General features: G+C 40.1%; 2 protein-coding genes and 1 long non-coding RNA gene across 4 annotated transcripts; 2 read left to right on the top strand and 1 right to left on the bottom strand.

The window, feature by feature from the left end:
• Positions 1-14,426: 14,426 nt before the first annotated feature.
• On the bottom strand, positions 14,427-32,358 carry LOC118242309. The gene is made up of 3 exons (XR_004776754.1): positions 32,248-32,358; positions 14,557-14,670; positions 14,427-14,466 (listed from the first exon to the last, which is right to left on the bottom strand). It is a non-coding gene; the product is annotated as an uncharacterized LOC118242309 (long non-coding RNA).
• Positions 32,359-40,958: 8,600 nt separating this feature from the next.
• On the top strand, positions 40,959-47,435 carry LOC113586723 (cholesterol 24-hydroxylase-like). 2 transcript variants are annotated; one of them, XM_027025066.2, is made up of 15 exons: positions 40,959-41,220; positions 42,594-42,671; positions 42,901-42,982; positions 43,072-43,145; positions 43,364-43,450; positions 43,537-43,675; positions 43,813-43,926; positions 44,028-44,184; positions 44,331-44,402; positions 44,834-44,906; positions 45,097-45,181; positions 45,942-46,052; positions 46,609-46,697; positions 46,850-46,916; positions 47,017-47,435. In XM_027025066.2, the coding sequence occupies exons 1-15, from the start codon at positions 41,072-41,074 to the stop codon at positions 47,167-47,169; spliced, it is 1,530 nt and encodes a 509-aa protein (XP_026880867.2). In that variant the 5' UTR covers positions 40,959-41,071; the 3' UTR covers positions 47,170-47,435. The 2 variants fall into 2 exon arrangements, with proteins under 2 accessions (XP_026880867.2, XP_035388314.1); XM_035532421.1 differs by having other exon boundaries at positions 41,176-41,257.
• A 12,290-nt stretch (positions 47,436-59,725) lies between these two features.
• LOC118242301 (cholesterol 24-hydroxylase-like) lies at positions 59,726-66,261 on the top strand. Its single transcript, XM_035532405.1, has 15 exons — positions 59,726-59,987; positions 61,397-61,474; positions 61,696-61,777; positions 61,867-61,940; positions 62,159-62,245; positions 62,332-62,470; positions 62,608-62,721; positions 62,823-62,979; positions 63,127-63,198; positions 63,630-63,702; positions 63,893-63,977; positions 64,738-64,848; positions 65,405-65,493; positions 65,673-65,739; positions 65,840-66,261. The coding sequence occupies exons 1-15, from the start codon at positions 59,839-59,841 to the stop codon at positions 65,990-65,992; spliced, it is 1,530 nt and encodes a 509-aa protein (XP_035388298.1). The 5' UTR covers positions 59,726-59,838; the 3' UTR covers positions 65,993-66,261.
• The last annotated feature ends 5,828 nt before the right edge of the window (positions 66,262-72,089 follow it).

Raw genomic sequence — 72,089 nt, 5'->3', positions numbered from 1 at the left:
AATTAGATATTCACTCTTCCAAAATTCTATTAACCACCACTTGCTCTGGTTAACTTTCTTATCCTGTAATATTTTAACTCTACCCTTCTCCTATTGCTGCTATTTTAATATGTCTGTAATATGTACGCTCTCTACTCCTGTAACTGTTACCGGTTTTATATACTGTATCCTCTATCATTTACATTATATTTATTACTAAAACCACATCAATTTATGTTGCGTGCACACATTTTATAGTTAGATGTTATTAATGATGTTTAAACAGCTCTGTCTGTCTATCCATTCACTTCCTTTGTTAAATTAGTGACTTCCCCCCTATATGACCACACCAAAATAATCTTAATTATAACCTGGAAAAACTATTATGCTGGTATGCGTCGTACAGTATGTTATTGTTGGTAGTCTATTAACTCGCGATGGCCACAGTTTAATGGACAAAACATTTAACACTTATCTCTTAGCGCTATTTTGCTCATGAGCTTTATTATTCTTGTCTTCTGTTTTCTCTTTATTCTCTTTATTCACTGCACATTTTCTTTACTTCACTCACTGTGGTCACATTTAGACAAAACAACTGGAACAAACACAACATTTAACATTTATCTCTGTAGTGTTGTTTTTTTTTTTCTCTGGAGCTCTCTTCATCTCTCTTATTCTCTTTATTCACTGCACAATTTTCTTTACTTCTTCCTTTTTATTACACCGTTTTTTTTTCTTCTCACTATTTCCCTAAGTTTCCCTAAGTTATATACAAAGTTTTTTTGTAAGGGTTTTTGTAAGGCTGAGGCCCCTTCCAGCCACCAGAGGGAGACCTCGAGTCAACCACACCACCAATCAGGTTTAACACCCAGCAGCTGGGCTAGACCTTATATAAGCCCAGTGAACCAATCATTCAGTGCTGGGTCTTTGCCAAAGTTCTAAGCCAAGCTCCTAGCCAGGGCTGTGAGTTCTCGTGCTACACCTTACTTTTGTGCTGTGAGGTTGTCCGTGTTTTTACACAGCCTCACCCCTCTCCAGTTTTCTCTCACGTCTGTCTCTCTCCGGAAGCTTCCCTTAGCCATTCAAGTTCCTCCCTGTTTTCTTGTTTTGTTTGGGAAGTTTTAGTTTGCGTTTTCCCCAGTGCATCGGGGTTGCCATTTCTTCCCCTGGTGTCCTTTGTTCTCCCTTTTTTCCACACTTGGCGTGCTGTTTAGTTTTTCCTTTTGTTTTACCTGACCCAAGCTCTAACTGTGCAGCACATGGGCCCACCTTTGTTAGAGTGTGGTTGCTCCCCCAGTAGGCTGTAGGTATCATCACCCAGCTGAGCTGGGTTTGAGACCACCACACAGCTCTACAGTTAGATCTGGCACAGGTAAAGGTGGCTCTGACTAATCAGGGGGTGATGATTGGTCAACATGAACAGGCCCTGCAACAGATTCTCTCTCACTTGCAGGCCCTGACGATCTGCCTGACACTAAGACCAGTCAGGAGGCAGCTGGGGCTGTAGCAGCAGCAGAGCCAGCCCCAATCCTGCCCCTGAGCACTATGCCAGTGAGGCAGGAGGTTGTAGGGGGTTCCTTCTTCAATGCTCACTGGCCACCCTGGTCTGGTAGCACCAAACAGATGTATGTTCCACTGTGGTGGAGTTCACCACTGCCCTCAAGCGAACTTTTGACCATCCAGTCACTGGAGGGGAGACGATTTCCCGTCTTCTCAAGGGGAAAGAGCCGTGGCTGATTATGTGATTGAGTTCTGCACTGTGGACGGAACCCCACAGCGCTGATGGCCATTTTCCTCACAAGTGACTCCCAGGAACATTCAGCTTCTAATACCACAGAATATAACACATCTACTGCACACAGATATATTTCAAAAGGTTTGAAACTGAAAAATGTGTTTGTATTTCAGGACAAATGGTGGAAGGCATTAAGAGCTCTGAATCAGAGTCTAAAGCCAACAAAGAATTAACGGAAATGTTACTACAAAAACATACAACCGACAACACACCTTTTGGGTGAGTAAAACAAACAAATTAATAACTGGTATGATGAAAATCGCAAGGCCCGTTAAAGCAGGATATGACATTGGGAAAGTGAGATGCTGAAGCAGAACTGCCAAAAGATGCTAAAACAGCTCACAGCACTAGGTGAGCAGTAACACTGTGTTCATACCAAATCATTTGGCTTTCAGTATTACCATTCAAAGTACAGAAAAGGTCACACTTTATGGATAATTTTGTCTGTTTCAGAAACAAAAGTTCCAAAGTGTCAGAAAGTAATTTATCCATCACATAAACAGTCTGCAGTTCACTTTACTTTTTCACAACAACTTTTATGAATGTTTGATTCCAGGCTGCATGGGACATTTCTCCATTTTCTATCTGTAAAGCAGGAGAGTAGGTGATGTCTGTGATGGGTGCTGAAGTGGAGGCTGAAGCTGTTGGAGAACTCCTGGATGCTGAGTTGGAGGGGATGGAGCAGAATAACAACCAGCACAAGAGAAATAATAGGAGAGGAACATGGCAGGGGGGAAGGCAGAAAAAATTAATTACAGAAAAATGAACCCCAAATATGAGGAGGGGTTCAATGAATGTAAGGGAACAAATGAGACCAAAGCAACACAAAAAGCACATTATTTCCTAGACATCAATTACACAAACAGCAGCAAACCTTGGGGTAACAACAGACATCAAGAAATCAAAGACACGCAAGTTTTACTATTATGCTAATACAGGCTAACAGTTGATCAAAGGTCAAATAAAGGAAGTGACTAGCAGAAATGATGAAAATGAGACTATCACGGTAAAGTGGACATCTTAGTTTTCTCTTAAACCTGGATTTCTCTAATTGTTTCCTACAGAAATGAAAATAATGAAGGAAGATCCTCCAGTGATGACCAGTAGGAAAACAGATGGGAGGGGAGAAAGAGGGAAGACACGTGAACATAGAAGTGCAGAGGAGCAGAGAAGACACGAGGAGAGCACCAGTAGACCGGGGAACCCAAGAGGGACACGGAGGCCGAAGGGAACATCAGCAAGGATGGGGAAGGAGAAGGACACAGCCTGAGGCCCCGACACCCCATGAGAGAGTCCCTGACCCTCCTTCCCTTCAGCAGCAGAGGAGAGCAGAAAGAAAGGAGCAGAGGAGGGAAACACTCATATGGAATGGAGGACAGAAACGCAGAACTCAGCAGGGCCCTGCTGAGAAAACATTTGCTGCCAAGGACAGGATGGATAGAAGGAGACACATGTCCAGTCACAGAAGAGAGGACAAGTGCAGGGATGAGCACCACTCAGGGGGAGTCAGAGCACCAGAGCGGACTTGGAGAGGACCTGAACATTGATAGAACAAAATCTGTAAACCAGCTCTGCAGTTGGGAAGGGCGGTTCCAGAAAGAAAGAGTGCTGCTCCAGAAAAGAGGCCTAGTGCTCCTGACAGGAGGAGCACAGCCCCAGAAAGGAGCAACATCTAAGAGAGAGAGAGAGAGAGAGAGAGAGAGAGAGAGAGAGAGAGAGAGAGAGAGAGAGAGAGAGAGAGAGAGAGAGAGAGAGAGAGAGAGAGAGAGAGAGAGAGAGAGAGAGAGAGAGAGAGAGTGTGTGTGCTTGCTTCCCCAGTCAAGGCAAAATGCTCATTATGGTAGAGGGAGGTGACCCCAGTGGTGGGAGCATGATGAGCATGTTTAAATGAGAGAGGAGGAAAGGACTGGGTGAGGAGGAAATGGGTCAGCATAAAAATAAAAAAAAAGTACAGACACAAACACTTATGTAATAAGCATTTACAATATACTCAGATTTATGTTTTTTTTTTCATTAAAAGTAGTCAGCAACAAAAGTAGGCAACACAATGTCCCACAGAGAGGACTAGCTGAGTTAAATCAGCATGAAAACAAGGAAACAAGTTAACAAACAAATGGCCCAGGTTTGCTTTCAAATACAACATTCAGCCATTTAACTGAATAGTAGTAATAAACAAATGAGAGACAAACATTCAAGAAAACATTCAAAAAAAAAAAAAGCCATCAAAAGCTCACTTTAAATTTCCAAACAGTATACAATAATCAATTTGAAATCTTAACTGTAAAGCTGTGAACCTTTGGCAAGTGCTGAGTGCATCTTTCAGTGTGGCTATGGCTGTTTGGGGTCAAAGGTCACTCCTGCCTCCATAGCCAAGATGCTGCTGTATTCCATAGTGTGATAATCACTCAGAATTTTCCTATAGAGGACAATCACACTTCACAAAACAAAACACATAACAGTATGCCTATGTGACTTATTTTGTAATATTTAGTACACTAATTGTGAAACACCATGTTCAAAGCTTTGGAGAACTTGTTATTCACAATAAGACTAAGCATTCAGTTAAGGCAGTCTTCAAAGCAATGCCATCACTCCTGAATGAGGCAAAAGATTTCAAACCAAGACCACTGGGCCCAATACCCTTACTAGACTCTATATTGGGTTGTATTATTGCTTATTAGTCTTGGAGTAGTAATTGTAATATGTGTGATATTTTTCCTTCAGGTTAGCCTGTCTTTAACTTTTTTTTTAAAATTATTATTATTGTTGAAATGCAAAGATAATACATGATCAATAATGCTATGGTGTTTACAAAGTGCAACCATAATGACAAGTGCTATCGTATTTGAGTGTAAAAATTACGAGTGTATTGTATAAAGAGTGTAAATATTGTTTTGTTTGGTACTTTGGTGTCAGATACTGGTGGTAGAGAGTGATTGCCATTTTTGTTGAGTGTGGGTTTTGCCTGTTTAAGTATCAGGAAGTTAGGAAAGTCTATTGTATCTTTCTTGTGTTTGTTAGGATTATTTATTGTATTTATCTTTCATTAGTGTGGGTTTTGTTTATTGTTTTGACCTGGGTCACTCCTGAAGACATTGCACCAGTAAGATTGCTTGTAATTAATATCCACTGTGAAATACACCAAAAAGGAGACTTCTGTTTAGGCTTCTGTTGAATTTGTTGCTGTTCATTTTTTTTACAACTTACATTCTGTTAGCCCTTCACATTTATTTTTCCATTTTATGGCCTCACAGCCTAGACGGAGTCGTAACAAAATATGTTCATAATACTAACATTGACTTCTACAGTTTATAATACTAACATAAGATTATGAACTGTGGAATTCTAACATGGACTTTTACAGTTCATAATCACAGAATATAAATTTTGTTGTTTTATCTCTTTCTATAAAATTAAACATTTAGAGTAATTTTGAATAGTGTAAACAAGATTGTCATATCACCCCTTTCTTCAAGTGGTGCTCTGTTACTTTAACACTTTGCTACATATGCCTACTGTCACCATGCTTACAATAATAATGTGCAGTGTAAATGTAGTTCAGCTGCACAAGACACTGCATCAATGTACTCTCAGTGATACACAGTGTTGTGCAGCGGTGACCTTCCCAGGAGAGTGTGTGACTCTGCAGTGGACAGAAACATGTGATTCTGTGACGTTTGCGGCATGGAAGAAGCGAGAGGTGGGGTTGCAGCAAAGTGCTCTTTATTATCCATTGGTATCTAGCGATGATAACACTTAGCATAACTCAAACAGTCGTTCTCTATGAGTGAGAACAGTTATCAAACAAGACTGCCATCTTAGGTCCTCTAATGTGCAAGCCTGTCTCTTGGGATCTGTGGGTTTAATAAGCAGATCATGGTTAACGAACAGGTGAGTTCAATTAGTACTCCAGCGATCGTGAGTGGGGCAGGTAAGGGGAGTGATCCCTAGCAGGAGTGTGCATGTCCCTCCTGCGAGCCGGCCAACCAACTGCAACAGATTCAGCAGATTCAGGAATTTGAAAGATGCAGACAGGACTAACAAAAAAGATCTTCCATAGACTCTCACAGTTTATAATCCTAATTTAGATTTCCACAGCTATATTCCATAATATAATTATTGCTGTTGTTTCTCTTATTAAATATGACACAACAAACAATAAAACCTTTTTAAGTTACTCTGACTGCTGTTATACCCTTTTCAAAACTGTTCCATAAAACCTTGAGTGTCTCACTGCTACAACATTAATCTTGCTCCCTCAGGTGTGGTTTGACAGTAGCACAAAACGAGGGGCACAACTTTGAGCAAATTTCAATTGGCTAAAAATCAATGGCCAAAAGTATCTGCACTCTAAAATCTGAGCTGTATAAAAAAGGGGAAACACATATTATTATTATTATTAGTATTATTATTAGTAGTAGTAGTATTATAATTACAGCAATTTTTGTATTTTAAAGAGATCAGGCACTGCAGGTGGCCAGTGAAAGTTGTGAGACAACAGAACAGAACAGGACCATGTGACCTTTACCAGCCAATGAGATTTTGAGTCATAAGATCTGAAGGTTCATGAAGTGTGCTTAGTTTGTCAGTTACTTCTTTTCACACTGTCTCCTCTGAGGTTGGATCATTACTCTGAAATGATGGTACCAGTCTGGATACTTATATTTTTGAGCTACAAGACATGTATGATTGTAAATCTTTACTAGTGTTCATAATTACATGTGTTACTGTAGTTTGTTGTTGGATTAATAAGGAATATAAATTGATTCAGTTTTTTTTTTTCCTTATTGGTCTGAATCTGTTTCATTTTACAGGTCCTGTTCAAACTACAGAGATTGTTAATCAAGCAGTCCTGAATGAACCTGGAATAAGTATCACTCTTAACTGCACATTTAAAGCACCATCCAATAAGAATGATGACATAGTTTGCATTTGGTACAAGCAAACACTGAAGAAGGAGCCTCAGCAAGTAGGAACAGCTAAAATAAATAAGATGGCCATGATTTCATCCCAATTCAACAACTTCAGATTCATAATTAAGTGGATTAACACCACAAACTCTCTGACTATTCTAAATCTTACTGAAGAAGATGAAGGAACGTACTTCTGTGGAGTGGCAGAAAAATCAGAGGTTCAATTTTCCTCTGTTACATTTGTTGCTGTGGCTGGTAATTACATGATTTCTTTTAAACTTCTTAATATTAAATCTAGATTATAACTAAAGCACAAAACACTTGTAATCTGAATGTCAAAGCCACAGTTATTTTATGAAGTAGAATGTAGAAAAATATTTCTTTATACTGTACTATAAATACAGAATAAATAAAGTCGGTGCACTGCAAAGTGATATGAAAAGATTTTATAAAATTACCTGCTAATTCTACAGTAGTACATTTGTTGTTCCAGCATGTGAGGGAAACCAAAATGAACTAAGAGCTGCCACTGTTTTATTGACCAGGACATGGAGAGGTAAACCAAACAAAGACTGATAATAGAAGTAGAGGGTTGGATACCCCCAAAAACACCCATTTAAGTAAGTATTTTTGTGTCATTTTGCTTTAAATTAAATGATTATCACAGAATAAAATAATTATCAGCTTTCAAAATTCTATATGACCATCACAAGTCACAAAAATCTAGATAACCATGTGAAGGACACAAAGATAAAGAGTGTTCAGTATTTTTGTTATGTTTACAAATACCAAGGGTTATACACATCAGTGCATCCAAATTCAGAGTGTATGTGATTAGCGTCTGATATTAAGGTCACATAACACACACTTTTCACTTTCATTTGTATATTCATTTATTTTATAAAGATTGTTCTGCAGTAAAGCCCGTGGGTCCTGTAGTGATCTGTCTTGGAGCAGTGCTGGGAGTGTGTGCGGCTGTTATCATTGCTCAAGCCATAATCATATGTAAGATGAAAAACTCTGAAAGTGGCAATGGTAAGTGTTCATAAAGGGCAGGAGGTTGGAACTCTTCTAATTCATGACTTCATACATTTTTTTTATCTTCATGAAAAAGTAAAAATATTGATCAGCAATAATTTTGGCATAGAGATAATATTCCCTGATCTAATTACAATTAATATTGTATTTTCCTCAACCACAGTGAGACCTCAACATGGTAGTATGATGGAGAAAACAACCAGTCAGGTACAACTGGTGCAGTTTTGCTTTCATGCCATTATTAGTAAAACTTCTTTCTCCAGGTTTAGACTCTTCATCTTGGTTGTGGGCTGTATCAGCTGACATTAAAACTGTCATAGATATGACAGCAGTACACATTAGTGATGCAGCTCTAACTTGATAAAATCTGCTGTATGTTGTATTACATTTGAAAAATTGCTTTGTTGCAGACATAGCAGGTGATGTAAAGAGCAGAGGATAAGCTGTAGTAATGTTTGTGCAATCACTGTCTAATCAACAATGATAAGATCTCAATCTTAAAAAGCAATTTACTGCCATTTAAACATTTAAATATATTACATATTTTACTAAGATTGTTTCTGGCTCTGCTCAGCTTCCTCTGTTTCATATCTGTGGTGCTGATATAGTTTATAGCTGTAGCCTAATTATGGCATCATTGACACACATGCATGAAGCTGTTGTGGTGGAGATGTATGAGACATGCAACACTGCACTGCTGTAGAGGAGGAGAAGGCAACTCACTGTCTCTGTGTTTCAGACTAGTAGTCATATTCTAAATAAGGATCAGAATTACAGTAATGTTCACTAAACTTTGTTGTTCATTCCCACAGCCACATGATGCTGAAGAGCTGAATTATGCTGCCATTCATTTCAGTGAGAGGAAAACCAAAAGAGGGCAGGAGAACAGAGGACAGCCTGAAGACAGCGTGTACTCTGGAGTGAAACGTTCAGATTTTACTGACTGTCATCTAGATTATTAGCTCTCTTCCTTTCTGTAATCCTAATTCAAGTCTGGATACATTATCTCTTTACTAGCACATTCAGTGTTGTAAAGGAGGTGCTGTGTAACTCTGTAATCTCTAAGTGTCTTTTCCTGTTCATCTGCTTTCTCATATTTAAGGTATGTTGTGTTTCTGCTGCTTCAGTCCAACTTCAACAATAAAGTGCCACATTTGTCTTAGAGTGTGTCATTTTCTAAATTATTTAACATTATATGAACACACACAAAAACATGTATGATTGCGGACAGAAAGTTAACAAATATGAATTAATAATTTAAAAATGAAACATTTGTTATTGTAAATAGCCTTGTGACAGGTTCATGTAGGGTGCAGGACACAAGTTCACATTTGGAGTGACTTTATTTTCCTTGAACACAAAGCACAGAGGTGAGTTGGCAAAAAAGCTATAAAAAAATTAAAAATAAAAAAAAAAAAAGGCAAAGTGCAGGGGGATTCATGTGTACTGTTTTGTGACCACGACCCCCGGGATTGCACACACCTGCACATGATTTAACGTTACGTGTCAGTTTGTCTTTTTAAACCCCTGTCTGTGTGTGCACCCTCGTTGTTCATTGTCGCTACGTGTGTGTTCAATCTGTAGCCGTAACATTAGTTTGTGTAAGCCACCTAAATTTCTCATATGAAGGAAGGGTTAAATTTAGTGACAGTGCCCCCAGTGTTCAGCGAGTGAACATTTTCCTCACTACGTTGTCATTTTCTTCTCCCCTCTTAGATGAGAGTGCAGAGAAACTCTCCATCTATATTTTTCTTTTGGAAGTGCACTAAAGAGTTGTTTAACAGCAAAGCGCATAAAGTTAGAATCAGAAGAGTACTTGAAGCTCTTACCCCAAAGTTATCACATGTTTAAGTGGTTTACAGCCATTACTGCATTTAGCCCCGGTAAATCTCGTTAGCCTTTTTGACTAGCCTGATGCAGTTCATTTATTTGGATGTTGTTACAATACAGACAGACAGATAATAAGTCAATTACCCCCTAGTATATTGGACTGAGGAATTTTGTAGGTAATAAAAACCAGTCGGAGGAGGTTTAGTTGTGCTTATTACTTTTATTCTTGTGTTAAGCAAAGTTTAATCACTATCTTAAGCACATACTTTTTGCTAATGATGGTGACTCTTCTGTTTCATATGTGACCATCAAACACTGAAATGTAAAATCAGTGGGGAACATTTTGGAAAAAAGACATGTGTAATGTCTGTGTATGTAAATTTACCGAAGTGAGTTTGTTCAGTGTAGCCTGCATGTTGGCCAACAAGCTTACCAGGCCATGGTTTTGTTTTTTTTTTGGTTTTTTTTTGTTTTTTTTTTTTTTGTTTTTTTAATAGAAATCCCCATTGTCATGCTAGTGCCTTGCTGAGAATCTTACATAATGTGAGCTGCACTGATGATTGTTTTATTTTTTGTGCTTTGATGGTGATGTGTGACATTTCTTTCTGCACTATGCAGACTGGTTTTTTTGTGTTTTTTTCTTGGGACAGATTCGGGAGACTCGAATTCGGATTTAGATGCAGTGATTGAGAGAGAGAGATATGGCAAGCCAGTGAAGCGGTGAACTCATGGGTCCTGCACCATCTGGCTCCATAGACCACAGGAGCCTTAGGAAAAAAACAGAGATTGACGATCGGACAAGTTTTTTTTTGCTGGACACACATGCACACACACAAACACACACACATATGAATGTAAGAGAGACTGCAGTTAAAAGGGACTAAACCTGAAACATGCAAAAAGATAAGACTACCCGGGTAGCAATTTATTTATTCTATTTCCCCTTTTTTTCCCAGTTGCTATTGTTGTCAAAATACATTTGTTAAATTCAGACTTGCCTCTTTACTGTTTAAACCCTCCCATCGAACCTAGGAAAGGCCCATTGTGGATTACTCATCTTGGTTTATGTGACTCCCATCCACACCACACTAGAGTTACATAAAGTGTATGGGTTCTTCATTGTATAGTTATGTTCATTGTATATGTTATATGTGAATGCCACCTTTGTAATATATGTTTAATGTTAATAAATGTCTTGCACTGTCGAGGAAATATGTACATTCTGCCCTGTGCCTGCGGCACTTGGGCCGCCAACGTTACATAATTAAATAAATTTGACTTTGAAACTTGACTTAATATTACATCGTAATGTTTTATTGGATATCTGAGAACACACACTGCTCTGACAAGGCAGTCTCCCTACTTCCACATGTATCCTCTTTAAATTTAATTTATTAGAATTTCTGCATTTAGTATGTGATTTTTGTTATGTTATGGTGAGATATTCTAAAACATATAGTCTTTAAAATGATTATGGCCCTTTCTTAAAACATATTTTATACATATTTATTATGCTATGTAACTTGATGCTATGTTACAGTTCCCTTGTAAGTGTTCTTACTATGTTTGACAGTGATGGTGCCTAGGTATTTTTGCAGAATGTTTTGGTTTCTTCTAGGCCATGGTTAAGTCATGAGATCCCATGTTAGTTGTAATGTTTTATAGTTGCAGAACTGTTAATTTATGTACTTTATTTATGTTAATGCTTAGTGGCATGAAATACATATCTTAATTTTAAAAAAAAGGGTTCACCACACTGCATTTGCATAAAGGAAGTGTATTATCAGACACTATCAGTCTAAACTTGTATGTTTTTTTCATATGTGCATATTCAGAGTGACCACAAAGTCTAAAATTTGTTCTCAAACCATTCTTTTTCATATAGCAGCTCAACAGGAAGGCAAACTGATGTCGGTACTGTACTCATGATATAGTGATGATGACCTTTTCAAATAACCCTATCTCTGCACTGTCAGGCTCTGTTTGGTTTAACTCTGCATGTCCTGGCCAATAAAATACAGTTTCATGTCTTAAAAATGGAGGAATGCACCAATCTGGCTGGAGGAATTATTGAGGTCTTCTTATTTTGTCTTGTGACAGCAGCAGGGAGGAAGTGAGACATGAGTGCAGTTTAGGATAATTTTTTTTGATTCTCCATTGTAATCAAGATAAACACAAAGGCACAGATCTGAACAATAACAAAATGTAACCAAAAGATACAAACACAATGGCAGTAAGACTCAGCACAGTGGAGATAAAGAGAAGCATACTTCAGTCAACATCATCTTAGGCACTCTCAGCAAGCAGTGAGCTGGGGAACAGCACTCATGGGCTTTAAATAGGGGGAGGGCATATAAGGCACAGGTGCTGGTGATTAGTAATCAGATGATTCAGAGCAGGGCAGGTGCAGTGTATGTGTGTGAATGCCTCTCTAGCTGGGATGCACACTGCACACTGTGACAGCTGTAAGGTGTGTTAGCCTGCAGCACTCAAGAGTTAAAAGCACATTTGTCAGGAGGAGAGTATGAGTGTGCTCATAATGTAAAATGTATATTACACAGACAAAATGATTTAGAGGGGAGAGTACAGGATGTATTTTTAAATTGCACATTGGTATTTTCTACTTTTATAACTTGGATGTTTCTATTTTTATTGTTTGGAATAGCTTTTCTTTGTGTAATGTATGTCAGTAATATTGATGAATGAAATGATTTATTATTATATTGATAATATGTGTGGAAGGTGTATTTAAGTTTTCAGGCAGCACTATGTGAGGCTGAATCAGGCCATAGAAGTCAGTGGTTTGAGTTGAGCACCTCTGGTTAAATATAATCCAACCAGCACATCTACACCACCCTATTTCATGTGAGAGATCATTATCTGCACTGTTTCCTATAGAGTAGCAAGAATAACCAACAGGAAATCAGGCCCCAGTCATAGTTACGATGTAGTTCATCATTGTTTTTCTTTAATAGTTTCTTTTAATTTGCCCAGAGGTTGTGAATGGTGTACATCTCGTAAAGCACAATAGTCTCAGTGCTACTAGAAAAAGTTACACATGCCTTGATACCTCATATTTGAAAGAGTCAGTAGTATAATTGGTGATTCATGGCAGTGACAGTTTATTAAAGGCAGGGCCTTTAGAGGAAACCAAAACTCACATCGATGTACACACTCCCAGCTTTGCTGTCTTCATAAAAAAAAAAAGATCACTCCAAATAAAATACAAATAAATTTGATCAACTCATATAACTTTTACTTAAATATTTTTAGACATCGAAATATCAATTTGACTGACATTGGTCTAAGCGTGTTTTTGGTTTTGGTTTGGTTTTATAATTGTTCTGGGTTTCAGAAAAGCCTACCACTATACATCCTCTTGTCGGTATCACACATCCATTTGGCTTGCAACCAATCAATTAGACAACTTGTGTTGTACCACCAAAGTACACTTGGGCTTGCATGCCAATAGAGATGGGGATTATCCACATATCAATGCATGTGTAAACACAAGATGTTGTGTGTAGATTTGCTTGTTTGTTGGTGAACTGAGCCATGCACAGACAGACTGTTTCTCTTTCACAGAGCAGATGGGAGAGTGTGGTGTGTTTGGCCAGGACCTGATTTTGTAGGATGAATTACAAATGTCTTCATCTCAGGACTTTGTGGGTTTGTGAATAATGAAAGTCTTGTAGAGAAAGGCTGATTTATCATTGAACTGCATTTGCTGGTCTTGTGATGTATAGTACTTTGTGTGTGTGTGTGTGTGTGTGTGTGTGTTTGTGTGTGTGTCATTGTTAACCCTTCTGGCCACCATGGTTTGCCTCCACAGAATACTAGTGCACAGATACATCATTTTCACCTGTTTCCCATCACCAGCTATCAGTCTCCCTAGTTAAAGCACCAGTTATGCTACATATGTGAAAAGTATTTCCTACTCAGACGCTTGCATTACTAAGCCATTTCATTGCTCTGTAATCTTTTCAGCATACTGTTCCTTCACTATATTTTTGTCTCAGATTCCTGCCAAGCTCCTTTTGCACTTTTGATGTTTTTTGCTCTCTGCCTTGTGCAGTTTATGAACATGCTCTAGCCCTTTTGATCTTCCTTTTTTATTAATGTATTATCTGTATATTCTTCTCATGGTCTTGAGTCTCACTCCTTACAGTGTCTGAACTGATTAATTGAATTAACAGTGTGTCTTTACTTTGTTACTTTTTTTATGGCAGATTTTTCTTTTAATATATTTTCATTTTTGACTCCTTCTATTTTATCTTGGAATTTTAGATTTTAGGTTTTACATTGTTTGAAAAAAGACAGGCCAGTATAGCATCAAAAGAAGCTGGAATTAAACGGAAAGTGAATTAAACGTCTTTATTAACAAATATTTACATTTATAACCATGTCAGCATGTGGGGTGTACAGTAAACTAGTGCTACAGTCCTACAGCACAGGGGGAAAAGAAACTCAGAATAAACACTCCATATTGAAAAGCTAAATAAAAGTGTATGAGAAAGTAGTACTACTATACACACACTCTGGACTATACTTCCACACAATATAATCTATTTTCTTTTATGTGCTGAACTGAACACTAAAGTATCTTATACTCAAACAGGCCAGAATCTCACATGGGTGTACTCATTTTCTTGATGTCCTGTTTTCTGCATCTTGTCCTCAGAGACCTGTAATGCAACATAACAGAACTCTTTAGTACTGGGATCCTTTTCACACAGACAAGGGAAGTTGTGTTGCAGCCCTGTAGGTAACAAAGAAAAAAAAAATGCAACTCAACTGGGTGAATCTGGTTCAATTAAAACTGATCCAGGTACAGTTTAACAAGCATATAGTAACATACCTGGCCTTGTGGTCTCTCTCCCTCTTTGATGTCGTCTGATTGAGATGTTTTGCCTTGAAATTCATGAAAAAGGAAACAGATGTGAGATATTCAACCAAGTGATAATAAATCACTGACAGTTTTGTTGACCTGAATTAACTCACATTTGCAGCTCTTCCTTGTCCAGCTGCTGGAGCACATAGTGAGATTCCAGATTACATACACAGCCAGTGCCAGACCCATGCTAATGACCAGCACACCATGGTGGTAGTGAATATCTACAGCATGGAACAGACATGCATAATAAAGATAGTGTTGTACAAAAGTAGATGAAGTTTTAAAGGAAAAACTAAAGACAAAATAATCTACCATAGATTGTGTGACTGGGGAGGGGAGATGCGATCAGGGTGTGAGTGTGAGACTCTCAGAACAGCACATGTACAAGGCTCAAGTTAACTGTTGCTTGGGGATCTGACTCTAATGCTGAACTTTGATACACTGTGTATAACTCTTAATATTCTGCTAAATATTACACAAATATAACAAAGTTTATAACCAACACTTTACAATCTTAGTTTATTTTAGTGTCCTTTACATGGTTAAACTAGATTTTTTCTGGATACGGCAATTCCTTCATAAAATATGTGTGCCCATCATATAGAACCTTGAAGGGGAGGATCCTACAATAATTTTTTATTTAAAGCAAAGAGACACAGAGAAACTTGCTTGGGCTGTTTTTGGGGGATCCAATCCTCTTCATCTATTATCAATCTTTGTTTGTTTAACTTTCATTGTCCTGGTCAATAAAATACAGTGTCTGCACATTTTTTGCACATATCCTACTTGCTGAGGCTCCTGATTCAGTCTTTGCTTGTACAACATGCAAGGTGTGTTATCAAGTTTTGCTGTAAATGTGCAGTTAAGAGTGATATTTTCTCCAGGTTGCATCAGGACTGCTTGATTAGCAAGGTTTGTAGTTTGAACAGGACCTATAAAATGAAACAGAGTCAGACCAATAAGGAAAAATTTGGGAAAAATATGTAATCCAATAAATATTGAATATTAATCCAACAACAAAGTACAGTAACACATGTAATTATGAGCACTAGTAAAGATTTGGAACTGTACATGTCTTGCAGCTCAAAAATATAAGTATCCAGACTGGTACCATCATTGTACCATAACACGAGGAGAAGGTTTGAAAGAAGCAACTAACAAACTAACTAAACGTCATAAATTTTCAGGTCTCCTGACCAAAAATCTCATTAGCTGGCAAAATTCACATGGTCCTGTTGTCTCACAGCCTTGTTAGGCCACTATCAGAACCTGATCTCTTATAAAACATGTTTACGCCAAACATCCATGTACTTTATATTATATACTTATGTGACTTTGAATTTCAAACATGTTATAAACAGGCATCTGTAGTGTTAGGAGTCTTGCCCATGGACTCATATTGATACAGCATAGAGCACTTGACCCAATGAGGTTTGAACCCCAGTCACCAACAAAAAAGTTAATGTTACCTACAACACTATACCACAAAAGGCAGAGTAAAAAAGAATATGAAAATCTTGCTTTCAGTCTTGTTTGAAAAATTGCTCAAAAGGTTTATTATTATTCAGTTTTCTTTCTTTCTACAGCTCAGATTGTTAATGGTAGTGTTAGAGTGGACTTTTTTTTTAATAGCAAGTAGCAGAGTCACTCAAAAACCAAACCATGCCAGATGGTATGTGATTGGCTAATGCTGTAACACAGTGGGGTTCACTATTTTATGGAACACTATTCAAAAGTGTATGACAACAGCTGGAGTAGCTAAAAAAAGTTTTATTGTGTATTGTGTTGTCTCATATTTTGTTTTTTTTGTATAAAAACAAAACAAGAGTAATATTCTGGGATTATGAACTGTGGAAGTCTTTGTTAGATCTATTTTGTTGATCCCATCTGTAACTCCACAATATCTTTGTGGAATTTTGTTTTAGAATCTGTAAACTAGCGACAGCTGTGAATGAATTATCAGAAGTAGCTGAAAGGACTAATCAGTGGTTGTGGATGAGGAGAGTGCGGGTTAGTTGGGGAAATAAATAAAGGTGGAATGGCTGAGGTGTTCAATGTTTCAGGTACATGGAGGACTGCACAGATGAGTGGGATGTTGTGTCATGTCCTTGTTAACATTGTAGATCCAAATGAGCATGCAATAACAGTGCCAGTGAGGCTGGATATGGCCTTAGTTCCCAGAGAGACCAGTATGGATCTGCTGTGTTGGGGAATGCTTGGTGGTGTAATACATAAAATTATTATGGACCTGACAACACTGAGTATGCAGTAACCATGACAGCAGGGAAGGGTATGATCACAGGAGAGCCCAAAATCTCCACACTGCATTTGCACACAGGAAGTTTATTATCAGACACTATCAGTCTAAACTTGTGGGTTTTTTCCTATGTCTACATTCACAGTGACCACAAAGTCTAAAACTGTGTTCTTACAATGTTCTCTCAGATAGCAGCTAAAGAGTAAATTAAAGTACAGAGGTTGGCACTGTATTTGAGACAAAGTGATCTGAGTACGGTAGGATGACCTTATAAAATAAGGTCTATTCCTGCACTGTCAGGCTCTGTTTGGTTTAACTCTGCATGTCCTGGCCAACAGAATACAGTGTCATAGTTTAGGATCATTTTTATTCTCCATAGTAATAAAGATAAACACAAATGCACAAGGCTGGTTAATGGCAAACCAAAAAATACAAATATGCTGGCAATAAGACTCACAGCACAGATACGGTAAAGGGCAGAATACTTCAGTCGACATCATCTTAGGTTCTGTCAACAAGCAATGCACATCCAAAATGTTCTATTTTTATGGAACATCTATGTGCACTTCTGTGTCTGTGTGTGTGTGTGTGTCCACATGCTTTTCATTTTCATAAAGCATTTCACACTACATCTGGTGTCTGCTTGGTGACAGAATTCAGTATTTTTAACAAGGAGTATAGTCATGGATGTCTTCATCTTCATCTTGTTTATGACCATAGAACATATACAACACTTGTGAGACACTACACTTACCTCTAAACCTTAAATAAGTGACCATTTGGCTGTTCAGACTCATGTGTAGCCTCAACTATTCTAAGGCTGGACCCCTTAACAACGAGATGAATAAATAATCGTGATCATCCATGGTCTCTAAGCGCCAGAATGCATTCCACCTCAAGTTCAAGTTTGGTTTATTTGTCACATACATAGTCATACACAGTATAACTCGCAGTGAAATGGTTTGAGAGTGTTCTGTCCAAATTGAGGGAAAAAAAAACAGGGGTGTATAGGGAAATTAATATCTATATATATATATATATATATATATATATATCTATATCTATATCTATCTATATATATATATATATATATATATATATATATATATATATATATATATACAAAATATATTAAAAATGTATGTACAATATATGTATAATATGTTTATATACACAATGTACAATGTATATATGGATATGTGTAAATGTATGTACACAATGTACACAATGTACAGTTCCAGCTTACAGTTGACATATTTACAGTTACATCGTGGTGGTCCCCACAGTTTATCAGTTTCCCTGATTCAGGGCCCGAATGGCCTGTGGGAAGTGACCTCAACAGAGAGAAGAGCCTATTGTTGAGATGGGTGGAGTCCTTCACAATCCTCCTGGCCTTGGTCTGGCACCACTTGTAATAGATGCTCTGCAGGTCAGGAAGTTCCGTATGAGTGATGTGTTCTGCTGAACGTACCACCCTTTGGAGTGCTTGTCTGTCCTGCTTGGTGCTGTTCCCAAACCAGACTGTGATGTTCCCCGTGAGGATACTCTCAATAGTGCAGGTGTAGAAGTTCCGCAGTACCTTGGAGGGCAGTCTGAAGTCACTTAGGCATCTGAGGTGGTAAAGACACTGACGAGCCTTCTTTGCCAGGGAGTTGGTGTGGTGGAACCAGGATAGGTCCTGCGAGATGTGAACACCAAGGTACCTGAAACTATCTACTCTCTCCACTGTGGTTCCACTGATCCTCACAGGTTGGTAGTGCCGCTCCTGCTTCTTGCTGCAATCTACGATCAACTCCTTTGTCTTGCTGATGTTTAGGAGGAGATTATTTTCCTGGCACCAGTTTTCCAGGTGTTTAATCTCCTCCAGGTAGGCCCTATCTTCATTGTCCGAGATCAGGCCCATGAAGACAGTATCGTCAGTAAACTTGACAATGATGGTGGAACTGGAAGTGGCTGTGCAGTCATAGGTGTACAGTGAGTAGAGCAGGGGGCTTAGGACACAACCCTGAGGAGCACCAGTGCTGAGGGTGAGGGTAGATGAGACACAGTTGCCCACCCGTACTGATTGTGGTCTGTCTGTTAGGAAGTTGGAGATCCAGTCGCACAGGGATGTATGCAGTCCTAGATCTTCCAATTTAGTAGTGAGTAGGGAGGGGACGATAGTGTTAAATGCTGAACTGTAGTCTACAAACAGCATTTTAACATAATTACCCCTCCCTTTGTCCAGGTCTGTCAGTGTGGTGTGGAGCAGATGTGCAGTTGCATCGTCAGTGGAGCAGTTATGGCGGTATGCAAACTGCAGTGGGTCCATGGAGACTGGCAGTGAAGATGTGATGAACTCTCTGACTAGCTTCTCAAAGCACTTCATCATGACTGATGTGAGGGCAACAGGGCGGTAGTCATTGAGGCCAGAGGGTCAAGGTTTCTTCGGGACGGGGATGATGGTGGAACGCTTGAAGCTGGATGGGGCAATACTGAGCATCAGGGAGAGATTGAAGATGTTGGTGAATACCGGGGCTAGCTGGTCTATGCAGGCTTTGAGGCTGCTAGATGTAGCCTCGAAGCGAGCAAAGAATGTGTTCAGCTCGTTTGCCAGAGACTCATCCGCACTCATCAGTCCGGAGGGTGGGCTCCTCTAGTCTGTGATCATCTGTAGTCCCTGCCACAGGGATCTAGAGCCACTCTGCTGGAAATTTGTCTCTAGTTTCCTCCCATAGCGCCGCTTCACCTCCCTCACCGCCCTGCGCACTCTGTATGCCACAGACTTGAGTTCAAAGCCTCGCAGATAAAAGGCCAACCAGGGCTTCTGGTTCGGAAACTTCTTGATGGTGGCTCTTGGAATCGTGTCGTCCACCAGTTTCCCAATAAACCCCACTACTGCCTCCGTAAACTCACTGCACCGGAATATGTCCCAGTCTGCGTCATCCAGAGCGTCCTGCAGAGCATCCACCAATTGGTCGGTCCAGCGCGTGACCTCTCTCTGAACCGGAGCTTCCCATTTCAGCCTTTGTTTATATTTTGTTAGGAGGAAGATGGTGGCGTGGTCCGACTTACCAAATGGTGGATGAGCTAGTGCCTTGTAGCTGTCCTTGTATGGGGTATAGCAGTTGTCGAGTGTCCTATTTCCCCTAATGGGGAAGGTTACGTGCTGGTAAAGGTTGGGTACTACATGCATGAGGTTAGCGTTGTTGAAATCCCCAACCACGAATAAGTGCAGCATCCTGGTGTTGTGCCTGAAACTGTGTGAGAGCCTCATGAAGTTCCCACAGTGCAGTGTCCATGTTGGCCTGAGGTGGGATGTACACGGTGTTGATGATGACCAAAGTGAACTCCCAAGGAAGGTAGAAAGGGTGAAACTTGAGGGCGAGCAGCTCCAGGTTGGGTGAGCAGGAGCGGACGAGAGTAACAACATTGGCATTGTTGCACCAGCTGTTGTTTACCATCACACACACTCCACCACCTCTCGACTTCCCCGAATATGCTGTCCTGTCCATACGGTGAACCGAGAAGAACTCGGCTGGCTGGATGGCATGGTTTGGTACCACTGGGTTCAGCCACGACTCGGTGGAGCAGAGGAGGTTGCAGTCCCGAATGTCCCTCTGGAACTTTATTCTGGCCCGGAGGTCGTCGAGCTTGTTGTCCAAAGACTGGACATTGGCTAGCAGGATGCTAGGTAAGGGAGCTTGGTGTGCCCAAGCCCTCAGCCTGTTCCTGATGCCGGCTCGCTTCCCTCGAGGCCTTTTCCTCACGTCGCGTCCTTTGTTCTCCCTCAGGATCTTCGTTGGCCATCTTGGGTCCAGGGTTAGAGACGGCTTGAGGGGAGTGCTATGTAGATTAAGAGAAATAAGTGCATCTCTGCTGTACGAGAGACGTGTTGTGGTGTAAGAAGGGCTGCGGAGAAATCAGGGGTAGCGGGAAGAGCGAAAAGAGCGAAGAAGATGGCGAAAAGAGCGAAAAAAGTGCCAGGTGTGGACGGAGCAGTCGTGACGGCAGCCGACCTCACCGGCGCCATCTTCTGTTGAAGATGAACTTAATGAACTCACATACTGACCTCCCATCCATAATAAGGTCACCACTAAATTTTTGAATATGGCTCTCTCTATACAAATACAAATTTCAGCTCTGACTTAAATTGACAATCACTGTCATATTATGATTTTCTACTCAGCTCCTGTATGTATTTGCAAATCACACACTGAACCTTTAACCCGACCACCTGCACCATCTAGAGCATCACTCTCATCACCTGATCCTTGAGACATTGCGTAAGGTTTTCAGTCTAAAGTTACATTTCTTTAAGCCCTTAAGCAATCCCACAGTCATTCAATAACAAGTTAGAAGGGTATCCTGGTTATTCTGGAGGCATTTTCTTGGTTGATGGAGAGATTATTAGAAGATTCAGATATACAGATGGCACCCAGTATGAAGAAACTAAAGGTGCACAAGATCTCTGACTTGTAATTAGAACACAAACTGTCTGCTCTGATGTCTGTGGACTCTGTTTGTCCTTCATGAAATATGAAATATTGATCTTCACCACTTCTGTATTTTCATATCGTAACATTGAGCTGTAAGGAGGTGGACGCATGTGCAGAGAAGAGCAAGATTTATTAGGGGCAAATCCAAAATCAGAGTCATTGTAGCAGTCCAGGGTCATAGAGCCAACACGGAGAGCATATGGATGCATGAGTAAAAGAAAAACACAATGAACAACTAAGACCAAGGCCACAAGGCAGGGTTTAAATAGATGAACTAAACGATGGACAGGTGTGGAAAATCAAATGAGGGGTGGAGAAAATGAAACTATGGCATGGAACTAAAATACATAAGACAGGGAAAACACAGAACAAGGTAGCTGGGAGGGACTAATTGTGACAGTACCCCACTCCAAAGCATGCAACACCGGGGCGCGCACAAACAGGAACCACCAAAACCCCCCCAAAAAAATAACAGGACTAGGACAAGACACCAACAGGACCAACAGGAACAGAACGGGCAAGACATGGAGCAGGGACAGGACTAGACAAGACACAGGAGCAGAAACAGGAGCCAAACAAGGGGCACAATGAGGAACATGCACTGGAACAGAAGCAGACACAGGAACAGAAACAGAAACCGGGGCAAAAGGAGAAGACCGAACAGGACAAGTACCAGGAGCAGAGGCGTGGATAGACACAGGAACTGAAGGAACAGGAGTGACTGGAAAAGATGTGGAAGCAGGAGCAGGAACACAATACACAATAGAAACAGGCTGCGGATGACAAAAGTGCCAGGAAGAGGATGAGGATTGCACAAACGTAAAACGGACCAGGCCAGGGACAGAGGGACAGGAACAAAAAGATGGGGGCACCAGAACGGACGCACTCATGGGCACAGGGACAGAAACAAAAGGAGACACAGGAAAGGGCACAGGGACAGACAACACAATAGGAGCAAAAACAAAACCAAGCAATAGAGAAGGCAAAAACAACGGGGTAGTAGGAGCAGGCAGCAACCGAGACACAGGCCTAGGTGGGACAGGCAGGGAACATGAAGCCTTCAAGCCAGGAGGCAGGTCTGAGGACACAGAAGAGACTGTAGAAGTGGCAGGGGCAGCCTTTTGGGGCACAGGAGAGCTTCCAGGAGCAACCACTGGGACAAGTCTAGCACGAGGCATGGGCACAGGCCTGGCATGAGGCATGGGGGCTCGTGGAGTGGCTGCTTCCACTCCAGGATCAGGAACTGGCGGGTCCTGGGGTGTGGCTGCGGCGTTCAGTGGCGGCAAGTCCGGGGGCTGGCTACAGAAACAGACCTGGTAACAGAACGGGTGGTGTCTCTCATGCCGGGAACAGGAACTGGATCAGGACGGGCGGCGCCTCTCACACCAGGAATAGGACCAGGATCAGGAACAGGATTTAGTGACCATGGAGGAATACCTAGACATAGAACACTCTCGGCAGCTCCCAAGGCTCATGCGAGCGATAGGGAGCTCACAGTTGCGCTTTAGTGCACACCGAGTGCCTAGCCATGAATTGTCTGTGCATTCACTCTGTCTACTCACGTCTTGTGCTGCAGGCCACTCCCCCCTGCAGTGTTGGTCAAGACGGGTAGACTCTTGATGCTTACCTGGGATATCATCATCAAAATAAACGCGACCCTGCTTTTTCCAGGAATGACAAGATGCCTGTGTACCCGCAGCACCAGGGGATTTGCTGTCTCTGGTCTGGTGGCGCTGAGACGTAACAAACTTGGACTGCGTAGAAACAGCCAGAGTTTCGTTCCAGCGGAACAACCACCTCCCAGAGTCTCTTGCTGCATCTTTGATTGGTTGTTCATTCTGTAACATTGAGCGGTAAGGAGGCGGACACATGTGGAGAAGAGCAAGATTTATTAGGGGCAAACCCAAAGCCAGAGTCATTGTAGCAGTCCAGTGTCATAGAGCCAACACAGACAGTATGTGGATACATGAGTAAAACAAAAACACACGAAAGGAAATGGGAAGCAATCTATGTCAAAGACTAGGGAAAACCCATGGCTAAGAAACACGAAGGCTAGGATACATGGAGTACAAACTTACAGGTACACAGAGACAGGCTTTCAAAAACATTCACTAAACACCTAAACACCATGAAGTAAACAATGAACAGCCAAGACCAAGGGAACAAGGCAGGGTTTAAATACATGAACTAAATGAGGGATAGTTGTGGAAAATCATTACATGGAACTAAAATACACAAGACAGAGAAGACAGGACAACACAGAAGCTGGGAGGGACTAATCATGACACATATGATATTTTGATTTAACTAACCTAACTGGCAGACCCCACTCCTGGTACCAAAATGTGTAGACCAGTATACGTAGCCAACACAAAAAGAGAAATTAAAACCCTGATGAAAATTTGCACTAAATCAGTCTAACCGGAATTCGATCTTAGCTCAGTGCTATGAATATGAGAAAGTACAACACAAAGGTAGTAGGTATTAGTGTATGTGGCTGCAGCCACTAGGTACAAATTACTATTCCCTCATGTGGTACAAAGTTCTCCTATAGCCATTTTTACTGTAAGCATTTAGACACAAACTTCTCATAAAATAACATTTTTGAACCCATCTTACATTATAGCTGTCAGTCTCAATACAATTCACCAGCACTATCAACTCAGCCACATTGTGTGAAAATTTCCAATGAGACAGCTGTAGAAGCCAATGTAATCTGGTGTAAATGTAACATCATCTAGACCTAAAACATGAGTAATATGTATCCATATATGCTTATGTGGATCTACTGATGAAAATGTCAAGATAAGTCAAGAGAGTAAAAACAATTTGTCAGCTGCTGCTGCAAAATGTCCAACCCATTTCTCTCCCATGCTTGCACTTCCTATTTGGATTCAGTGCACATTCATGACTACCACTGCATGCCGGTTGGGTGTCTGGGGGAGTGTACAATGTAAATGTAAATGTACAGTGTAAATGTACTGCATAAATGTAGACCAGCTGCACAAGACGCTGTATCAGTGTACTATTTGTACTGACTACAATGTGCTGACACTGTGTGTTTTATTGACCAGGACAAAAACCCAACCTAACAGAGCCTGACAGTGCAGGAACAGTGCAGGTTGGATTCCTCAAAAACAGACCAGTCAAGCAAGTAGATTTTATTGTCTCTTTGCTTTAAAAAGTGATCACAGAAGCCTACACTTCAAGAGTTTTATCAATCAATTGCTTTTTAGTACAGATGCATATATATATTTGTGTCAGCTTGTGTTGTATTTGCGCTGTTGTTTTGTTTTCCGTAAAATCTCAGAGTGACACTAGTATCCTGTTCTGTATCTTGCCCTGTGCAGTCACATACGTTATGAATGATTATTTTGTCTGTAGTTTTTTCTTTAAAACCTCCTGTACTTTTGTACAACACTATCTTTCATTATGCATGTCTGTTCCATGCTGTAGACATTCACTACCACCATGGTGTGCTGGTCATTAGCATGGGTCTGGCACTGGCTGTGTCTGTAGTCTGGAATCTCACTGTTTGCTCCAGCAGCTGGACAAGGAAGAGCTGCAAATGTGAGTTAATTCAGGTCAACACAACTGTCAGTGATTTATTATCACTTGGTAGAATATCTGACATAAGAAAGTGCCAGTGTGAGATATCAAAACCTAGAAAACATTGTAAGTCACAACACATCTGGGGGTGGGACCAGTTGGTCCCAGAAGGGGTAACGCTGGGTAACGCTGACACACACACACACACACACACACACACACACACACACACACACACACACAAACACACACACATATACACACACACACACATATACACACACACACACACACACACACACACACATACACACACACACACACACACACACACACACACACACACACAAAGTACTATACATCACAAAACCAGCAAACTCAGTTGGTTCAATGATAAATCAGCCATTCTCTACAATACCTTCATTATTCACAAAACCACAAAGTCCTGAGATGAAGACATCTGTAATTCATCCTACAAAATCAGGACCTGGTCAGACACACGACACTCTCCCATCTGCTCTGTGAAAGAGAAACACTGTCTGTCTGTGCATGGCTCAGTTCACCAACAAACAGACAAATGTAAACACAACATCTTGTGTTTACACTTGCATGTATATGTGGATAATCCCCATCTCTATTGGCATGCATGACCAAGTGTACATTGGTGGTACAACACAAGTGCTTTGCTAATCTGGTTGGCTGCAAGATAACTGGATGTGTGATACTGACAACAGGATGTATAGTGGTAGGCTTTTTTGAAACCCAGAACAATTATAAAACCAAAAACACACTTAGAACAACATCAGTCAAATGGATATTTATATAACTAAAAATCTTTAAGTGCAAATTATACGTCGATGAAATTTGTTTTCCTTTTACCTGGGGGTAATTTTTTTTTTTTCTATGAAGACAGCAAAGCAGGGAGTGTGTACATCACTGTGAGTTTTTGTTTCCTCTAAAGACCCTGCCTTTAATAAACTGTCACTGCCATGAATCACTGAATCACCAATTACACCACTGACTCTTTCATATGAGGTATCAAGGCATGTGTAAATATGAGGTATCAAGGCATGTGTAACTTTTTCTGGCAGCACTGAGACTAAAATGTTATATTGTGCTTTACGGGATGTACACTATTCACCTCTGGGCAAATTAAAAGAAACTATTAAATAAAAACAATGTTGAACTACATCACACCACTTCTAAATGTGATTGGGGCCTGATTTCCTGTTGGTTATTCTTGCTACTCTATAGGAAATAGAAGTGCAGATAATGATCTCTAACCCGAAAAAGGGTGGTGGAGGGGTGCTGGTTGGATTATATTTGACCAGAGGTGCTCAACTCTAACCACTGAGTTCTATCACCTTATTCAGCCTCACATAGTGCTGCCTGAAAAAAATTTCAGTATAATAATAAATAACTTATTATTTGCCAGTATGTGTTTTTGGCACTGGATTACTTAGTCTGTTACACAGTGTTAAAAACTGGTTCAACGTAACCAGTACTTCAGGTTCAATCTCCTCCAAGTTAACCTCTGCCCTCAGTCCTCTGTAGCCAGATTCAGGGTAGTCAAGAGACACTGACACCATGGTAGTGAATCAAGAGAGTTCCACTTTATTGAGGAAAGCACAAAGTATATACACTAGCTGGCCAAAAAAAAAAAAAAGGTCACTAAGCAAATAGGTAAGAGCCTCCCATTGGATAATTACTGCATGAGTGATTATGTTTCATCTGGTAACAAGTTAGTTAACCCTAATTGATGCAGTGAGTAGCTTCTCATTTGTTAAACAACCAAGTCGAAAGACGCATCCTGTGGTCGTGGAAAAGATGTTAAGCTGTATCAGAAGGGTTAAATTATTGGCATGCATCAAGCAGAGAAAATATTTAAGGAGATTGCTGAAACTATTAAAATCGGGTTAAGAACTGTCCAACGCACTAATAAAAAGTGGAAAGACAGTGGGGAAACATCATCTTTGGGGAAGGAATGTGGTCAGAAAAAAAATCTTGAATGATCGTGATCGGTGATCACTTAAACATGTGGTGAAATCAAATCGTAGAAAAACAACAGTAGAACTCAGGGATATATTTAACCTATAAAATCCATCACTGGTCTCCCCAGCGACTAAAAGTCATACCCAGCCCTACTGACACTGTTAATGTGTGCTGACAGTTTCATATGGATGTTATGAACTACACCACCAAGCATCCCCCAACACAGCAGTTCCATGCTGGTCTCCACAGTGACTAAGGCCATGTGCAGCCTCACTAGTACATTTATTGGATGCTCAGTGGCACTGGTTCCATTTGCATTATGCATTTCCCCAACTAGCCTGTACTCTCCTCACCCACAACCACTGACTAGTCCTTTTAGCTACTTCTGATAAATCCGTCAAACCTACATTTAGTTTACAAATCCTAAAACCAAATTTCATAAGCAAAAATGTAGTGGACGAGGAGAGGGCAACTCACTGTCTCTGTGTTTGAGACTAGTAGTCGTATTCTAAATAAGGATCAGAATGACAGTAATGTTCACTAAACATTGTTCATTCACACAGTGACATGATACTAAAGATCTGAATTATGCTGCCATTCATTTCAATGAGAGGAAAACCACAAGAGGGCAGGTGAAGAGAGGACAGCCTGAAGACAGCATGTACTCTGAAGTGAAACGTTCAGCTCTTACTGAAACATTCAGCTCTTACTGAATCTAGATTATTAGCTCTCTTCCCTTCTATAATCCTAAGTGAAGTCTGGATAGATTATCTCTTTACTGGCACATTCAGTGTTTTAAAGGAGGTGCTGTGTAACTCTGTAATCTCTAAATCTTTATTCCCGGTTCATCTGCTTTTTTAAGGTATGTTGTGTTTCTGCTGGTTCATTCCTGCCTCAACAGTAAAGTGTTGATTTGTCTTAGAGAACCACTGTTCTCAAAACTGGGTGAATGATAAAGAATCTGCATACTGTTTTGATCTCTACCCATTGTGTTGTGTTTACTCAGTTAAGACTTTTGATTTTCTGACCTTTATATATTCTCTTCATTCTAGAAGTGTGCATTGTGCCTGTTGTTTTTGTTGCTTAGTGTCTGGTATTAAATATCAGATATGAGTATTAAAATATAATAATAATAAAATTAATAATGTTATATTATAAATCACCAATATTACATTTGATGTATTTTTATTACATTTTATTTAATACTATATGATTTCATTTCTTATAGTGGAACATCAATTTTATTTATTTCTGGTTCTTTTATTCCATCCTACTTTAGTTGTTTTATCGATTATCAATATCCTGCTATAAACTATGTGCTTTACAGAGTTTGTAAATCCATAAGTACCCAAACATTTTGCATGGACAAAATGTGATTCAAAGTAAACTGAATAATTAGGGTGTAAAGCTTAAGAGCCTAAAAAAGGAAGAATAACACTATTGAATATGGACGTGTAACCTTTGACTGTTATGTTTGTACTATGAAATTAACATGGCCAAGCTTTTAGGTTAAGGGCTTTTGTATTTGTAAATGTTAATTCAACATGTGTCATTTTCTAAATTACTGAATAATATGAGCACATGCACACACACGTAAACACTCAGATACACTCTAACACCACATCATAAGAAACTGCAGTCTGATAGTTCGGAGGGTGAGAAACAAATAATATTTGTTTTAAACACATTAAACATTTATTTTTGTAAGTACTGTGACATTGTGAAGCTGCGGCAAAACGTGAGTGATGAACTTTTAATGGCAGAATACAGATTTCAAAGAGAAAAATAGAGAAACAGAAACAAAAGCAGAGAAACAAGTTTTGCAAAGTCTCTGCACACACTAGGAACCTTCAATGCAAAGCACTGAACTCTGACCTTTGTGGGAGATAAACCTCTGAATTAATGTTTGACATTATGTTTAACCCTCTGACTTCTCTGAGCATTTCCTTTGTTTTTGTATATTTTCTTACATTCACTTTAAAGCTTTTTACTTGTAACATTATATACTTATGATTATATAACCTCTATCGACAACATTATGTAACGAGGGATGGTGGTGAGCGAGAGCAAACACGTGCGAAATGCTGGACCTTGGATGTTATGTGAAACGGAACTAACGAGGGAAGCCATAACGAGCATCACAAATAGAATAGAATAAGTAAATAAGTTTAATAACCAACAAACAAACAATAAATGAACAGAATGAAGGACAGACAGCAATAACGGGTTAACAAGGTGTGTGCGAGATTTATACAACTAAATAAATAAACACTAAAGAAAGACTAACGGAGAACAATAATGATCAGTACAACTAGAACATGCAGGGAGAATACCGGACAAGAAAAGAGATTAACAGGGAAGGCAGCGTAGACAGCAAACACAGAGTGAGAGTACAAATGAGATCTAAACACAAAGAAAGGCAGACACACATTTTTACCAAAACAAAGCAAGACAAAGACAAACAAGGACTAACTTGCAACCATGAAAGACAATGACCGACAAACAAGAGACGCAAGGACGGGGTTTACATAGGAATGCAAATAAGGACAAACTAGGAACAGCTGGAGACAAAGGGGAGGAGACATGGAACCATAGAGACTGACATAAACCCGTAAGTGAACAGGTTGCCTGGGAAACGGGGAACACTGCGGGCTATGGACATGACATTGAAAAGGCAGATCCTACTGATTCAGAAAATGTTTTAACCATATTTCTAAGCTGTCATATCACAAGGTTATTATTAAAAACATTGCAAAACCTTGAAGCCGACGATGCGATTTCAGCTACTAAACGTTTGCTCTTGGTCCACGCTCCTATCTTGGGCAGACTTTCTCACAAGTAAGATCTCATATTCGTATTCTTTTCGGTTTCATTTTAAATGTTGTGCTTTCAGAAATGAACCACTATAGCATATTTGATCTTCTTAATTTTAGCATGATATTTTTCTGTGTATGCCTTTTTGGAGCAATATCAAATTAAACAAAGTATAACATTATGGCAGTACTGCAATGTATATACTTTTATCTGCTTTACTCCTGGCTGATTTTCTTTTATATTCTGTTGGTCAGTTTGACTTCACCTAACAATCACTTAGTTTGGGATTGGAAAAAAAAGTTATTTAAATTGTGCCTTTGAATATCCCTTGAATAATGAAATAAAACATGCAAAAAAGCACTGACATATTTTCCTTCATTCTGGTTTAATGCTACTTTCACAACAAGGATTTTATGCATTAGAATATATATTTTAACAGTTTGCCAGAATTTCACACAGATATAACTGTACAGCATTAAGGCCTTAGCAAAGATCAAACTCATGACCCCTGGTTTACAAGAACAGTGCATTAACCATTGAGCTATGAAACCTATTTGAAATGATAAAAAGCAGGCTTTACAAATAATACCTGTAATCAAGCACATTTAAGCTCATGCAGACTAGTTATAGGTATCTAGGTCAATATGCAGTCGCAGTTGTGTGCGAAATCCACAGATGTACTCCTTGATCAAACTAAGTGTAAATACGGATGAAGCGTTAAGTCACGCCATGCCAGGGAACCCGCTCAAGCGACACTCCCACTGCTGCTCACACACACCACACCTGCCACGCTCCCAATCACAATTATTGATTATGTTGACTTGTACCTTGTTTGCTTTTCTCCCGTATTTAAGACCAAGGATATGAAATGGCTAGCCAACCTAAACAAATGTGCAAATGAGGAAAATATAAAGTAAGAGCTCGAGGGATGCCAAGGAGGGCAGAGGAAATGAATATGAGGATGAAAGTGAGCTACAAGAAGGAAGAGCTGTAAATAAAAAGGAAGGATGCCACCAGAGATGCTAACAGATTTTGGCAAAGTAGCTACTGACTTTGACACTGTAACATGCTTTTGTTTTTCTATTGTTCATATTGTTAACTAGTGAACTTTATACAGCAAGTTGGGAATGAAAAGGAAATGCCCTATAGTTGGAATTTTGTTTCCATTTTAATTTCTACTTTAAATAAAACTGCAATGACTTTGTTTGGACTATAGATGGTCAAATTTAGTCAATTTTGAAATGACTATTCTAGGCAAAGTTAAAAGATGCTTGCATTTCCTGTTTAATTGCCATTACATCTCCTAAGCATAAAAAAACGTAAGGAGTCTAATAACAAGATATGAAACATTAAAATAAACAGAACAGAAAAAAAATCTGAATTGTATGAATTTTACTACAGCATTTTGGATACTACAGCATTTTATCTGAACTAAGGATTTAACACATACAAAATGTGATTGAAAAGGTGATTGTATTTTTATTATTTACCATGGCTCATCTCCTGATGTTTATAGTATCAAAAAGCTTGTACCTCAGCATTACATTATTTAGAGATTACACATTTTTACACATTTGTGTATTCTCTATCATAACTCTTAGAGTCTGCTTTCCCACTATTCCTCAGCTCTGTCTGTCTTGTTAGTTTTGCTGAATAACAGAGGATTGGCATGTGCTTGTCCAATAGTTTAGTAATATATAATTTATACAGAAATAATCATTAGATAATGATATAGAATATAAGTCCCTGGATAGGTGCATACTAATCCTCCTTGTTACAAAGAAGATTCATCAGCCACCAAATAAAACAACTATGCATATTTTCATCAAAACAAATAATATTAAACAAATGTTGTGACATACTTATGTAGCCCATGTAAAACAATTTTCACAGAATTGGTATGACTGTAAGACAACCCATCTATAGTAAACACCTTTGTAATGGACCTGAGATTATTCTTAATGTGAGTCATCCATGCAGTTTAGTTCAGTACTTTGTAGTGTGTCACATTTATGTTATCTGGTGCCAATTGCATGACACAATTTGTAGCTAACAGTTCTGCTATGACATGTCTTGGTCAGACTCATTTCTAAGCAAGATAGGAACCTTTTAGGATGATTGGTGTGGAACATCTATTGTCATCAGGAGTGGAATGTGTCTGGTTAGTCTCATCAGTCTTGGGTATTTAAGCCCAGTGTTTTGTCTTCCTGTTTGTCGGTTATTTTGCTCAGTCATGTTTAGATTGTTTTCACCAATACCTAATTATTCGTCACCCCTTGCTTTGCTGCTTGCCTAAGTCGTGTGTTACTTTGCCTGTGTGTTATTTCTATGTTGTTTACACTGCAATGATGATACCAGTCTGGATACTTGTATTTTTTTCTCAACAAGACATGTACAGTTCCAAATTCTTACCAGCATTTATAATTACATTTGTTACTGTTCTTTCTGATATTTGATTAATAATCAATATTTATTATTTATTTTGGATTCAATTTTGTCCACATTGTTTCCTTATTGATCTGGTTCGGTTTCATTTTATAGGTCCAGTTCATACTACAAAGCCTTTTAAACGAACAGTCCAGACTGAACCTGGGAAGAATATCTCTCGTTACTGCACATTTAAAGAAAACACTGATTTTGGTTCAAGCTCAGATGGTAACAGGAGCTTCAGCAAATAGGAAAAGTGTATAAAGATAAAACAGACCTACTTTCATTTCCATTCAACAACTCCAGATTCATAACGAAGTGTAAAGATGACAGAATCTCTCTGACTGTTCTAAATGCTACTGAAGAAGATGAAACATTGTACTTCTGTGGAGTGACAGATGGAACAAAGGTTAACTTCACCTCTGCTATGTCCACTCTGACAGATAATTAAACTACTACTTTCAAACTTCGTTACATTTAAACTGGAGTATAACTGAAGCACAAAACACATATAATCTTAATGTCAAAGCCACAGTTATTTTCTCAATTAGGGAATTAAAAATAAACAAATAAAATTATTTTTTAGTTTGTATAGTTTTTATATAGTAGACTTCAAAGTGTTGTAAGAAACACATTTTACAAAAGTACCTGCTAATTCTTTAGTAGTACACTTCGGTATTTTTATAAAACATGTGTTTTTTGCATGTGAGGGAAACCAAGATGACTTATGACCTGAGACTGTGTTTTATTGATGAGTGCATACAGAGTTAATCCCAATAAATCCTGACAGTGCAGGAACAGGATGTGATCCATCAAACACATCTTATTCAGGCAAGTATCTTTGTCTCTTTGCTTTAAATAAAATGATTATCACAGAAGCCTCCCCTTTAATATTATAGCTACACGCATTTTAAAGAGTTGCCTTTTCCAGAACAAAAAAAAAACAAAACAAAACAAAAAAACCTAGTTTAACCATATAAATGACAGTAAAATAAACTAAGAGCTTGGAATATTTGTTTTATATTTATCAGGATATCAAGGATTATACACATCAGTGCATCAACATTCAGAATTAGAAACAGATTCCCAAGCAACACTGGACTCAAGCTTTATTTTGCCTAGTACCACACACAGAGACACACACACACACACACACACACACACAAACACACACACACACACACACACACACACACACACACACACACACACACACACACACACACACACACACACATACATATATGTATGTATATGTGATATATGTTGTTTTGAGGATCAAAACATTTACAGTACAAGGATGAACTTTTTTATGTGCAAACTTTCTGATGTGTAGGCAGAGTAAAGTAAAGCTTTGTTCATTTTCACTTTAATTTGTATATTAAATTATTTTATAAAGATCGTTCTACAGAAAAGCATGTGGGTCCTGTAGTGATCTGTCTTGGAGCAGTGCTGGGAGTGTGTGTGGCTGTTATCATTGCTCAAGCTATAATCATATGTAAGATGAAAAACTCTGAGCATGGCAATGGTAAGTGTTCATAAAGGGCAGGGGGCACTTATTCTAATTCATGACTTTATACAATTTTTTTTTATATTTAGGATATATTGAAAATATTGATCTGCAATAAACTTGGCATACAGGTAATATTCCCTGATCCAATTAAAATCAATGCTGTATTTTCCCCAACCATAGTGAGACCTCAAAAAGGAAGTGTGATGTAGAAAACCACCAATCAGGTAGAACTTGTGCAGTTGCACTTTCATGCCATCATTAGGAAAACTTCTTTCTCCAGATTTACGGTCTTCATCTTGGATGTGTGACGCATCAGCTGACATTAAAACTCATACTTAAATATAGAAATATTTATGATGTTTAGCATCATAGCTATGACAGCACCCCTACCTTCTTAAAATATGCTTTGTTACAGACATAGCCAGTGATGTAAAGAGCAGAGGATGAACTGCTGTAATGTTTGTCTAATCATAGTCTAATCAACAATGATAAGCTCTGTGACTCTTAAAAAGCTATTTACTGCCTTTTATATATTTTAATCTATGACATATTTTACTCAAAATGTTTCTGGCCCTACTTAGCTCAGCTAGTCTGAAGTCCGCCTCACCATTACATTGAGCTTGCCCAGGAACTTCTGCAATATCCGGAAGGTGAATGGAGCTCCCCGATCTGAAACATTTTCTTCTGTCAGCCTGAACTGTCAAAAGATGTGGTGCAAGAGCTGCTTACCTGTTTTGAGTGCAGTGGGAAGTGCCAGGAGTGGAACGAACTGGACCGTCTGTGACAAGGGATTGATGGTAACAAGGGCCACCATATTGCCCTCAGAGACCAGGAGATCTGTGACAAAACCAACTACCAGGTGAGACCATGTGTGATGTGGTGTGAGAAGGGGTTGCAGTTTACCGAGGTGTTTTGCTGCACTGTACATTCAGCACAAAATGTCCCTGTGTATTGCTGGACACTAGTATAGTGCTGTCAGATGTTTGTGTACCTTGGAAGTTCTAAGCCAAGGGAGCTGTGTGCCCAGGTGATGAGTGCTCTGCAATTTCACAGACAGGTGTAGAGCTGGTGCAGAGGGCAGAGAAGCTGATGGTTAGCTGCAGAGATTTTACAGTTTAGGTGCCAGCTGACAGCCCCAGTGAAACAGAAAGGAGGAAGGACTGACTCTTGGTTGGTAGGACATGCTTAGGCACTGGACTGCCAGGAGAGTTTGTCCACCTTCACATCCTTCAATCCCAGTCTGTAGGTCACCTGAAACACAAACCGGGAAGAGAAACTGGACCATCGAGCCTGCCGGAAGTTCAGCGTCTTGGTGGTTTGGAGGTCCTCCAGGTTTTTGTGGTCCCTGATCACTGTGAAGGGGTGCCATGCTCCTTCTAGCCAGTGTGACTTCATCCAGGAGCTGAAGGATTTTTTTCCAGGCAGGAGATCTGCTTTTTGGGTACTGATATGTTTACAGAGGTCTTAAATCATGCAGACTTGGTCAGAGACTGGTTGCAGAGGGTTACTGGAGAAGTACAAATGGTATTTCCAAAAATCCACAACAGACTGTTAACATATTACAATCAATGAGAGTTAAATTAAATAGACAAGAACATGTCTTACTAATGGAGAAACTTGCTTTGTTTTATGGAATTACTAGAGAATGAGTATAGTGCTCAAACAATATAATCTATCTATCTATCTATCTATCTATCTATCTATGCACTAGCGATATGATCGAGAGTGATTCACTAAATACTAATGAGGGAGGGATTCCAACAAAGCTATACTAGCACTCTGCAGCCAGTTCATTAAGTTAAATTAAGTTTCCTTTGAAGTGTGCCAGGCTAGAGCAGCAGTCCCAACAGTATCCTGTATGTTACTTTGTGCTAATATTGTGGGGTAAGCGTTTAGCTACTCAGACAAGGGCTCAGACATAACTAGAATTGCATGGATTTCTTTTCAAAGAACTGCTTGTTTGAACAGATACATGAGGATTGTGTTCCTTCTTAAAGCACAGGTTAATCTTTTTTCCCAAATCTGGGGTTATGATTGGGGTCTCTGTTTTTGCAGATAGGGGAACCTCTGTCATCATAGAACTATTTATCCATTCCATGGATACATATGGTCTATAGTCTAGCCAGTTCTGAAAACGATCATTGTTCATATATAGAAAAGTTACCTGGTCTCAGAAGGGATTGTCAATTAGATATAACAGAAAATAATGCATTGTGAAGAAATTGTTTTGAGAATTTATAGAAGAGATAAATTATTTTTAATGGCATCAGGGCTACATAAAATTGCTACTTGATCTCAGCGTGGCATTTTGCTCCATATATTACCACATATGAGTTCACAGAATAAAAAATCTTGTTGGGATTATCGTAGTAGCACAGTCCTGGTTCAGGTCCTATTCGAATGAAAAGAGAATTCCCCACTAATACAAAGGTAAAATTTCGTATACTACAAGGCTCTGTTCTTAGACCACTGCTCTTTGTATTTTATATGCTACCAGTCGGCATGGCCATTCACATATAAGGAATTGCCTTTCATTGCTATGCTGATTATACTCAGTTGCACATTTCAGTTGCTAAAAAACTGGCTCTTACTTAGCTCAGACAAAACAATAGTACTCCTACTCAGTCCAAAGGCTACCACAAAATAGCTTAACATGTTTATTCCTGATGACCTTTCACTCAATCTTACAGCTGTAGTGTAGCTGTAATCACTTCAAAGCTATACTGTAGCAGTAAAAACCTCGTGGTAATCTTTTGCTCTGATCCTTCTTTTCGAGTTCATGTAGATGTCACTGCAACTGCCTAATTTGAAATTTTGCAAAACTGAGAAATATAATTTTGATAAATGAAAACCTAGACTTGAGCTACTTCAAATTGTTACGGTCTGGATAACTGTTTATATGTTAATATTGTTATTAACATAGAAAGCTCAAAGTGATCTTACCCCTAAGAACCTAAGTGACCTCTGGGTTCAATATGACCACCACAAATGCTATGCAGGCAATGTAGCAGTACCTAGAGTTATGAAAACTACTGCATGGAGCAGAGACTTTTCCTACCAAGCCCCGCAGCTTCGGATTAACCTCCGGTTACATGTGCAAGACTCAGACATACTCTCAATCTTCAAATGCAGGCTAAAAACCTACCTGTTTAGTCAGGCCTTTGGTTAGATAAATACATACCTAGTGCATTTGTAATAGGTCTATGCACACTTAGCAATTATTTACCAGTCTATTTTGTCACCATGCCAAAGGCTATTAGATTAGATGCTGGTGGAAGTCTGAGCATGTCTGATCGCTTCATCCCTCCAGATGATTGCAACCTAGGCACCTTCTTGTTGGTGCCAAGACATATCCTAGCTGGAAATGTGATATCTATATGTATTACATGGGCACTAGCACACCGACTATGTATAATTAATATATTAAGCCTATCTGCTGAGTTGTATGTCTGCCCCTGCCGCCTGATTGGACACCGCACCTCACACCATTCATTGCATCTCGTGCTTGGTCTGAGAGGACGCAGAGCCGAACCAGATGGAGATGGTGGATGTGATGATGTATTCCATTATGGCAGTATAAAGCTAGTGCTTGAAGCAGTCCAAATTTCTTGTGTTGACACAGGAAATACAAGCGCTGGTGGTCCTTCTTCATTAGTGCAGTGCTGTGTCTGTTACATCTGAGATCTTGCTGAATGGTGGCGCCCAGGAATTTGTAGGACTCTACTCTGCTGACTGTGGAACCATGTATATCCAATGGAGGTAGTGGGGTGGGTTTCTTCCTGAAGTTTGTCATCTCCACAGTTTTTTTTGTGTGTTGAGCTCCAGATTGTTGGCTCCACACCATGACACCAGACATGTTATTTCCTCCCGATACACATACTCATCGTTGTTGAGGTGAGACTAATCAGAGTAGTGTCATCTGCAATCAGAAAAAGTTTAAGATTGTCAGTCAGCTGCTTTCCTGGTCTTCTGTTTCCTGAGAACACAGCTGACCTGCTGTTCAGTGATGGTGATGGGAAGTGGGGCAGCGGGGCTGTAGGTGTTGTGGTGTAGTGATGTGGTGGAGGTGAGGTGGGGGGGGCGCTGTAGGTGTTGTGCTGTAGTGATCTGGTGGAGGTGAGGTCGGGGGTGCTGTAGGTGTTGTGGTGTAGTGATCTGGTGGAGGTGAGGTGGGGGGGCGCTGTAGGTGTTGTGGGGTAGTGATTTGGTGGAGGTGAGGTGGGGGGTGCTGTAGGTGTTGTGCTGTAGTGATCTGGTGGAGGTGAGGTGGGGGGTGCTGTAGGTGTTGTGGTGTAGTGATTTGGTGGAGGTGAGGTGGAGGGTGCTGTAGGTGTTGTGCTGTAGTGATCTGGTGGAGGTGAGGTGGGGGGTGCTGTAGGTGTTGTGCTGTAGTGATCTGGTGGAGGTGAGGTGGGGGGGCGCTGTAGGTGTTGTGGGGTAGTGATTTGGTGGAGGTGAGGTGGGGGGTGCTGTAGGTGTTGTGCTGTAGTGATCTGGTGGAGGTGAGGTGGGGGGTGCTGTAGGTGTTGTGCTGTAGTGATCTGGTGGAGGTGAGGTGGAGGGCGCTGTAGGTGTTGTGCTGTAGTGATTTGGTGGAGGTGAGGTGGGGGGTGCTGTAGGTGTTGTGCTGTAGTGATCTGGTGGAGGTGAGGTGTGAAGACACTGCAAATAATACATAGCAGGAGAGAGGAGATGTCCTTTGTAATTCAAATCTTGATTAAAAGTTATTGAGCTGGTTTGGGAGCAGGGGCTCTGCTGCTAAAGCTGATGCTTTAGGTGTGTATTTAGTATTTGTATGAAGTCCTTTCTAGATGGAGGAACTGTCATTTGAGAACTTGCTGCTCCAGTTTTTTTATTCGTGTTTGGCAGTTTTTATGGCTTTGTTTATTGCATACTTTGGCCTTTTGTATGCATCAATGTCATCACTCCTATAAGCCTCTTCCTTAGCTGTGTGCAAATTCCTGAGCTTGTTGGAGAACCAGGGTTTCATATTATTATGCATGTAGATGGTCTTTGATCGGATGCAAGTCTCCTCACAGAAGTCTATGTAAGAGGTGACTGCATCTGCATAGTTGTCCAGGTTGTTATTTGCAGATTTGAAGATGTGCCAGTTGGTTGAGTTCAGAGATTTCCTCAAATCCTTTATGGCATTAGGAGACCACACTCCCACTGATTTCACCTCAGGCTTTGTGGTTTTAAGCTTTTGCCTGTATGAGGAGATGAGAGAATGCTGAGAGTTCCCAAATGGGACACAGGAAGTAGCCTGGTATGTGTCATCTATGGTGCTGTGGCAGTGATCAAGTGTTGTGTCTTCCGAGCTGGGGCATCTGATCAGTTGTTTATATTTTGGTAGTTTAAGAAGAGCATCCCTGAATGTACAGTACATCGAACCTTGAAGCAGATGGGCTACAGCAGCAGAAGACCACACCGAGCGTGTTACGAACACCAGGAACCACGTTCAGCCCTGCACTGCTATGCCTACCTCTCCTCGTCCCTGCCTCTGATCTGATTCACCAGAATACTAGTACACACCTGATAATCATTCTCCTCATTACTGCCCCCCTACTTAAGCTCCCCTCCCTCCCTCCCTCCCTCCCATTCACTTCGCGAAGTATTGCCTACCCTATGTTGCACACCGAGCATTCCAGATACGTGTTTTTCTTCCAGGTTTTCGTCTCCTGCCTGTGTTGCAGACCTTGTTTCCTGCCTGACCCCTGGACACCTCCCGGACTCTGCCCCGTGTTATCAACTTCGGATAAAGCTGACTGCCTGATCTCTCTAATCTGTTCAGTAGCATAAACCTCTTGGATTTACACACCTTGTGTGTATAATCATAACAAGGTGCCACACCTGTCAGGTGCATTGTCATGACTCAATGCACTTGGTAAATGCCCATAAGATTTTTCAAATATTTGAATACAAACCCGGTTAGAGACATATTACACAGATTAAATCTTTAGAATTTTGAAGTTAATTGGAGTTTATCAGTTTCCCTGATTCAGGGCCCGAATGGCCTGTGGGAAGAAGCTCCTCTTCAGCCTCTCTGTCTTGGTCTTCAGGGAGCAAAAGCGCCTCCCTGACCTCAACAGAGAGAAGTGTCTATTGTTGGGATGGGTGGGGTCCTTCACAATCCTCCTGGCCTTGGTCTGGCACCACTTGTAGTAGATGGTCAGCAGGTCAGGAAGTTCCGTGTGAGTGATGCGCTCTGCTGAAGGTGCTACCCTTTGGAGTGCTTGTCTGTCCTGCTTGGTACTATTCCCAAACCAGACTGTGATGTTCCCCGTGAGGATGCTCTCGATAGTGCAGGTGTAGAAGTTCCGCAGTACCTTGGAGGGCAGTCTGAAGTCTCTTAGGCGTCTGAGGTGGTAAAGACGCTGACGAGCCTTCTTTGCCAGGGAGCTGGTATGGCGGGACCAGGACAGGTCCTGCGAGATGTGAACACCAAGGTACCTGAAACTATCTACTCTCTCCACCGTGGTTCCACTGATCCTCACAGGTTGGTAGTGCCGCTCCTGCTTCTTGCTGCAATCAACGATCAGCTCCTTTGTCTTACTGATGTTTAGGAGGAGATTATTTTCCTGGCACCAGTTTTCCAGGTGTTTAATCTCCTCCAGGTAGGCCCTCTCGTCGTTGTCCGAGATCAGACCCATGACAACGGTGTCATCAGCAAACTTGACAATGATGGTGGAGCTTGAAGTGGCAGTGCAGTCCTAGGTGTACAGTGAGTAGAGCAGGGGGCTTAGGACAACCCTGAGGAGCTCCAGTGCTGAGGGTGAGGGTGGATGAGGCGCAGTTGCCCACCCGTACTGATTGTGGTCTGTCTGTTAGGAGGTTGGAGATCCAGTCGCACAGGGATGTATGCAGTCCTAGATCCCCCAACTTAGTAGTGAGTAGGGAGGGGATGATAGTGTTAAATGCTGAACTGTAGTCCACAAATAGCATTTTAACATAATTTCCCCTCCCTTCGTCCAGGTGGACTGGATCTGTACATTCTGTAGATTGTGTACCTATATACACAACCACATACATTGTACATTGTGTATATAATCATAATATACATATATTGTACATACATTGTTAATATATTTTGTACACACATAGAATATATATTTATCTTTGCATGTATATATTTCACATATAGAGAATATCTATATTTCTCTACGCACCCCTGTTTTCTTTTCCTCAGTTTGGACAGAGCACTCTCCACCATTTCACTGCGAGTTATACTGTGTATGACTATGTATGTGACGAATAAACCAAACTTGAGATCATCACAAGCACACGTGACCGCCTATATGCATATTTCAAATGTTGCATATATTTTCCGTGCAATCAACTAATATTTTTAGGGCGGTGCAAATTTGACAAAAAAAAAGAATTTTTTTAGTTGTACGATTTGTGATATACATGTAACAAATTAGTGCCCCCTGCTGTTTAAAACATCTCCAAATAACTGTTACCGTATAGCCTACCCGGAAGTACAGGCGCTTTCGACAAGTTGCATGTAACAACAACGTAACGATACCCTTTACCTCAGTAAATAACGCAAATAGGTTGTCGTAGATTCTTGTGGCGATCATTCCACGTCGATCATGGCGCTCTATCAGATAGTTGCAGAATGGACGACCTATCTAACTTTTTACCTGCTTTGTGCAGTTTTTATTGCTTTTGTTGGATACTGTCTTTATGTGTGGCATATTCATCAGAAATATGATCATATACCTGGACCGCCAAGGGACAAGTAAGAATCCCTATTCTCTTGTTACTTATAGTCAGAGGTGGGTAATAACATTTGCTCCGTTACATTTACTTGAGTACCCTTTTGAACAAATTGTGCTTTTAAAAGTTGTTTTAAAAGAGGGTGCTTTATACTCTTACTCGAGAACATTTGCGAAGTCAAAAGTGCACTTTTCCTCCAACGTTCCTTCCGTTACATTTTAGAATTATTTTTACATTTTGGGTTGTGAAATCCCTAAAGATGATCACTGAATGCCATCGCTTTACTTCAATAAGTTACACAACTGGACAGTATACCGACCTAATGAACAGGCACATTTCCAGCGTGGGACTCATACGTGGGTGTGAAATCGGTGCTCTCTCCTAATGTGCATTATTAATATGAAAGTAAAGTCTGGTCCGATATCAATAATATTCAGATATTTAAAATGGCTAGATAGCTACGTAGCTATAAACTACAACCATCAGAAAAAGCACTTGTGAACTCATGGCGTGCAGGAATGCACGCACCATTTTGAGGCATATATTCCAGATTACAAAGGTTTCAAGGCTATAAAAATGAAGGTTTGTTGTTGGTTTTATATATGTATACTTCTTTCGACCACATGCAGGCGCAGCTGTTAGCTAGATAACGTAAGATATCTAACTAGCCAGGCGGTCTGACTGTTCGGTCGCCTAAGTGCAATGTAAATATAACGATAAGTAACAATTCTAGTAAGTGACCTTGTGCAAGAGCTCGGAATATTGCCAGAAATGGAATCCAAATGTACATGTATGGAATTTAGCAGACGTGATCAACCAAATTGCTTTTAGCTGTGTACTTAGAACAAATCGTTTAGAACCGATTACACTCTCATATCACTATGTATAGCAGGGTTAGAAAATCGGTAGCAAGGAAAGTGAAGCTCCTCTGGGTTGGCAGACTATTGCTGCACACAGGGTAGGTAGGTAGGTAGGTTAAGAAATAAATAAATCTCTATCTAGCTCTCTCTTTATATCTATCTATCTATCTATCTATCTATCTATCTATCTATCTATCTATCTATCTATCTATCTATCTATCTATCTATCTATCTATCTATCTATCTATCTATCTATCTATCTATCTATCTATCTATCTATCTATCTATCTATCCACTTGAGTAGACCTTTTATCAGCTACTTTCTTACTTCTATTTAAGCAATACAGTACTTATACTTGAGTACAGTTTTGGCTACCCTACCCACCTCTGCTTGTAGTTCATGATGGAATCTAATAATATCTGTTCCTATAATTAGTTCATATTCTTTGTCCATTTGTCAGGATCAGTTAAAGTTGTTGTCACCCTTCCAAAAAAAGCCAAGGTTAACAGGCTATTAAAATGCATCTTTTGACAGTTTTCTCCTTGGCCATATACCAACATTCCGGAGAGAAATGAACTCTGATCGTGTTATACATGACAGATTCCTCGAATGGTAAAGTCTGTATTCAACTTCATAATAATCATAAACGCACACACACACACACACACACACACACACACACACACACACACACACACACACACACGCACACTGTGCTTATTTGGTTGAAAATTGAGCTTCTGTGTTTGTGTGAGTGTGTGTGCAGCAATGCTACCTCTTGCTATGAATTAATTTCTGTAAAGTCACCTTGTAATTTGTGCTTATTTTTCATATTTTACAGGACTGAAAAATATGGTCCAGTATATAGAATTAACACTTTTCATACTGTGTCATTAGTGGTTAGCTGCCCTGAGGCTACAAAGGTGTATATTTTACACCACATCATCACCTTGATTTACAAAAAAATATGGTGTAAACCAAACCGGTGACATTCTCTGTTTTGTTCCTGTAGGAGATTTTAATGTCCCCCAAGTATTCCAAAGATCCTCTTGCCTACAAACGCATATTCCACTTGTTTGGATTAAGGTAGGATGCTTCATATAATATTGATTGGCTCACATATGTATTTATTCTATCTAGATGTTCTATCTATTGTTTTTCATTTATGATGGACAGTAATTATCTGAGATGGGTTTATATGTGGTGAATAACTGGTGGGTGCATGTGTGGTGAATAACAGGTGTATGTATCAGCTCTGGGGCATGCTAGAGGAAGATAAGTCATGTTTCCTGGCCTCTTTGCAGGTTCTTAGGAAATGGACTGGTTACCGCAGTGGACCACGACACCTGGTACAAGCAGCGCAGAATAATGGATCCTGCCTTCAGCAGTTCGTGCGTTCTGTTCTTTCACTCATTTGTTTGGGAACATCTGAGTGCAGAATGCAGCAGTCCCGGGCTCATTTTCTAACTCTTCACAGTTACCTCCGAGGGCTAATGGACACCTTCAACGAGAGGGCTGAGTGTCTGATGCAGCATCTGGAGGTAATAGCGGAAGAGCGCACAATTGCCAACATGCATCGGATGGTCAACTGTGTCACGCTGGATGTTATTTGCAAGGTTTTTAATTTATTTGCTCTCTACCAACTCCTAATAATGACAGTTATTTAATAATTGTCGAAACAGAGATAAAAAAGGTTTTATTGTATTTTCTTTTCATTGTGTCTTTTCATTTTTTCTCTCTCTTTAATCCACAGGTGGCCTTCGGGGTTGATTTAGACTTACTGAAACATCCCGACTCCCCGTTCCCGAATGCTATAGACCTTTGTTTGCAGGGCATGATCCAAGATATCAGAGATCCTTTCTTCAGAGTGAGAACAATCTCTTTATTTTTCCAACCTTTTCACAAGAGTCTGTCATTCAGATATGTATTAAGATAATGAAGAGTAGTAATTATGATATTTGCCTGCAGCATTCCCCCTGGAACAGGAAGAAAGTGCGAGAGATACAAGAAGCTGTCAAACTCCTGCGGACAACAGGAGCCAAATGGATAAACCAGAGGAGAAAAGCTGTAGAAAATGCTGAGGATGTCCCAAAAGACATTCTAACCAAGATCCTTAAAACAGCTGGTAAACAGGCCCCAATGAATGAAGACTTTCACGTTGTTGTTTTTTTGAAGCAATACAGCCAATAATGAATTACATTGAAACTTGGATTCATTGAAGACCGTGATGGCCATTACCATACAGCGCTGTTGTAACTTCTCTCCCTGCAGAGGAGCTTAAGGCTGATGGTGAGGAAAACCATGAAGTGATGCTTGACAATTTTGTGACTTTCTTTATTGCAGGCAAGTTGTTTTCTGTTTCTGTTTCTTTGTTTATGTCGAGTCATGTTACATAGAAATACATCAGTACATCAACAGTGGAGTCTGTAGTTTGTCAAAGAAAGCCTTGCTGGCGTTTTCAGAAGCCTGATGGTGTAGTCTTAATATACCACTTCTTACAGACTTTAGTTTAACTGTTCCACTGTTCCTATTCATTGTTTATTGTTGCTGTATTGTTTATTGTATGTGGTAATCTGATATTTATTGTATTATGCTTACTGTAATGTGTCTAATACACTAGGTAACTAGGTATAGTACTGCCACTGCTTGCTACTTGACATATAGTATGTTATTGTCTGGTTATGCTAATTAAACCATTTGGGATCGTGAAAAAAATCCATTTATTCTACTGCAAATGTCACTGGAGAAAAAGGTAATAAATGTTTTATTTTTAGGTCAAGAAACAACAGCCAGTCAGCTATCCTTTGCCATTATGGAGCTAGGCAGGCACCCAGAGATACTGAAAAGGTAAAATAAGAATTTTTATTAAGTGAATAAATAATGTTACCATTCCTAAATGTTTCCAAAACATTTATGAAATTATTTGATGGTATTCCACTTTCACATGATAGACTTTTTCATCGTGTTTTAGTGAGGTTCATTACGTATGTAGCTCTTAGAAGGCAAGCTATAGATCAGTCTTGGTTTTAATCCTTAGGACTAAGGAGGAGGTGGATGAGGTGCTGGGTACAAGACGTGATGTACTGTATGAGGATCTTGGTAAACTAACCTACTTGACTCAGGTGAGTTGGGAGGTTTTTTAATCTGCATGCAAGAAACCATATTCTAGGTACACATTTCTCTGTGGGATTGTAACAGGACCCCTGCCCGTTCCACAGTGATAAACAGTAGAGCCAGAGTGATAATGCAGACAATGCATATGAATGGAAAAGCTTTTAATCCAACTCAAGTACACCGCTATCTGTGAGTCGTGCCCAGAATTGAGGGAATTTGTAGTCTTTGGTTTACGTTATCGGAACAGGTCATTTTCCAAGTAGAACAGGGGAAGACAAAATCTTGATTAATGGCTCTAGGTGTTTGGATATTTGAATATTTATTTTAATAAGGATATTTTGGGATGATGAGAAAATGTTTTAAATGATATCCCTTATTGTGAACCATAGAGGAGACATGAATTTTATGATTTAAGTGCCGGGAATAGTCTGGTCCAAGAGGCAAAGAGTATATATAAAGAGCAGCACTGGAGAGGTACAAGAGTTGATAGATTGCTATAATTGGAATGCATGTTAAGTTACCTTTATTTGGGTGTAATTTTTTGTTGTGGTTGTTGTTTTTTCCTTTGGTAGTTTTCCTTGGAATTTAATTTATTTGTATCTGATTATGACATCACGCCCCTGTCACTGGACTTTTTGGGAAAATAAATCCCCATCATTTGCATAACTGCTACCTGAATCACATTCTCGTTTGAGCTCCCTGTTACAGAGATCAATAAGAACTTTGCATTTATTTGATGTCTAGTTATTCTTTGTGTTTGTGGCTTAGGTTTTGAAGGAAACCCTACGCCTCTACCCTCCTGCAGTTGGAACATCTCGCTGGATCCATGAGGATACTGTCATCAGTGGATTTAAAATCCCAGCAGGATGTTCCATTCTTGTGAGTGTGAATTTGGTGACAGATATTGGTATTAGTAATAGTATATGCTTGTATTTTTTGTTTGGTTCTTTTTATATTTCTTTATATTTTTTGTATTTTTATATATTAATATCATTTATCAGTAAATTATCTGAAACATTCACTATAGTGCAAAACAGAGTGACATTATAGCAAGTCCTGATGTTGCCATGTTCACATAACTTGCCATGCTCTACCCTATTCATCAATGATCAGTTTCTGACTTCAGCACATTAGTTACTGACACAATTGTGACGTGCTTGTGAAAGTTAATAAAAAGTTGATACACAGCAGTTGTTTCAGTCTCAGCCACAGCAGTGTTGCAGGAGTTCCTACATGTGCCACATAAAGCCAATACTGGTCTTCTTGACGACTTGGGAAGAGGCAGAGAATGTCTAAAGAAAACTGTGCATGGCAACAGATGAGCTATAGCCTCCCACTGTACATCTCCAAGGTGTTTCTAATAAATGTTTCTTCTAAAGTTGTTGATGAGTGTATATGTAAGGGCTCATATTTACTGCTATATCTCCCTCTGTAGTTCAGTTCGTACATCACATCAAGGATGGAGAAATTCTTTAAAGATCCTTTAAAGTTTGATCCAGAACGATTTCATCCAGATGCCAGCAAGTATGATTTCTTCTTCTTCTTCTTCTTCTTCTTCTTCTTCTTCTTCTTCTTCTTCTTCTTATTATTATTATTATTATTATTATTGTTGTTGTTGTTCATATAATAATTTACCTTATGCCTATTGGATATAATAATATATTCTTTTTGCAAAGGCCATATTTCAGCTACTACCCATTTTCTCTTGGTCCACGCTCCTGTCTTGGGCAGACTTTCTCACAAGTGAGATCTCACATTCATATTCTTTTCATGTTATGTAATAAAAACAATCTCTCTCTGATGTGCTTTGGCACCATCAACACACAAATCTGTTTCTGCTTAGATGGAGGCTAAAGTCGTGCTCACCAAGTTTCTTCAGAGATTTGACTTCAGTCTTGTGCCTGGGCAGTCCTTTGATATAAAAGACACAGGAAGCCTTCGGCCTCGAAGTGGAGTGTTATGCACTATCAAACACTGTGCTAAGAGCACATTTTAAATGTTATGCTTTCAGAAATTAACCACTACAGCATATTTGATCTTCTTAATTTTAGCATTATATTTTTCTGTGTATGCCTTTTTGGAGCAATATCAAATTAAACAAAGTATAACATTATGGCAGTACTGCAATGCATATATTTTGATCTGCTTTATTCTATTGATCAGTTGACTTCACACAATCACTTAGTTTTGGAAAAAAGTTGTTTAAATTGTGCCTTTGAATATTCCTTGAATAATGAAATAAAACATGCAAAAAAGCACTGACAATATTTTCCTTCATTCTGGTTTAATGCTGCTTTCACAACAAGGATTTTATGCATTAAAATATATATTTTAAAAGTTTCATGCAGATATAAATGAAAAGCATTAAGACCTCAGCAAGGATCAAACTCATGACCCCTGGACCAGTGCATTAACCACTGAGCTATGTAACCTATTTTCAACAATAAAAACCAAGCTTTATAAATAATACCTGTAATCAAGTACGTTTAAGCTCATGCAGACTAGTTATAGGTATCTAGGTCAATATGCAGTCGCAGTTGTGTGCGAAATCCGCAGATGTACTCCTTGATCAAACTAAGCGTAAATATGGATGAAGCTTTAAGTCACAGCAAGCCAGGGAACCTGCTCAAGCGACATTCCCACTGCTGCTCACACACACCACACCTGCCACGCTCCCAATCACAATTATTGATTATGTTGACTTGTACCTTGTTTGCTTTTCTCCCCTATTTAAAGCCCACAGGTGCACTCTTCTAGTGCTGCGCATTGATCAAGTGTAATTGAACAACTACTACAATGCTCTGCTGTTTTATCTCTGGCACTCGAGTCCTACTGCCAGCCACTGCCTCGTTACTTCTTTATTAACCAGCTAGCCGCTGCACTTTTCCTCCTTGTTTTGCTGTTTACTATGATGGAGAACAGACTCCTTATTTGCACAGAAAGGGACACAAATTCAGAGACTGAGACTGACCACAGTGACTGGGAGGCCAATCAGGCAGCCAGGCCAGGAAAAGGGGCATGGGTCCAGCAGCAAACTGGGAGGCGGAACTAGTCAGGGATCACCCTCCAAATTCACACCTGGAAGGGGAGAGAGAGAGCCAGATAAACAACCTCCTGGGCATCCCCCTGGGCCAACCAGATCACCCAGGTTGTGGTCCAGAGGGGAGCGCTCAGCCCTGTGAAGTCCAGATTCAGGAGCCCCTAGCCACCAAGAAATTCAAGGGGATGCTCCCTCTTCTGGGCATAAGGAGATCTGGGCGATCAGGACAGGGGTGGCAGGAGGCTCTTGCCAGAAGCAGGCTTGGTCTTCTTGGTTCTTCTTCCCTTGGCGTTTATGACATCTCTGGCTAGGCATACATGAGTCATCCCCCTTGGGTGCCATAGTAGTAGTGGTTACGTGGCAGGTGTACTGGGCAGCCTTCCCTTTGACTCTGTCGTTTAGGACTCATTGCATCCTTGCTGGGTCAATTATTCTGTGACTTTATTCTGTTATTCAGGTATGAATCCAAAAACAAAGGAAGTAATGAAACCAGAAGTGAAAATGCATTGAATCCACACAGTCATCTACAACGACATTCACATTGTCAACAGTATCTGACATGGAAGACGGGAATCAGGAGAAATATATTCCATCCAGGATTAGAGGAGGAAGGAGCAGGTGATACTGGTAACACTCTATAGAATAACAATGGGAGTGTGTGAGAGTCTGTTACAGAGTATATCATGATGGTACGTGAAAGCTCTTATTCTTTTTGTATTTTATGAGCAGATTCATGCATCAGCAAGTGGCAGTTCATTCGACCATCTTGGAGCTGGGACAGAAAAAGACCAAGGATATGAAATGGCTAGCAAACCTAAACAAACGTGCAAATGAGGAAAATATAAAGTAAGAGCTCGAGGGATGCCAAGGAGGGCAGAGGAAATGAATATGAGGATGAAAATGAGCTACAAGAAGGAAGAGCTGTAAATAAAAAGGAAGGATGCCACCAGAGATGCTAACAGATTTTGGCAAAGTAGCTACTGACTTTGACACTGTAACATGCTTTTGTTTTTCTATTGTTCATATTGTTAACTAGTGAACTTTATGCAGCAAGTTGGGAATGAAAATAAAATGCCCTATAGTTGGAATTTTGTTTCCATTTTAATTTCTACTTTAAATAAAACTGCAATGACTTTGTTTGGACTATAGATGGTCAAATTTAGTCAATTTTGAAATTACTATTCTAGACAAAGTTAAAAGATGCTTGCATTTCCTGTTTAATTGCCATTACATCTCCTAAGCATAAAAAAACATAAGGAGTCTAATAACAATATATGAAACATTAAAATAAACAGAACAGAAAAAAATCTGAATTGTATGAATTTTACTACAGCATTTTGGATACTACAGCATTTTATCTGAACTAAGGATTTAACACATGCAAAATGTGATTGAAAAGGTGATTGTATTTTTATTATTTACGATGGCTCATCTCCTGATGTTTATAGTATCAAAAAGCTTGTACCTCAGCATTACATTATTTAGAGATTACACATTTTTACACATTTGTGTATTCTCTTTCATAACTCTTAGAGTCTGCTTTCCCACTATTCCTCAGCTCTGTCTGTCTTGTTAGTTTTGCTGAATAACAGAGGATTGGCATGTGCTTGTCCAATAGTTTAGTAATATATAATTTGTACAGAAATAATCATTAGATAATGATATAGAATATAAGTCCCTGGATAGGTGCATACTAATCCTCCTTGTTACAAAGAAGATTCATCAGCCACCAAATAAAACAACTATGCATATTTTCATCAAAACAAATAATATTAAACAAATGTTGTGACATACTTATGTAGCCCATGTAAAACAATTTTCACAGAATTGGTATGACTGTAAGACAACTCATCTATAGTAAACACCTTTGTAATGGACCTGAGATTATTCTTAATGTGAGTCATCCATGCAGTTTAGTTCAGTACTTTGTAGTGTGTCACATTTATGTTATCTTGTGCCAATTGCGTGACACAATTTGTAGCTAACAGTTCTGCTATGACATGTCTTGGTCAGACTCATTTCTAAGCAAGATAGGAACCTTTTAGGATGATTGGTGTGGAACATCTATTGTCATCAGGAGTGGAATGTGTCTGGTTAGTCTCATCAGTCTTGGTTATTTAAGCCCAGTGTTTTGTCTTCCTGTTTGTCGGTTATTTTGCTCAGTCATGTTTAGATTGTTTTCACCAATACCTAATTATTCGTCACCCCTTGCTTTGCTGCTTGCCTAGATCGTGTGTTACTTTGCCTCAGTGTTATTTCTATGTTTACACTGCAATGATGATACCAGTCTGGATACTTGTATTTTTTTCTCTACAAGATATGTACAGTTCCAAATTCTTACCAGCATTTATAATTACATTTGTTACTGTTCTTTCTGATATTTGATTAATAATCAATATTTATTATTTATTTTGGATTCAATTTTGTCCACATTGTTTCCTTATTGATCTGGTTCGGTTTCATTTTATAGGTCCAGTTCATACTACAAAGCCTTTTAAACGAACAGTCCAGACTGAACCTGGGAAGAATATCTCTCGTTACTGCACATTTAAAGAAAACACTGATTTTGGTTCAAGCTCAGATGGTAACAGGAGCTTCAGCAAATAGGAAAAGTGTATAAAGATAAAACAGACCTACTTTCATTTCCATTCAACAACTCCAGATTCATAATGAAGTGTAAAGATGACAGAATCTCTCTGACTGTTCTAAATGCTACTGAAGAAGATGAAACATTGTACTTCTGTGGAGTGACAGATGGAACAAAGGTTAACTTCACCTCTGCTATGTCCACTCTGACAGATAAGTAAACTACTACTTTCAAACTTCTTTACATTTAAACTGGAGTATAACTGAAGCATAAAACACATATAATCTTAATGTCAAAGCCACAGTTATTTTCTCAATTAGGGAATTAAAAATAAACAAATAAAATTATTTTTTATAGTTTGTATAGTTTTTATATAGTAGACTTCAAAGTGTTGTAAGAAACACATTTTACAAAAGTACCTGCTAATTCTTTAGTAGTACACTTGGGTATTTTTATAAAACATGTGTTTTTTGCATGTGAGGAAAACCAAGATGACTTATGACCTGAGACTGTGTTTTATTGATGAGTGCATACAGAGTTAATCCCAATAAATCCTGACAGTGCAGGAACAGGATGTGATCCATCAAACACATCTTATTCAGGCAAGTATCTTTGTCTCTTTGCTTTAAATAAAATGATTATCACAGAAGCCTCCCCTTTAATATTATAGCTACACGCATTTTAAAGAGTTGCCTTTTCCAGAACAAAAAAAAAACAAAACAAAACAAAAAAACCTAGTTTAACCATATAAATGACAGTAAAATAAACTAAGAGCTTGGAATATTTGTTTTATATTTATCAGGATATCAAGGATTATACACATCAGTGCATCAACATTCAGAATTAGAAACAGATTCCCAAGCAACACTGGACTCAAGCTTTATTTTGCCTAGTACCACACACAGAGACACACACACACACACACACAAACACACACACACACACACACACACACACACACACACACACACACACACACACATACATATATGTATGTATATGTGATATATGTTGTTTTGAGGATCAAAACATTTACAGTACAAGGATGAACTTTTTTATGTGCAAACTTTCTGATGTGTAGGCAGAGTAAAGTAAAGCTTTGTTCATTTTCACTTTAATTTGTATATTAAATTATTTTATAAAGATCGTTCTACAGAAAAGCATGTGGGTCCTGTAGTGATCTGTCTTGGAGCAGTGCTGGGAGTGTGTGTGGCTGTTATCATTGCTCAAGCTATAATCATATGTAAGATGAAAAACTCTGAGCATGGCAATGGTAAGTGTTCATAAAGGGCAGGGGGCACTTATTCTAATTCATGACTTTATACAATTTTTTTTTATATTTAGGATATATTGAAAATATTGATCTGCAATAAACTTGGCATACAGGTAATATTCCCTGATCCAATTAAAATCAATGCTGTATTTTCCCCAACCATAGTGAGACCTCAAAAAGGAAGTGTGATGTAGAAAACCACCAATCAGGTAGAACTTGTGCAGTTGCACTTTCATGCCATCATTAGGAAAACTTCTTTCTCCAGATTTACGGTCTTCATCTTGGATGTGTGACGCATCAGCTGACATTAAAACTCATACTTAAATATAGAAATATTTATGATGTTTAGCATCATAGCTATGACAGCACCCCTACCTTCTTAAAATATGCTTTGTTACAGACATAGCCAGTGATGTAAAGAGCAGAGGATGAACTGCTGTAATGTTTGTCTAATCATAGTCTAATCAACAATGATAAGCTCTGTGACTCTTAAAAAGCTATTTACTGCCTTTTATATATTTTAATCTATGACATATTTTACTCAAAATGTTTCTGGCCCTACTTAGCTCAGCTAGTCTGAAGTCCGCCTCACCATTACATTGAGCTTGCCCAGGAACTTCTGCAATATCCGGAAGGTGAATGGATCTCCCCGATCTGAAACATTTTCTTCTGTCAGCCTGAACTGTCAAAAGATGTGGTGCAAGAGCTGCTTACCTGTTTTGAGTGCAGTGGGAAGTGCCAGGAGTGGAATGAACTGGACCGTCTGTGACAAGGGATTGATGGTAACAAGGGCCACCATATTGCCCTCAGAGACCAGGAGATCTGTGACAAAACCAACTACCAGGTGAGACCATGTGTGATGTGGTGTGAGAAGGGGTTGCAGTTTACCGAGGTGTTTTGCTGCACTGTACATTCAGCACAAAATGTCCCTGTGTATTGCTGGACACTAGTATAGTGCTGTCAGATGTTTGTGTACCTTGGAAGTTCTAAGCCAAGGGAGCTGTGTGCCCAGGTGATGAGTGCTCTGCAATTTCACAGACAGGTGTAGAGCTGGTGCAGAGGGCAGAGAAGCTGATGGTTAGCTGCAGAGATTTTACAGTTTAGGTGCCAGCTGACAGCCCCAGTGAAACAGAAAGGAGGAAGGACTGACTCTTGGTTGGTAGGACATGCTTAGGCACTGGACTGCCAGGAGAGTTTGTCCACCTTCACATCCTTCAATCCCAGTCTGTAGGTCACCTGAAACACAAACCGGGAAGAGAAACTGGACCATCGAGCCTGCCGGAAGTTCAGCGTCTTGGTGGTTTGGAGGTCCTCCAGGTTTTTGTGGTCCCTGATCACTGTGAAGGGGTGCCATGCTCCTTCTAGCCAGTGTGACTTCATCCAGGAGCTGAAGGATTTTTTTCCAGGCAGGAGATCTGCTTTTTGGGTACTGATATGTTTACAGAGGTCTTAAATCATGCAGACTTGGTCAGAGACTGGTTGCAGAGGGTTACTGGAGAAGTACAAATGGTATTTCCAAAAATCCACAACAGACTGTTAACATATTACAATCAATGAGAGTTAAATTAAATAGACAAGAACATGTCTTACTAATGGAGAAACTTGCTTTGTTTTATGGAATTACTAGAGAATGAGTATAGTGCTCAAACAATATAATCTATCTATCTATCTATCTATCTATCTATCTATCTATCTATCTATCTATCTATCTATCTATCTATCTATCTATCTATGCACTAGCGATATGATCGAGAGTGATTCACTAAATACTAATGAGGGAGGGATTCCAACAAAGCTATACTAGCACTCTGCAGCCAGTTCATTAAGTTAAATTAAGTTTCCTTTGAAGTGTGCCAGGCTAGAGCAGCAGTCCCAACAGTATCCTGTATGTTACTTTGTGCTAATATTGTGGGGTAAGCGTTTAGCTACTCAGACAAGGGCTCAGACATAACTAGAATTGCATGGATTTCTTTTCAAAGAACTGCTTGTTTGAACAGATACATGAGGATTGTGTTCCTTCTTAAAGCACAGGTTAATCTTTTTTCCCAAATCTGGGGTTATGATTGGGGTCTCTGTTTTTGCAGATAGGGGAACCTCTGTCATCATAGAACTATTTATCCATTCCATGGATACATATGGTCTATAGTCTAGCCAGTTCTGAAAACGATCATTGTTCATATATAGAAAAGTTACCTGGTCTCAGAAGGGATTGTCAATTAGATATAACAGAAAATAATGCATTGTGAAGAAATTGTTTTGAGAATTTATAGAAGAGATAAATTATTTTTAATGGCATCAGGGCTACATAAAATTGCTACTTGATCTCAGCGTGGCATTTTGCTCCATATATTACCACATATGAGTTCACAGAATAAAAAATCTTGTTGGGATTATCGTAGTAGCACAGTCCTGGTTCAGGTCCTATTCGAATGAAAAGAGAATTCCCCACTAATACAAAGGTAAAATTTCGTATACTACAAGGCTCTGTTCTTAGACCACTGCTCTTTGTATTTTATATGCTACCAGTCGGCATGGCCATTCACATATAAGGAATTGCCTTTCATTGCTATGCTGATTATACTCAGTTGCACATTTCAGTTGCTAAAAAACTGGCTCTTACTTAGCTCAGACAAAACAATAGTACTCCTACTCAGTCCAAAGGCTACCACAAAATAGCTTAACATGTTTATTACTGATGACCTTTCACTCAATCTTACAGCTGTAGTGTAGCTGTAATCACTTCAAAGCTATACTGTAGCAGTAAAAACCTCGTGGTAATCTTTTGCTCTGATCCTTCTTTTCGAGTTCATGTAGATGTCACTGCAACTGCCTAATTTGAAATTTTGCAAAACTGAGAAATATAATTTTGATAAATGAAAACCTAGACTTGAGCTACTTCAAATTGTTACGGTCTGGATCACTGTTTATATGTTAATATTGTTATTAACATAGAAAGCTCAAAGTGATCTTACCCCTAAGAACCTAAGTGACCTCTGGGTTCAATATGACCACCACAAATGCTATGCAGGCAATGTAGCAGTACCTAGAGTTATGAAAACTACTGCATGGAGCAGAGACTTTTCCTACCAAGCCCCGCAGCTTCGGATTAACCTCCGGTTACATGTGCAAGACTCAGACATACTCTCAATCTTCAAATGCAGGCTAAAAACCTACCTGTTTAGTCAGGCCTTTGGTTAGATAAATACATACCTAGTGCATTTGTAATAGGTCTATGCACACTTAGCAATTATTTACCAGTCTATTTTGTCACCATGCCAAAGGCTATTAGATTAGATGCTGGTGGAAGTCTGAGCATGTCTGATCGCTTCATCAGCAACCTAGGCACCTTCTTGTTGGTGCCAAGACATATCCTAGCTGGAAATGTGATATCTATATGTATTACATGGGCACTAGCACACCGACTATGTATAATTAATATATTAAGCCTATCTGCTGAGTTGTATGTCTGCCCCTGCCGCCTGATTGGACACCGCACCTCACACCATTCATTGCATCTCGTGCTTGGTCTGAGAGGACGCAGAGCCGAACCAGATGGAGATGGTGGATGTGATGATGTACTCCATTATGGCAGTATAAAGCTAGTGCTTGAAGCAGTCCAAATTTCTTGTGTTGACACAGGAAATACAAGCGCTGGTGGTCCTTCTTCATTAGTGCAGTGCTGTGTCTGTCACATCTGAGATCTTGCTGAATGGTGGCGCCCAGGAATTTGTAGGACTCTACTCTGCTGACTGTGGAACCATGTATATCCAATGGAGGTAGTGGGGTGGGTTTCTTCCTGAAGTTTGTCATCTCCACAGTTTTTTTTTGTGTGTTGAGCTCCAGATTGTTGGCTCCACACCATGACACCAGACATGTTATTTCCTCCCGATACACATACTCATCGTTGTTGAGGTGAGACTGATCAGAGTAGTGTCATCTGCAATCAGAAAAAGTTTAAGATTGTCAGTCAGCTGCTTTCCTGGTCTTCTGTTTCCTGAGAACACAGCTGACCTGCTGTTCAGTGATGGTGATGGGAAGTGGGGCAGCGGGGCTGTAGGTGTTGTGGTGTAGTGATGTGGTGGAGGTGAGGTGGGGGGGCGCTGTAGGTGTTGTGCTGTAGTGATCTGGTGGAGGTGAGGTGGGGGGTGCTGTAGGTGTTGTGGTGTAGTGATCTGGTGGAGGTGAGGTGGGGGGGCACTGTAGATGTTGTGGGGTAGTGATTTGGTGGAGGTGAGGTGGGGGGTGCTGTAGGTGTTGTGCTGTAGTGATCTGGTGGAGGTGAGGTGGGGGGGCGCTGTAGGTGTTGTGGGGTAGTGATTTGGTGGAGGTGAGGTGGGGGGTGCTGTAGGTGTTGTGCTGTAGTGATCTGGTGGAGGTGAGGTGGGGGGGCGCTGTAGGTGTTGTGCTGTAGTGATCTGGTGGAGGTGAGGTGGGGGGTGCTGTAGGTGTTGTGGTGTAGTGATCTGGTGGAGGTGAGGTGGGGGGGGCGCTGTAGGTGTTGTGGGGTAGTGATTTGGTGGAGGTGAGGTGGGGGGTGCTGTAGGTGTTGTGCTGTAGTGATCTGGTGGAGGTGAGGTGGGGGGGCGCTGTAGGTGTTGTGGGGTAGTGATTTGGTGGAGGTGAGGTGGGGGGTGCTGTAGGTGTTGTGGTGTAGTGATTTGGTGGAGGTGAGGTGGGGGGCGCTGTAGGTGTTGTGCTGTAGTGATCTGGTGGAGGTGAGGTGGAGGGCGCTGTAGGTGTTGTGCTGTAGTGATTTGGTGGAGGTGAGGTGGGGGGTGCTGTAGGTGTTGTGCTGTAGTGATCTGGTGGAGGTGAGGTGTGAAGACACTGCAAATAATACATAGCAGGAGAGAGGAGATGTCCTTTGTAATTCAAATCTTGATTAAAAGTTATTGAGCTGGTTTGGGAGCAGGGGCTCTGCTGCTGAAGCTGATGCTTTAGGTGTGTATTTAGTATTTGTATGAAGTCCTTTCTAGATGGAGGAACTGTCATTTGAGAACTGCTGCTCCAGTTTTTTTATTCGTGTTTGGCAGTTTTTATGGCTTTGTTTATTGCATACTTTGGCCTTTTGTATGCATCAATGTCATCACTCCTATAAGCCTCTTCCTTAGCTGTGTGCAAATTCCTGAGCTTGTTGGAGAACCAGGGTTTCATATTATTATGCATGTAGATGGTCTTTGATCGGATGCAAGTCTCCTCACAGAAGTCTATGTAAGAGGTGACTGCATCTGCATAGTTGTCCAGGTTGTTATTTGCAGATTTGAAGATGTGCCAGTTGGTTGAGTTCAGAGATTTCCTCAAATCCTTTATGGCATTAGGAGACCACACTCCCACTGATTTCACCTCAGGCTTTGTGGTTTTAAGCTTTTGCCTGTATGAGGAGATGAGAGAATGCTGAGAGTTCCCAAATGGGACACAGGAAGTAGCCTGGTATGTGTCATCTATGGTGCTGTGGCAGTGATCAAGTGTTGTGTCTTCCAAGCTGGGGCATCTGATCCGTTGTTTATATTTTGGTAGTTTAAGAAGAGCATCCCTGAATGTACAGTACATCGAACCTTGAAGCAGATGGGCTACAGCAGCAGAAGACCACACCGAGCGTGTTACGAACACCAGGAACCACGTTCAGCCCTGCACTGCTATGCCTACCTCTCCTCGTCCCTGCCTCTGATCTGGTTCACCAGAATACTAGTACACACCTGATAATCATTCTCCTCATTACTGCCCCCCTACTTAAGCTCCCCTCCCTCCCTCCCTCCCATTCACTTCGCGAAGTATTGCCTACCCTATGTTGCACACCGAGCATTCCAGATACGTGTTTTTCTTCCAGGTTTTCGTCTCCTGCCTGTGTTGCAGACCTTGTTTCCTGCCTGACCCCTGGACACCTCCCGGACTCTGCCCCGTGTTATCAACTTCGGATAAAGCTGACTGCCTGATCTCTCTAATCTGTTCAGTAGCATAAACCTCTTGGATTTACACACCTTGTGTGTATAATCATAACAAGGTGCCACACCTGTCAGGTGCATTGTCATGACTCAATGCACTTGGTAAATGCCCATAAGATTTTTCAAATATTTGAATACAAACCCGGTTAGAGACATATTACACAGATTAAATCTTTAGAATTTTGAAGTTAATTGGAGTTTATCAGTTTCCCTGATTCAGGGCCCGAATGGCCTGTGGGAAGAAGCTCCTCTTCAGCCTCTCTGTCTTGGTCTTCAGGGAGCAAAAGCGCCTCCCTGACCTCAACAGAGAGAAGAGTCTATTGTTGGGATGGGTGGGGTCCTTCACAATCCTCCTGGCCTTGGTCTGGCACCACTTGTAGTAGATGGTCAGCAGGTCAGGAAGTTCCGTGTGAGTGATGCGCCCTGCTGAAGGCGCTACCCTTTGGAGTGCTTGTCTGTCCTGCTTGGTACTATTCCCAAACCAGACTGTGATGTTCCCCGTGAGGATGCTCTCGATAGTGCAGGTGTAGAAGTTCCGCAGTACCTTGGAGGGCAGTCTGAAGTCTCTTAGGCGTCTGAGGTGGTAAAGACGCTGACGAGCCTTCTTTGCCAGGGAGCTGGTATGGCGGGACCAGGACAGGTCCTGCGAGATGTGAACACCAAGGTACCTGAAACTATCTACTCTCTCCACCGTGGTTCCACTGATCCTCACAGGTTGGTAGTGCCGCTCCTGCTTCTTGCTGCAATCAACGATCAGCTCCTTTGTCTTACGGACGTTTAGGAGGAGATTATTTTCCTGGCACCAGTTTTCCAGGTGTTTAATCTCCTCCAGGTAGGCCCTCTCGTCGTTGTCCGAGATCAGACCCATGACAACGGTGTCGTCAGCAAACTTGACAATGATGGTGGAGCTTGAAGTGGCAGTGCAGTCCTAGGTGTACAGTGAGTAGAGCAGGGGGCTTAGGACAACCCTGAGGAGCTCCAGTGCTGAGGGTGAGGGTGGATGAGGCGCAGTTGCCCACCCGTACTGATTGTGGTCTGTCTGTTAGGAGGTTGGAGATCCAGTCGCACAGGGATGTATGCAGTCCTAGATCCCCCAACTTAGTAGTGAGTAGGGAGGGGATGATAGTGTTAAATGCTGAACTGTAGTCGACAAATAGCATTTTAACATAATTTCCCCTCCCTTCGTCCAGGTGGACTGGATCTGTACATTCTGTAGATTGTGTACCTATATACACAACCACATACATTGTACATTGTGTATATAATCATAATATACATATATTGTACATACATTGTTAATATATTTTGTACACACATAGAATATATATTTATCTTTGCATGTATATATTTCACATATAGAGAATATCTATATTTCTCTACGCACCCCTGTTTTCTTTTCCTCAGTTTGGACAGAGCACTCTCCACCATTTCACTGCGAGTTATACTGTGTATGACTATGTATGTGACGAATAAACCAAACTTGAGATCATCACAAGCACACGTGACCGCCTATATGCATATTTCAAATGTTGCATATATTTTCCGTGCAATCAACTAATATTTTTAGGGCGGTGCAAATTTGACAAAAAAAAAAAAAAAAAAAAAAGAAATTTTTTAGTTGTACGATTTGTGATATACATGTAACAAAATAGTGCCCCCTGCTGTTTAAAACATCTCCAAATAACTGTTACCGTATAGCCTACCCGGAAGTACAGGCGCTTTCGACAAGTTGCATGTAACAACAACGTAACGATACCCTTTACCTCAGTAAATAACGCAAATAGGTTGTCGTAGATTCTTGTGGCGATCATTCCACGTCGATCATGGCGCTCTATCAGATAGTTGCAGAATGGACGACCTATCTAACTTTTTACCTGCTTTGCGCAGTTTTTATTGCTTTTGTTGGATACTGTCTTTATGTGAGGCATATTCATCAGAAATATGATCATATACCTGGACCGCCAAGGGACAAGTAAGAATCCCTATTCTCTTGTTACTTATAGTCAGAGGTGGGTAATAACATTTGCTCCGTTACATTTACTTGAGTACCCTTTTGAACAAATTGTGCTTTTAAAAGTTGTTTTAAAAGAGGGTGCTTTATACTCTTACTCGAGAACATTTGCGAAGTCAAAAGTGTACTTTTCCTCCAACGTTCCTTCCGTTACATTTTAGAATTATTTTTACATTTTGGGTTGTGAAATCCCTAAAGATGATCACTGAATGCCATCGCTTTACTTCAATAAGTTACACAACTGGACAGTATACCGACCTAATGAACAGGCACATTTCCAGCGTGGGACTCATACGTGGGTTTGAAATCGGTGCTCTCTCCTAATGTGCATTATTAATATGAAAGTAAAGTCTGGTCCGATATCAATAATATTCAGATATTTAAAATGGCTACATAGCTACGTAGCTATAAACTACAACCATCAGAAAAAGCACTTGTGAACTCATGGCGTGCAGGAATGCACGCACCATTTTGAGGCATATATTCCAGATTACAAAGGTTTCAAGGCTATAAAAATGAAGGTTTGTTGTTGGTTTTATATATGTATACTTCTTTCGACCACATGCAGGCGCAGCTGTTAGCTAGATAACGTAAGATATCTAACTAGCCAGGCGGTCTGACTGTTCGGTCGCCTAAGTGCAATGTAAATATAACGATAAGTAACAATTCTAGTAAGTGACCTTGTGCAAGAGCTCGGAATATTGCCAGATATTGAATCCAAATCTACATGTATGGAATTTAGCAGACGTGATCAACCAAATTGCTTTTAGCTGTGTACTTAGAACAAATCGTTTAGAACCGATTACACTCTCATATCACTATGTATAGCAGGGTTAGAAAATCGGTACCAAGGAAAGTGAAGCTCCTCTGGGTTGGCAGATTATTGCTGCACACAGGGTAGGTAGGTAGGTTAAGAAATAAATAAATCTCTATCTAGCTCTCTCTTTATCTCTATCTATCTATCTATCTATCTATCTATCTATCTATCTATCTATCTATCTATCTATCTATCTATCTATCTATCTATCTATCTATCTATCTATCTATCTATCTATCTATCTATCTATCTATCTATCTATCTATCTATCTATCTATCTATCTATCTATCTATCTATCTATCTATCTATCCACTTGAGTAGACCTTTTATCAGCTACTTTCTTACTTCTATTTAAGCAATACAGTACTTATACTTGAGTACAGTTTTGGCTACCCTACCCACCTCTGCTTGTAGTTCATGATGGAATCTAATAATATCTGTTCCTATAATTAGTTCATATTCTTTGTCCATTTGTCAGGATCAGTTAAAGTTGTTGTCACCCTTCCAAAAAAAGCCAAGGTTAACAGGCTATTAAAATGCATCTTTTGACAGTTTTCTCCTTGGCCATATACCAACATTTCGGAGAGAAATGAACTCTGATCGTGTTATACATGACAGATTCCTCGAATGGTAAAGTCTGTATTCAACTTCATAATAATCATAAACACACACACACACACACACACACACACACACACACACACACACACACGCACGCACACTGTGCTTATTTGATTGAAAATTGAGCTTCTGTGTTTGTGTGAGTGTGTGTGCAGCAATGCTACCTCTTGCTATGAATTAATTTCTGTAAAGTCACCTTGTAATTTGTGCTTATTTTTCATATTTTACAGGACTGAAAAATATGGTCCAGTATATAGAATTAACACTTTTCATACTGTGTCATTAGTGGTTAGCTGCCCTGAGGCTACAAAGGTGTATATTTTACAGCACATCATCACCTTGATTTACAAAAAAATATGGTGTAAACCAAACCGGTGACATTCTCTGTTTTGTTCCTGTAGGAGATTTTAATGTCCCCCAAGTATTCCAAAGATCCTCTTGCCTACAAACGCATATTCCACTTGTTTGGATTAAGGTAGGATGCTTCATATAATATTGATTGGCTCACATATGTATTTATTCTATCTAGATGTTCTATCTATTGTTTTTCATGTATGATGGACAGTAATTATCTGAGATGGGTTTATATGTGGTGAATAACTGGTGGGTGCATGTGTGGTGAATAACAGGTGTATGTATCAGCTCTGGGGCATGCTAGAGGAAGATAAGTCATGTTTCCTGACCTCTTTGCAGGTTCTTAGGAAATGGACTGATTACCGCAGTGGACCACGACACCTGGTACAAGCAGCGCAGAATAATGGATCCTGCCTTCAGCAGTTCGTGCGTTCTGTTCTTTCACTCATTTGTTTGGGAACATCTGAGTGCAGAATGCAGCAGTCCCGGGCTCATTTTCTAACTCTTCACAGTTACCTCCGAGGACTAATGGACACCTTCAACGAGAGGGCTGAGTGTCTGATGCAACATCTGGAGGTAATAGCGGAAGAGCGCACAATTGCCAACATGCATCGGATGGTCAACTGTGTCACGCTGGATGTTATTTGCAAGGTTTTTAATTTATTTGCTCTCTACCAACTCCTAATAATGACAGTTATTTAATAATTGTCGAAACAGAGATAAAAAAGGTTTTATAGTATTTTCTTTTCATTGTGTCTTTTCATTTTTTCTCTCTCTTTAATCCACAGGTGGCCTTCGGGGTTGATTTAGACTTACTGAAACATCCCGACTCCCCGTTCCCGAATGCTATAGACCTTTGTTTGCAGGGCATGATCCAAGATATCAGAGATCCTTTCTTCAGAGTGAGAACAATCTCTTTATTTTTCCAACCTTTTCACAAGAGTCTGTCATTCAGATATGTATTAAGATAATGAAGAGTAGTAATTATGATATTTGCCTGCAGCATTCCCCCTGGAACAGGAAGAAAGTGCGAGAGATACAAGAAGCTGTCAAACTCCTGCGGACAACAGGAGCCAAATGGATAAACCAGAGGAGAAAAGCTGTAGAAAATGCTGAGGATGTCCCAAAAGACATTCTAACCAAGATCCTTAAAACAGCTGGTAAACAGGCCACAGTGAATGAAGACTTTCACGTTGTTGTTTTTTATGAAGCAATACAGCCAATAATGAATTACATTGAAACTTGGATTCATTGAAGACCGTGATGGCCATTACCATACAGCGCTGTTGTAACTTCTCTCCCTGCAGAGGAGCTTAAGGCTGATGGTGAGGAAAACCATGAAGTGATGCTTGACAATTTTGTGACTTTCTTTATTGCAGGCAAGTTGTTTTCTGTTTCTGTTTCTTTGTTTATGTCGAGTCATGTTACGTAGAAATACATGAGTACATCAACAGTGGAGTCTGTAGTTTGTCAAAGAAAGCCTTGCTGGCGTTTTCAGAAGCCTGATGGTGTAGTCTTAATATACCACTTCTTACAGACTTTAGTTTAACTGTTCCACTGTTCCTATTCATTGTTTATTGTTGCTGTATTGTTTATTGTATGTGGTAATCTGATATTTATTGTATTATGCTTACTGTAATGTGTCTAATACACTAGGTAACTAGGTATAGTACTGCCACTGCTTGCTACTTGACATATAGTATGTTATTGTCTGGTTATGCTAATTAAACCATTTGGGATCATGAAAAAAATCCATTTATTCTACTGCAAATGTCACTGGAGAAAAAGGTAATAAATGTTTTATTTTTAGGTCAAGAAACAACAGCCAGTCAGCTATCCTTTGCCATTATGGAGCTAGGCAGGCACCCAGAGATACTGAAAAGGTAAAATAAGAATTGTTATTAAGTGAATAAATAATGTTACCATTCCTAAATGTTTCCAAAACATTTATGAAATTATTTGATGGTATTCCACTTTCACATGATAGACTTTTTCATCGTGTTTTAGTGAGGTTCATTACGTATGTAGCTCTTAGAAGGCAAGCTATAGATCAGTCTTGGTTTTAATCCTTAGGACTAAGGAGGAGGTGGATGAGGTGCTGGGTACAAGACGTGATCTACTGTATGAGGATCTTGGTAAACTAACCTACTTGACTCAGGTGAGTTGGGAGGTTTTTTAATCTGCATGCAAGAAACCATATTCTAGGTACACATTTCTCTGTGGGATTGTAACAGGACCCCTGCCCGTTCCACAGTGATAAACAGTAGAGCCAGAGTGATAATGCAGACAATGCATATGAATGGAAAAACTTTTAATCCAACTCAAGTACACCGCTATCTGTGAGTCGTGCCCAGAATTGAGGGAATTTGTAGTCTTTGGTTTACGTTATCGGAACAGGTCATTTTCCAAGTAGAACAGGGGAGGACAAAATCTTGATTAATGGCTCTAGGTGTTTGGATATTTGAATATTTATTTTAATAAGGATATTTTGGGATGATGAGAAAATGTTTTAAATGATATCCCTTATTGTGAACCATAGAGGAGACATAAATTTTATGATTTAAGTGCCGGGAATAGTCTGGTCCAAGAGGCAAAGAGTATATATAAAGAGCAGCACTGGAGAGGTACAAGAGTTGATAGATTGCTATAATTGGAATGCATGTTAAGTTACCTTTATTTGGGTGTAATTTTTTGTTGTGGTTGTTGTTTTTTCCTTTGGTAGTTTTCCTTGGAATTTAATTTATTTGTATCTGATTATGACATCACGCCCCTGTCACTGGACTTTTTGGGAAAATAAATCCCCATCATTTGCATAACTGCTACCTGAATCACATTCTCGTTTGAGCTCCCTGTTACAGAGATCAATAAGAACTTTGCATTTATTTGATGTCTAGTTATTCTTTGTGTTTGTGGCTTAGGTTTTGAAGGAAACCCTACGCCTCTACCCTCCTGCAGTTGGAACATCTCGCTGGATCCATGAGGATACTGTCATCAGTGGATTTAAAATCCCAGCAGGATGTTCCATTCTTGTGAGTGTGAATTTGGTGACAGATATTGGTATTAGTAATAGTATATGCTTGTATTTTTTGTTTGGTTCTTTTTATATTTCTTTATATTTTTTGTATTTTTATATATTAATATCATTTATCAGTAAATTATCTGAAACATTCACTATGGTGCAAAACAGAGTGACATTATAGCAAGTCCTGATGTTGCCATGTTCACATAACTTGCCATGCTCTACCCTATTCATCAATGATCAGTTTCTGACTTCAGCACATTAGTTACTGACACAATTGTGACGTGCTTGTGAAAGTTAATAAAAAGTTGATACACAGCAGTTGTTTCAGTCTCAGCCACAGCAGTGTTGCAGGAGTTCCTACATGTGCCACATAAAGCCAATACTGGTCTTCTTGACGACTTGGGAAGAGTCAGAGAATGTCTAAAGAAAACTGTGCATGGCAACAGATGAGCTATAGCCTCCCACTGTACATCTCCAAGGTGTTTCTAATAAATGTTTCTTCTAAAGTTGTTGATGAGTGTATATGTAAGGGCTCATATTTACTGCTATATCTCCCTCTGTAGTTCAGTTCGTACATCACATCAAGGATGGAGAAATTCTTTAAAGATCCTTTAAAGTTTGATCCAGAAAGATTTCATCCAGATGCCAGCAAGTATGATTTCTTCTTCTTCTTCTTCTTCTTCTTCTTCTTCTTCTTCTTCTTCTTCTTCTTCTTCTTCTTCTTATTATTATTATTATTATTATTGTTATTATTATTGTTATTGTTGTTGTTGTTCATATAATAATTTACCTTATGCCTATTGGATATAATAATATATTCTTTTTGCAAAGGCCATATTTCAGCTACTACCCATTTTCTCTTGGTCCACGCTCCTGTCTTGGGCAGACTTTCTCACAAGTGAGATCTCACATTCATATTCTTTTCATGTTATGTAATAAAAACAATCTCTCTCTGATGTGCTTTGGCACCATCAACACACAAATCTATTTCTGCTTAGATGGAGGCTAAAGTCGTGCTCACCAAGTTTCTTCAGAGATTTGACTTCAGTCTTGTGCCTGGGCAGTCCTTTGATATAAAAGACACAGGAACCCTTCGTCCTCGAAGTGGAGTGTTATGCACTATCAAACACTGTGCTAAGAGCACATTTTAAATGTTATGCTTTCAGAAATTAACCACTACAGCATATTTGATCTTCTTAATTTTAGCATGATATTTTTCTGTGTATGCCTTTTTGGAGCAATATCAAATTAAACAAAGTATAACATTATGGCAGTACTGCAATGTATATATTTTGATCTGCTTTATTCTATTGATCAGTTGACTTCACACAATCACTTAGTTTGGGAAAAAAGTTGTTTAAATTGTGCCTTTGAATATTCCTTGAATAATGAAATAAAACATGCAAAAAAGCACTGACAATATTTTCCTTCATTCTGGTTTAATGCTGCTTTCACAACAAGGATTTTATGCATTAAAATATATATTTTAAAAGTTTCATGCAGATATAAATGAAAAGCATTAAGACCTCAGCAAGGATCAAACTCATGACCCCTGGACCAGTGCATTAACCACTGAGCTATGTAACCTATTTTCAACAATAAAAACCAAGCTTTATAAATAATACCTGTAATCAAGTACGTTTAAGCTCATGCAGACTAGTTATAGGTATCTAGGTCAATATGCAGTCGCAGTTGTGTGCGAAATCCGCAGATGTACTCCTTGATCAAACTAAGCGTAAATATGGATGAAGCTTTAAGTCACAGCAAGCCAGGGAACCTGCTCAAGCGACATTCCCACTGCTGCTCACACACACCACACCTGCCACGCTCCCAATCACAATTATTGATTATGTTGACTTGTACCTTGTTTGCTTTTCTCCCCTATTTAAAGCCCACAGGTGCACTCTTCTAGTGCTGCGCATTGATCAAGTGTAATTGAACAACTACTACAATGCTCTGCTGTTTTATCTCTGGCACTCGAGTCCTACTGCCAGCCACTGCCTCGTTACTTCTTTATTAACCAGCTAGCCGCTGCACTTTTCCTCCTTGTTTTGCTGTTTACTATGATGGAGAACAGACTCCTTATTTGCACAGAAAGGGACACAAATTCAGAGACTGAGACTGACCACAGTGACTGGGAGGCCAATCAGGCAGCCAGGCCAGGAAAAGGGGCATGGGTCCAGCAGCAAACTGGGAGGCGGAACTAGTCAGGGATCACCCTCCAAATTCACACCTGGAAGGGGAGAGAGAGAGCCAGATAAACAACCTCCTGGGCATCCCCCTGGGCCAACCAGATCACCCAGGTTGTGGTCCAGAGGGGAGTGCTCAGCCCTGTGAAGTCCAGATTCAGGAGCCCCTAGCCACCAAGAAATTCAAGGGGATGCTCCCTCTTCTGGGCATAAGGAGATCTGGGCGATCAGGACAGGGGTGGCAGGAGGCTCTTGCCAGAAGCAGGCTTGGTCTTCTTGGTTCTTCTTCCCTTGGCGTTTATGACATCTCTGGCTGGGCATACATGAGTCATCCCCCTTGGGTGCCATAGTAGTAGTGGTTACGTGGCAGGTGTACTGGGCAGCCTTCCCTTTGACTCTGTCGTTTAGGACTCATTGCATCCTTGCTGGGTCAATTATTCTGTGACTTTATTCTGTTATTCAGGTATGAATCCAAAAACAAAGGAAGTAATGAAACCAGAAGTGAAAATGCATTGAATCCACACAGTCATCTACAACGACATTCACATTGTCAACAGTATCTGACATGGAAGACGGGAATCAGGAGAAATATATTCCATCCAGGATTAGAGGAGGAAGGAGCAGGTGATACTGGTAACACTCTATAGAATAACAATGGGAGTGTGTGAGAGTCTGTTACAGAGTATATCATGATGGTACGTGAAAGCTCTTATTCTTTTTGTATTTTATGAGCAGATTCATGCATCAGCAAGTGGCAGTTCATTCGACCATCTTGGAGCTGGGACAGAAAAAGACCAAGGATATGAAATGGCTAGCAAACCTAAACAAACATGCAAATGAGGAAAATATAAAGTAAGAGCTCGAGGGATGCCAAGGAGGGCAGAGGAAATGAATATGAGGATGAAAATGAGCTACAAGAAGGAAGAGCTGTAAATAAAAAGGAAGGATGCCACCAGAGATGCTAACAGATTTTGGCAAAGTAGCTACTGACTTTGACACTGTAACATGCTTTTGTTTTTCTATTGTTCATATTGTTAACTAGTGAACTTTATACAGCAAGTTGGGAATGAAAATAAAATGCCCTATAGTTGGAATTTTGTTTCCATTTAATTTCTACTTTAAATAAAACTGCAATGACTTTGTTTGGACTATAGATGGTCAAATTTAGTCAATTTTGAAATTACTATTCTAGACAAAGTTAAAAGATGCTTGCATTTCCTGTTTAATTGCCATTACATCTCCTAAGCATAAAAAACCGTAAGGAGTCTAATAACAATATATGAAACATTAAAATAAACAGAACAGAAAAAAAATCTGAATTGTAAGAATTTTACTACAGCATTTTGGATACTACAGCATTTTATCTGAACTAAGGATTTAACACATGCAAAATGTGATTGAAAAGGTGATTGTATTTTTATTATTTACGATGGCTCATCTCCTGATATTTACAGTATCAAAAAGCTTGTACCTCAGCATTACATTCTTGAGAGATTACCGTATTTTTACACATTTGTGTATTCTCTTTCATAACTTACAGTCTGCTTTCCCACTATTCCTCAGCTCTGTCTGTCCTGTTAGTTTTGCTGAATAACAGAGGATTAGCATGTGCTCGTCCAATAGTTTAGTAATATATAATTTGTACAGAAATAATCATAAGATAATGATACAGTGCATACAGAGTTAATCCCAATAAATCCTGACAGTGCAGGAACAGGATGTGATCCATCAAACCCATCTTATTCAGGCAAGTATCTTTGTGTCTCTTTGCTTTAAATAAAATGATTTTCACAGAAGCTTCCCCTTTAATATTATAGCTACATGCATTTTAAAGAGTTGCCTTTTCCAGAAAACAAGCAAAAAAAAAAAAAACTAGTTTAACTATATAAATGACAGTAAGATAAACTTAGAGCTTGGAATATTTATTTTATATTTATCAGGATATCAAGGATTATACACATCAGTGCATCAACATTGAGAATTAGAAACAGATTCCCAAGCAACACTGGACTCAAGTTTTATTTTGCCTAGTACCACACATACACACACACATACACACATACATATATGTATATATGTGCTGTTTTGAGTATCAAAACATTTACAGTACAAGGATGAACTTTTGCACAAAATTTCAGATGTGTAAAGTAAAGCTTTGTTCATTTAAACTTTTACTTTTGGCAGGAGTAGAGTATCAGTGCCCTAATAATATAATATCTATATTACACAGTCAAAATGGTTTATAGGAATGAATATAGGATGTATTTTAAAATTGCACTTTTGCATTTTTTTCTTTTAGATCTTGGATGTTTCTGTTTCATTCTGTTTCATTCAGCTTTCCCCTGTATGATATATGTCAGTAATACTATAATGAAACTTGTTATGTGTGATACATGGAGCAGTTTTCAAATATGACAGACTAAATAAGCCAGTGCCAAAAACACATATTGGTAAATAAAAGTGATTTGTTATTATACTGATAATATGTTTAGCAGGTTAATTTAATTTTCAGGCAGCACTATGTGAGGCTGAATAAGGTGATAGAATTATTTAATTTTCCATAAAGTACCAAAAATAACCAACAGGAAATTGTATTTGTATTAGTGCTTTTCTGAAAGAGTGCAAACCTTTAACTGAATTGTGACTAAATCAGATACAAGTCTCAGGTCATGTAAGGTCATGTGTCACAGGGCCTCCCCACCTGCAGTCTCCATCTCTTTTGTTTATGTTGTACATTTCTGTTGCTTCTGTTGCATGTGTTATATGTTTAGGTTGTGTGCCACACCTCACACAGGTGGCAAGTGTTGAGTTTTATTCACCTGTTATGTTGTTACGTTGTCCCTTTATAAGGCCTTCCTGTTAGTATGACAGACTGTCAGTCATTGATGTTGCTTTGGCTTTCATTAGCTCATGTTTGTGCATGCTGATGTTCCTTTTCATTTTCAATAAATCCTTCATTTGGAGACTCATTATGATTGCTTCCTACCTTGTTGCACGTTCTTTGCACATGACAGCAAGAAAAAAGTTCAGTTCAGAGAGCCAGAGAGTGTAGGAGAAGATGCACTGCCACCTGCAGAGGGCCACTGCAGCTTTCAACAGGAAGGCTGATCAGTGTGAGACCACCATCTGTCAGCTGGGGGTGTGTGGGTGGTGGTAGTGTGGGTAGCCAGCAAAGATGAAAAGACCGGCTTAAACCCCTGTTGGTGTGTGCATCATTGTTGGTTTATGTTGAGGTTTGTGTTCATGGTTATGGTTTATTTTATATGTGAGTGCTGTTGACTTTTTTGTGAGACAATAAATGTCTGTCTCTGTACATCCTGCTCCTTGCCCTTTATAGCACTTGGGCTGCTGCAGAATGACAGACTACCACAGGATGCCTACTCTCTCTACGGAAAATGGACTTCCTATGGGAACGTGCTTAGGTACATCCCAAGTTGCTGCCTGGATTTGTGGATGGGGGCGAGAGTACCCTGACCAGTGTCTGTGGTCCCACTGGAGGAGGAGGGGAATGCCTCCTGGAATTTCTTGGGGGGCCTGTGGCTACTGAGCCAGGACCACTGAGAGTGGCTGAGAGCGGGACAGTGGCTAGGTCCCTGGCTAGTGTGGATATGGCCTGTTTTCTCCCTCTCCCTCAGACAGGCCAGGAGGGGAGGGATCAGCCCAAAGCACTAGAGGAGGACTGCCTCAGGGGATCTCCTTGTGTGGCTGGCAAAAAGATGACCATTGTCTGGAGGAGCACGTTTAGAGCTGGGAATGACGTGCCCCTCACTGTGTCTAGTGGGGCCAGAGACATGCCTCTGGTGCAGCCACTTCTAGCAGGTGCTGTGTTTAAGCCTTATATGCAGGTCTACAGGCACATTTGTTTGTGTGTACTTGCACCTCTTGTGTGTCAGCAGGTGTGTTTTTGTTGTGTGCACTCATGGTGCGAGTGGGTGCTATGTAACATATGTCCAGGCTGAGTCCTTCTGAGGAGATCATCGCCGCTGAACGTCGCAACCACTCCCTCAGTGCTAGAGGATGTGCCAAGGAGCGTTACCGGACAGACCTGGGAGAGACATGGACCCTCTTTTCTCCTCTTATGTTGAGCAACTGCCCTTGTTGGTGGCTCCTAGCCCGACCAGTGTTGGGTGGGCACCAGGTTTTGCCATACATGTCGTGTGTTTTTGTCTGTGTACACGGCGGCATAAGGTTTGCTGTTCCAGGTTTGCTGTTCGAAGGATGCGTCGGGAGCTGCACCCCTTGGGAGGGGGTTCTGTCAGGAACAATCCCCTCTCACTGGTCATGTGGTATGGCCCAGTGCATGTAGTGGGAGTTTCTTGTTTATTGTAATTACGCCTGCATGTCCACACACCTGCACCTAGATAGTGTTCTGTGTATTTAATGTATTTAAACTGCTGTCGGTGTGCATCACTGTCTGTTCATGTTGCCTTTGTGTCCTTGTTCGTTGGTTGAGTGCCACTGTTGTATGCATCGACCAATAAGCGTCTGTCTCCGTCAAGGGACATGTGTCTGTAGTGGCAATCAACATCTGGAGGAGGTTTGGTGGTGTTCTCAATCAGTTCATCTACATCTCACCTACAGGATTTCACAAACTCAGCTAAGTATATCTTCTCATATCTCAAATCTTTCTCATACATCCACAAATCAAGCATCTGAAATGTGCTTCACAATTCCTGTCCACATATCCCACAGATCTCCTCGACTCATGGACGTCACAATCTCAGCAACCTCACTGACTCACAACACTTCACACCATCACATATCGTGGTGGCAGGAGGGCTCTGGAACTGCCAATCTGCTGTGCAGAAGGATGACTTCATCTCAGCATTAGCATCCCTACACTTCCTGGCTCTGACAAACATGGATCACCCCTGAGAACTCAGCGACTCTGGCTGCCCTGTCCTCTGCCTTTTCGTTTGCGCATTCTCCGAGGCGTCTTGGCAGGGGTGGTGGCACAGGTTTACTAATGTCCCGAGAGTGGCGTTTCACTCCACTTTCCTTCTCTACACTTCCCATCTCCTCTTTTGAATTTCATGCCATTACAGTGTCTTTCCCCACC

Source organism: Electrophorus electricus, chromosome 12 (genome assembly GCF_013358815.1).
Source record: "Electrophorus electricus isolate fEleEle1 chromosome 12, fEleEle1.pri, whole genome shotgun sequence".
NCBI classification, from domain to species: domain Eukaryota; kingdom Metazoa; phylum Chordata; class Actinopteri; order Gymnotiformes; family Gymnotidae; genus Electrophorus; species Electrophorus electricus.
The sequence above is the reverse complement of the archived record's forward strand: the minus strand, read 5'-3'. Positions and strand labels throughout refer to the sequence as shown.

Excerpts from the sequence above, each read along its gene's own strand:
- LOC113586723 (XM_027025066.2), top strand. The coding sequence starts at position 41,072 with ATGGCGCTCTATCAGATAGTTGCAGAATGGACGACCTATCTAACTTTT. Across the intron at positions 46,053-46,608 it reads CAGCAGGATGTTCCATTCTT|TTCAGTTCGTACATCACATC; the intron begins GTGAGTGTGAAT and ends CTCCCTCTGTAG. Across the intron at positions 46,917-47,016 it reads TTGGGCAGACTTTCTCACAA|ATGGAGGCTAAAGTCGTGCT; the intron begins GTGAGATCTCAC and ends GTTTCTGCTTAG.
- LOC118242301 (XM_035532405.1), top strand. The coding sequence starts at position 59,839 with ATGGCGCTCTATCAGATAGTTGCAGAATGGACGACCTATCTAACTTTT. Across the intron at positions 62,980-63,126 it reads CAAGATCCTTAAAACAGCTG|AGGAGCTTAAGGCTGATGGT; the intron begins GTAAACAGGCCA and ends CTCTCCCTGCAG. Across the intron at positions 63,199-63,629 it reads TGTGACTTTCTTTATTGCAG|GTCAAGAAACAACAGCCAGT; the intron begins GCAAGTTGTTTT and ends TTTTATTTTTAG.